Genomic DNA, 71311 nt, shown 5'->3' with positions numbered 1-71311 from the left:
CACTTAAAAATAGACAAAAACTAAAATAAGAAACTAAACTACAGAAACTCTTGAACATAAAAGAAGTTGAAAATGAAGGAAAGGAAAAAAGAAACAATGGGCACATGTAAACCAAAAGAAAGCAAGAGGAGTTGGGGGGATGGGGGGCTATGCCTACAATCCAGGAATTTAGGAGGCAGAAGCAAGAATCACTATAGGTTTAAGGCCAGAATGGTCTATACAGAGAGTTCCAGGGCAGTCAGGGATGCACAGGGAGTCTTGGCCTCAGAAACGAACAAAACCCAGAGGAGCAATTTTAATGTCAAATCAAAATTAAATTTGAAGTCACAATGTCATGCACAAATACAAATGTTATATATAGAATAAAAGTGCGTTAAGAAGGTATAATGGTTGTAACCTGCCTTAGTTAGGGTTTTTATTGCTGTGAAGAGACACCATGACCATGGCAACTCTTATAAAGAAAACATTTCATTGGGGTGGCTCACTTACATTTTCAGAGGTTTAGTCCATTATCATCATGACAGGGAGCATGGCAGCATGCAGGCAGACATGGTACTGGAGGAATAGCTGAGACACCTACATTTTTCAGGCAACAGGAAGTCAACTGAAAGTCACACTGAGGAAAGCTTGAACAAAAGAGACCTCAAAGCCCACCCCCACAGTGACACACTTCCTCCAACAAGGCCATACCTCCTCATAGTTCCCTGTGGGAACCATTTTCTTACAAAACTACCACAATGATCCATCTCAAACAGTAACCCTTAACATTTATTAAGTGCTTGCTGCACTCCAAGTACTCTCCTGTCTGTTAACTCAGTTACTCTTGATGGGATAAATACAGTCATTCTCAAAGTCTACTGGGGAAGAAACTGAGTGTCAGCATGGTCAGGCTCAGGCTGCCTGCCTTGGAGTTCATATTCTCAACCTCTTACTTCTGATGCTAGTCTACATTAAAGTAACTGACAACCTTTGTTAAACCAATCAAGAATAAGTTATGAATTTATTGGGAAAATTCATTACAGCTGATAGAAATTGATAGATCAGAAAGACAGTCAATAAAATGACAGAACATAAGGGTGTGGCAGGCTGGATGGCTACCTGGTCTTGTAGATAAACTGTATTGGTGGACATCTACCCTCATGCATCTACATGCTTTCAATGGCTGCCTCGTTGTGACAACAGCTGAGTCTTTATGATGGAGGTTAATGTTCCACAATGCCTAAAATATTTCGTCTGCTAAGACACCCTGCCAGCACCTGCTACAGATTGAAAGATTAACCAGCTCAAAGACTGGCATATGGAGCATTTCACGTGTGGAAAAAGAGTCTGTATGACCCTGCAAACTGCATCAACTCCATTACTAAAGCCACCTTCCTTGCCTAGTACCATAGATAGACAAAATATGACTCTAGCCATAGCACTAGGGCAGCCATTCTCCACTTTCCTAGTGCCATGATCCTCTGACCTTTTGATACAGTTCCTTATGCTGTGGTGACCCTCCAACCACAAAATTATTGTTACTGTAAACAGATGTTTCCTGTCCCAATCACCCAAGTCCCAAATAAATGACTCAGAGGCTGAATATAAATTATAAATGCTCAACCAATAACTCAGACTTGTTACTAACTAGCTCTTACATTTTAAATTAACCCATATTTCTATTTATGCTTTGCCGTGTGGTTCATGGCTTGTTACCTCATTTTCTACATGACTTGCTTGCTCATTGGCTGGCTGGCATCTCTCCTGACTCTGCCCTTCTCCTTCCCATCATCTTTAATGTGGTCACCCCACCTATACTTCCTGCCTGGCTACTGGCCAATCAATATTTTATTAAACCAATTTGAGTGACAAGTCTTTACAGTGTACAAGAGGATTATTCCACTTATTACTACTTCATAACTATAACTTTGCTACTGTTGTGAATTGTAATGTAGATATCTGATATGCAATCTCTATGAAAGGGCCATTTGACTCCCCCAAAGGGGTCATGACCCACAGGTTGAGAATCTATGCATTAGAGACTAATGTAAGGTAAGGTAAGACTAATGTAGTGTAAGGGCCATGCAAACAAGATGAAAATTAAGCCTGAAGAAAAAACATTTAGCAATCCTCCATGCTCATACACGCAACCCTAATTAAATGTAGGGGGCATAGAAAATGCATTCAAAAAATCACAGGAATAGGAGAATAAGAAAGGTTTGGTGGTAAGGGAGAGAGATGGGGAGGAAAACAGAGGAATATAAACAAAGTACATTATGTGTTGTGGGAATTTGCTCCACCAATGACCTTGGAGTATCTGGCCCAATAGAGGCATGGTTTTTCTGGGTATGTGACTGCTTAAAACTGAGGAGAGAGTGCACATGTTCTCTCTCTCTTGGGGAGAGACAGCTGATTCCATTCATCCCAGAGCAGAATGGAGGACGACAATGGCTGTTTTCTTTGTTCTGTATCCATGAGTATAATTCTCCCCATTTTATATGTTAATAAATCCTTGATACCCTTTAACAGACAGACTCTCATGGATTCACTTAGCAGTGTGTGGGAAAGAATAAATAAAATTTTAAAAAGAAAAACCATGTAAGTGTGGCAGATACATAACACATCTTTAATGCTGGGTCTAAATCAGTAAAATATCTCAACACAACTGTGAACATTTTTCATAAGCATTTACTGAAATAGCTATTGCATATCTCATGAGAGAGAGAGACAGAGAGAGATGTTGAGCAGATTAGAGCTTGGGCATTGGGTGAGAGCAGCGCTATAGCAGTGGATGTCTGAAGGAAGGGTCACCTAAATGTTCAGTGACTTGGCTTCCTTCTCTGTAAAAACAAGGCGGATGATGCTACACACATAGTTCTCAGGAGTACAAAGTGAGATAGGATGAAGAACTAAGCATGCTCCTAGGAAGTTTCCAAACGAGACTTTTGAAAGGTGATCTGTTGGGCATACTACAGCTGAGAAACCAGCGTGACTGTGGAGACATGTTCTCGGGACTGAATTCTCCTACTCTCTTGTCCCTAACAGAGCAACTGAAGCAACATTTAGGGAGTCCAGGTTTCCTCCACCCATTTTCTTCTTTCTTTAAGAAGATCTGAATATAGAAACTAGAGTAGGGGAGAAGACAGGGAGTCTGTGGTACAGGGGAATGGAGCTCAAAATGTTAAGGAAACCCACGTTTAGGAGGCTGTCTTTTCCTCAGTGCTGTGACCAGTGAGCAATGACAGTGCAGAAATAGTTCATGATTGACACTGTAGAACAGCAGTTCTCAACCTGTGGGTCATGATCCCTTTGGGGCTCAGGTATCAGATATCCTGCATATTGGATATTTATGTTACAATTCATAACAGTAGCAAAGTTACAGTTAAGAAGTAGCAATGAAATGATTTTATAGTTGGAGGTCATTACAACATGAGGAAGTAGATAAAGGGTTTCAGCGTTAGGAAGGTTGAGTGTGGGTGGCTGGTTTTGCTCTTACTTTTTTGGCTCTTTGCTCTTTCAGAGGCCCACCACCCTGCTCCCAAATAAATCACACAGGGAGGTTTATTCTTAATTATAAATGCCTGGCCTTACCTTAACTTGTTTCTTGCTAGCTTTTCTTGACTTTAAATTATCCCATCTACCATTTGTCTCTGGCATTTTTCCTTTTCTTACTTCTATATATCTTACTTTCACTCTTGCTCTGTGGCTGCCTGGGTGGCTGGGTGGTTGGCCCCTAGCATCCTCCTATCCTTATTCTCTTGCTCTTTCTCCCTTTTCCCTCAGATTTCTCCTTCTACTTATTCACTCTGCCTGCCAACCCCACCTAGCCTTTCTCCTGCCTCAATGTTGGCCATTCAGTTCTTTATTAGACCATCAGGTGTTGTAGATATGCACAGTAACACACATCGTTAAACAAATGTTCCACAGCATAAACAGATGTAACGCATCTTAAAATAATATTCTACAACAATTGAGAAACACCTCTTTAGAAAGTAAACAGTTCTACACTTCATCTATCAGCCCACCTTTTCCTAAGGTACATGAGGGAAAGATTTTCTTTGATTTCTAAATATGATTTATTGAATTGAGCATAACTGTACTGAAAATAGATAAGTATGTTCATTTTCAAAATCACAGAAGCAACTTGGAATTTAACACAGATTTCTTTCTGACATTTATTTACTGAAGCATTTATTGAATAATAAAAAAAATTGTCATACCATAAAAATCTCCATTCTGGAGGCACTCTAGTACTAATGCAACCTGTGGAACAACCAGGAGAATTATATAGTTGGAGAAGAAAAAGGCTCCAGCGCTGATGACTATTTTTCAAACTTGTCCCCAAGGATGTATTCCTGTTTACATCCTTTACCCAGGATGTGAGAGCAGATGACTTGCCTGTATCAGATGTGGAAACCTGGGTAAAATAAACAGTTTTCATTCTGTGCCATAAAACTTCAGACAAGAAGGTCATCACAGTAATTCAAGGATAAAAATCGGAACATGAAGCTATCCAAACAGAACACCCATTACTCTCCTCTTGCTTCTAAGAGCACAGACTGAAAACACTCCATGAGACACCTACCAGTTATAGACCATGTTCCTGGAAGGCCCTGACCTCCAAAAACTTCTGTTTGCATCATCTCACAGTTTTTCTCTCAAGCACACTCCTGTTTTGACTGAAAGTAAAACTCGGTCGCTCTCTGTTGCCAGTTTTTTAAAGCAGCAACTTTCTTCTTGATCTTCTGTACTTATTGTATTTCCCCTTCCCCAAGTAAATTTCTTTAAAGTAGGCAATTCTTAAGAAAAATGGATAGCTAATGATGAATTTGCTCACTGTCTCCTAAAGAACTTGTATGTCTAAAAGACAATAATCAAACACCCACATCACAAACACCCGTAAGGCTAGAGAGTCCCTGTTGGTGGTTGTTTTTGCTCTTTTGGGGTGGGGGTGTCACCCAGCTCCCAAATAAATCACACCTGGAGGCTTATTCTTAATTATAAAAGCCTGGCCTTGGTTTGGCTTGTTTCTTGCCAGCTTTTCTTAACTTTAAATTATCCCATCTGCCTTTTGCCTTTGGGCTTTTCCTTTTCTTACTTCTGTAATCTTACTTTCACTCTTACTCTGTGGCTGGCTGGGTGGCTGGGTGGTTGGCCCCTAGCATCCTCCTCTCCTTGTTCTCTTGCTCTTTCTTCTTTTCCTCCCAGATTTCTCCTCCTATTTATTCTCTCTGCCTGCCAGTCCCCCCTATCCTTTCTCCTGCCTTGCTATAGGCCATTCAGCTCTTTTTTAGACCACCAGGAGTTTTAGACAGGCACAGTAACACAGCTTCACAGAGTTAAACAAATGCGACACAAAAGAATGCAACACATCTTTGCATCATTAAATGTTCCACAGCATAAACAAATGTAACGCATCTTAAAATAATATTCTGCAACAAGCCCCTGTTGCTGTTTTTGAGGCAAGGTCTTACTGTGTAGCTCTGGATGGCCTGGAACTTGATAAGTAGACCAGGCTAGCCTTGAACTCATTTTCATCTGCCTGTGTCTCCAAGTGCTGAATTAGAGATGTGTGCCAAAATGTGGGGGTAAAAACAAACTAGTTTGTACCCTTGCTTCAAATGTTTTTTATTGGCTCTTTTAAATAATTTATATAAAGATAATTTAAAACAGGCTGGAGGTATAGCTCAGTAGTGGCATGCATGCTTAGTGTTCACAAGGTTGAGGGTTCAATCTTCAGAGACATTCCTCAGGTTTAAACTGTGTACATGATTTTATAAATATATTCAGAGGAAGACTGTAGGGCAGCAGACCTCAACCTGTGGGTCACAACCCTTTTGGGAGTTGAATGACCCATTCACAGGGGTTGGCTGTGAAAACACCGATATTTATGTTACAAATTTATAACAGCAGCAAAATAACAGTTATGAAGTAGCAATAAAATAATTTCATGGTTGTGGGTCACCACAACATGAGGCACTGTACTAAAGAGTCTCTCAGCATTAGGAAGGCTGAGAACCACTGCTCTAGGGAAAGGTTTATACCTACATCTGTCTCTTTCCCATTGTTGGTGTTCATGGTTGGGGAGGTTTCACTGGGAGCTCATACAAAGTCAACCAGAGCAAGCCAGAAAGCCAAGGACGGTAAGGGTGGCACCTACTCATAGGCCAAAGGAACGCCCACTACTCCTACTCTCTTCCCTGCCCCCAAATAGAGCAACACATTGCCATTGTGACATCCTGCTGTGCCGAATCAGACTAAAATGAACTAAATCCAAATCACTCCATTGTGTGCTTCAACCACAGATAAACCTGAAGGACATTGTGCTGAACGAAATAAGCCAGTCACCAAAGAGCAATTGCCATACAGTTCCACTCGTAAGACATACCTAAAATAGACTCGTGGAAACAGAGAGCAATGGTGGCTATTTGGGACCAAAGAAGGAGAAATGGGAAATGGGAAGTTGTTGGTGGACAGAAAGTCCTAATTATGCAAGATAAGCAGGTTCTTATTATATAATTATAACAAGATAATTATACAAGATTGCTGTTCAACACTATGCCTATATGTAACAACCTGTGCCGTGTATTTAAATATTTGTTCAGTTATATCTCCTATTTGTAGTTTTAGGTTTGTTTTGTTGTTGTTGTTGTTGTTGTTTTTACTTTTACTCTTTGGAGGCCCGCCACCCATCTCCTAAATAAATACACAGAGATTATTCTTACTTATGAATGCCTGGCCTTAACTTGGCTTTTTCTAGCCAGCTTTTCTTAACTTAAATTATCCCATCTACCTCTTGCCTCTGGGCTTTCACCTTTATTCTATATATCTCTCTTCCCTTCTTACTCTGTGGCTGTGTGGTTGGCCCCTAGAATCCTCCTTTTCTCACTCCCCCCTCTTCTCTCTTCTCCTATTAATTCTCTCTGCCTGCCAACCCAGCCTATGCTTCTCCTGCCTTGCTATTGGCCATTCAGCTTTTTATTAGACCATCAAGTGTTTTAGACAGGCAAAGTAACACAGCTTCACAGAGTTAAGCAAACGCAACATAGCAACACATCTTTGCATCATTAAATAAATATTCACAGCATATAAAGGAATGTAACACACCTTACACTAACATTCCCCAATACCTATTGCTTGTTCTTTTCACAATAAAAAGAAGGAGGAAAAGATGATGTATTCAATTAGAAAACCCAGGTGCATGGAACAACCTATTTTAAGATGTGCTAAGGTGGAGAAAATCCATTTAACTCTTAGGCTTCATTGGTAAGAACAAAAATCAGTTACGCTGATCTTGTCCAGCATGTTCAACTCCCTCAGGGATTCATTAAATAGTATCAGGCCCAGAAACAAACAAACCTACATGACACCTGTTTGCACAAGCTAGCTCCTTGAGCATGGCCTCATTAAGCTCATTCACAGACACACCAGTACCTAGAACACATGCGTGCATGTCTGTGTACCTTTTGTGTTCCTAGAACCTGCTTAGGCCAAAAGAGGGTGATGAATCTCATGGAACTGGAGTTACAGACAGCTGTGAGCTGCCGTGTGGGTGCTGGGAATAGAGCCCTGGTCCACGAGAAGAGCAGCCAATGCTCTTAACAGCTGAGTCATCTCTTCATCCCTAATTATTATTTTTTTAAATGATTGTTTGGGCTGCGCACAATGGCACAAGCTTGTAATGCCAGCACTCAAGAGGTGGAGACAGGAATACTACAGACTTGAGCCCACTTTGGGCTACACAGTGAGAACTTCCTCGCCACCCTCCAGAACAAACCAAAAGTTTTTAACTCTACAAATTCGGCCTGCAGAAATTTATGTCAACCTCTGGTTTCCAAGATAATAAGCCTTGAAATGTGTGATGAGAACATGAGATGGACAGAGGACCCACCATCTCAACACAATCTGGGGAAATCTTTTCTTTCTTCCCTTATCTGTGGAGAGCAGCTGTAACTATCCTTTGCCCTTGACAGAGCACAAAGCAGTTATACTACACATTCAGAAAGTGAATGTCGTGTTTAAGATTACATCTTTCATTTTCTATAATCACACCTTCCTCTAAGTAGTTAGAGATGTATCAAAGGTCAAAAGTAAAATCTTAGCCAGACACACACAGCAACGCATACCTGTAATCCCAGCACTAGGGAGGTAGAGGTAAAAGAGACAAATTTGAGGCCACCCTTCAGTTGCAGAGTAGGACTCTGTCTCAGAAAGACAAACAAAAACAGAACATGGGGAAGGCTTGACTTCCTTTCCTGATTTAAGTGTAAACTGTGTTCTTCCCTTCATGAAGTCTAACCTCTTTTTAATTTCTAACACACACACACACACACACACACACACACACAGAAGCAGGGTTTCAGTATATACCTCAGACAGGCCTCAAACTTGTGATCTGTAGATGAATTTCTAAACAGTCTTATTAAATAAGAAACACAAAGCCAAATACAGGGTAATAGCAGAAGAGATCAGAGAAATAGCAAATAGCCACCGCTGCCCTTAGCTTAACACCATGCCGTAGCTTCCCCAGAGAGAAAGCTTCTTCCTGTCTAAGCTGTGCTTTTATTGCCTTCCTGTTCTGCCTTCTCATTGGCTCTAAGCCCAGCCACAACACTTCCTCCTCACTGCCTGTCTATACAGACCTCCAGGTCTCTATGGTTGATTAAAGGCGTGTATCACCACACTTGGCTGTGTCCTTGACCACACAGAGACTCTGCCTGCCATGGGATCAGATGAAGGGTGTGGACTACCACTGCCTGACCTCTGTTTACGGCTTTGCTATGACCTCTGATCTCCAGGCAAACTTTATTAACATACAAATAAAATATCACATTTCAGCACAAATAAAATATCACCACAGTGATCCTCCTACCTCAGCCTCCAAAGTGCTAGGATTACAGGCTGTGCTGCCAGACCTGATAGACTGTTCTATGTTTTTAAAATTAAATGTTTTCAATTCTAACATGCACCGCCTAGAATATAATTTCTATACAGATATTGTTATGGTGTAATGTCCCCTAAAGCCCATATGCTGGGTATTGAGGTATTTATCAATACTGGACTATTACAGTCACATGAAGTCATGAGGTAGGACACCTATGACGAGGTTAGTGACTTTCCCAGTAACTATAGACCTAAGCTTGCATATTCTTTCAAATCATACAGCAAGAAAAGACCTCACAACAAGGCCCCTCCATCTTGGATTCACCTGCCTCCAGAACAGTAAGGGATATATTTCTTTTCTGCATAAGCAACCTAATCTGTGGTATTATGTTACTGCACACAAATTGATTAAGGCAGGAAGTCTATTCATGTACCCATGCTTGCTCAGGAAACTGAATCTTCACATGTGCCATGTACACCATCTATCCTGAAGCCTCACTTCAGCTGGTATGGTGGGTATTTTTAAGGGATGAATGTTTGTTTTGTTCACTGATATGTTTTACATGCTTACCCAAAACAATTTCCTAGTGCAGAATTAATGAATAATAAGTAATTGTTCAACAACTAGATAGCCGATTTTTCTTTATGTATGGAATATTATCATAATGGGTATATATAAATATGAAAACAAATGCAAAAACTGATGCACATTATATGTAAGATATATCATATATAAAAATATATAATTGGCATCAGAGTGTTTTGTGTGAAATAGCATGGGCTTGTATAAAAACCGGTATACATTTAGGCAAATTGTTTCAAAGCTTTCACCAGGATTTTGGAAAATATTTCATCTACGTTCAGCTTATGAGTGTTGTCTAGAGCAGTTTTTGCCTGTATTCAGAAAGTTTCTGTAAGCAATGAATAAAAGAAGGACAATAGTTCTCAAACTTCCTAATGCTGTGACCCTTTAATACACTTCCTCTAGTTGTGGTGACCCCAACCATAAAATTATTTCGTTGCTACTTTGTAACTGTAATTTTGCTATTGTTACGAATCATAATGTAAATATCTGATCTGCAACCCCTGTGATATGATCCTTTGACCCCCAGGGGGGTTGCAACCCACAGGTTAAAAACCAATGGTCTAGGTGGCTTACACTGCAGTAACATTTACTGTTTACTTACCAAGAAAGGGTGGACAGTCTTGGAGCCAAGTTTCTCTTTTTCCATTCTTAATTTGTCAGGGTTTGTTTTATTTTGTTTTGCTTGGAGCTTCGTGGTTGCGAGATGGCTGTCATAGCAAAATCACCATTTGCACATTCAAGACAGAAAAAAAGAGGTGGGCGCAACACCGTGGGCACCTGTGTATTTTTAGAGAGAAGCAAAAATGTTTTCCAGTAGACCCAGCGAAGTTTCATTCTCCAGATATGTGTCACACAGAGCCATCTCAGGGACCAAAAGCCTGGGCGTAAACATCTGCCAAGGGAAAACACAATCCCCAGACTCTCTGCCCCAGTGAGAGTTTCAAACTCCTAATATTTAGGCCCCCAAGTCAGAATCATGGGGTAGGTGAGGAGGGGACAGGAATTCTGGATCTTTAAAAGCTACCAGGTAGTCGGGCGGCAGTGGCGCACGCCTTTAATCCCGGCACTAGGGAGGCAGAGCCAGGTGGATCTCTTGTGAGTTCGAGGCCAGCCTGGTCTATAGAGCGAGATTCAGGAAAGGCTCCAAAACTATGCAGAGAAACCCTGTCTCAAAAAACAAAACAAAACAAAAAAGAGCTACCAGGTATGTTCACTGTCTAAAATGGGACCATAAACTGCCAGAGACTGGACCCCCCTGAGAATCCTGGGTGGGCTGCACACTGCAGTTCTGAGCCAATTTTTAACCCAAAGAAGGAACTGTAAAGAGAGGGTTTCGGGGAAGTAAAGAACGGTGCCAGCTGTGCCCTTCGGTTTCATAGATGAATGCCACCGCTCCACGCAATGCCCCCTCCTGTTCCACCTCGAATTCACCCAGTAGGCATTTATTCAGCACACGCTGAGTGGCAAGCACTAGGAACAATCTGTAACTTAGAGTAGTGAAGAAGACAAGCATAATTTTTTGAAAAAGCCACTCAAATCTGAGGCTGCGGGGGAAGGGAAATGGAGGTGTGTCGCGTGTGCAGAGTTCCAATGCCGCACCGAGAGAAGCTCAAAGGATCTACACGCAGCAGTGTAAACGTAGGGGACACTACTGAGTGGCACACTTGGAGATGGTTACAGTCACCTTGTGGCTTGAATAAGAAATGTCTCCCAGGCTTGAGTGCCGGAAACTTCTCCAACTGCTGGCGCTTGTAGCTGGAAGGCTTCTCCATTCCCACCTGGCCCCGGGGTCCCGTCACCACTTATGAAATAACCACTCAGAGGCTTAATGTTCTTTACAAACTGTATGGCCTATGGCAAGCTTCTTGCTAGCTAGCTCTTTCGTCTTAAATTAACCCATTTCTATTAATCTGTGTTTTGCCACATGGCCATGGTGATACCAGTCTGCTGGCATCTTGCTTCTCCTTGGGCAGCAGCAGCTGGTGTCTTTCTCTCTCTCCTCTCCTTTCTTCTCTCTGTGTATCTGCTTGGATTTCCCACCTGCCTCTAAGCTGCCTTGCCACAGGCCAATGCAGCTTTACTTATCAACCAATCAGAGCAACACATTTTCACAGCGTACAGAAAGACATCCCACAGCACTGCTTTTGAGAAGAGGTAAGGAATCATCATAGGCTACTCAACGTGCCCAAGGCCATCCTGGGCTGCATGAGACTCTGTCTCAAAAATGAACAGGTAGGGACTGGAGTGATGGATCAACAGTTACGGGGGTAAGAGATGATAAGCACTTAAATATTAGCCACCTACCTATAACAAAACCCTCCGTTCCAGGTGAGGGATAAATTCAGCTGCACCCACAAGGCACCTGGGTTATTGCTGGTGACAACGGCTTGCACCCCTTTCTACAGCAGTGAAGATCCAGCACCTCTCCTTGTACATTCCTTCCCTGGTGACCCACACATGCCTTCAGGCCTCATCACTGACTTCTAGCTTCTGTAGTATTGCTCAGTGTAGAGACCTCTGCAGCCTCCACATCAAAACACCATTGGTATCACCTAGAGCAGTGGTTCTCAACCTTCCCAAGGTTGCAACCCTTTAATACGGTTCCTCATGTTGTGGTGACCCCCCAACCATAACACTGTGTTGCTGCTACCTCATAACTGTAATCATGCTACTGTCATGAACTGTAATGCAAATATCTGGTAGGCAGGCTATCTGATGTGTGACCCCTGTGAAAGGGTCATTTGACCCACAAGGGGGGGTCTCGACCCACTGGTTGAGAATCAGTGACCTGGACGCTTCCCACCTCTATCCTTTGGGCCAAAGGCTGTGTTCCACTTGTTCGTTTTGCTGAAGCTTTGGGACGCTAGAAGGGGTTTGACACGGCTACACAGGAGACAGATTTGAGTATTAACCACCCTTCTTTTAAACTCTTCAGCTCCCTACCCCCAGGGAATCTCCCCCATTAGCTAATCTTCGGAAACGGCAGCTTTACTGAATTCTAACCCTGTATCTCTCCTACATTCATGTGTGTGTGTGTGTGTGTGTGTGTGTGTGTGTGTCTTCCCAGCACGTCAGTGTCGGAACTTACCACCAAACAACAAATTCATAAGCTAAGTCGGTTTTGGTGGTTGCTGTTTGACACAGTCACACTTGTTCAAAGAAGTTGAAACTACTGGGGTATCGTGTGTGAGTGTGTGAGCGAGTGTATGAGTGTGGGTGTGTGTCAGAGCAGGTCAGGTGTTGCAGCTGAGTGTGGTGTACACACCCGTCATCCCAGTACTCATGAGGCAAAGGAGGGAATAATGCCACAACCTTGTGGCTAACCTGGGCTACATAGTGAGTTTCATACTAGCCCAGGCTAAGAAGTGAGGCCTTGTCTCAAAAAAAAATCAAATGAACAAAAAGATTATTTTTCTCAGCCTGGCTATACTAAATTTTGGAGCTTTGGGGGCAAGAGGTTAAGAGCATCTAAATTAATCAGATTCGGAGGAACCTAAAGCTACAAATAGCAATCAAATGTATTAATATCTCTGTGATCTAGTAGTTTACTAGGTTCCAACAAAGCCTCCCATTATGTCCCATTGCAGAAGTATTTTATAAAAAAGAGTCCTATGACAGCCCAAGCTGCTGCTCGTCTGCTTTTATTTTGTGCAAAATTATTTTTCTGTTTGGCCAAATAACTCACACTCGTTCTTTTAAAATATACCATTATGTATAAATATGCATAGTATGTGTTTAATGATTAAATCTCAAGTTTTAGGAAATTGTGGAAGATATGTCAGTGTGTGAACATACATCAGAAATTTTCAATTTCAACGTGCTGACGTCGAATTTTCAGAGCAGCGTATACATATGTGGGCAGTGAGAAACGATCACACTTCAACAAAATGAAAATAAGAGGAAATGAGCGAGTAAATTCACTCGCTCCATCATCTGTGCTCTGCACTTTGTGTCAGGAGTGGGATAAAGCTGACTGAACGAAGCCGATGGCCCAGTACAGGGCTCAGAGCTTACTCTGTTAAACGCCACTCACATGAAAGAAGACGCTCTACCCATATTTTAAGAAAAATAAAGCACATTGCTTCCTTGTTTCTGTTTATTTGTAGATCATCTCCTTGAGCTTTGAGGTGAGCTGTTTTTTTTTTTTGTTGTTGTTGTTTTTTAAGCAACATGGAGAAAAACATGCAAAATAAATAACCACCTACTATAAAGAAGTAAGGCTTACAGGAAAACGAAAGGAAGGAGTATCAAAATACAGTATCTTTGCTGGTTTTGTACACTTCAGTGGTTTCCTTTGAAGCATGAAATAGAAAAAGAATCGGGCAATGTAGCGAATTCCAATATAACAAATATATCTCAGCACCCCAGGAGGCTGAGACAAGGGCATGGCTTGAGTGCAGGAGTCTGAGGCCAAATGGAGCAACACCACAGCTCAGAGGCTAAAGGCGATTGTACAATCATGAGGACTGGAATTTGGCTTCCTGAGCTGGGTAGCCTGCAAATTCCTGAAAATACAGGTCTGGGGATCCAAAGTCCTTTTCTGGCTTGTGCGCGCGCACACACACACACACACACACACGGGGAGGGGGGGGGCCGGGGAGAGGCACACATAAGTATATTAACATTGTAACAAAAAGAAGAGGAAGGGAAAGAGGAGATAATAGCAAAACTGGAAAGGAAAATGATGCACACAACTACAGTCCAAAGTGCAGCAAGAGAAAGGGAATATTAAAATAACAATCTGAGTTAAAGTGCACATCACTGCAAGGAGAAATGGCTTCATTTTATTTAGGCAATAGAGCCCATTCCGCCAAATTGAAGAAAATTGCAGATTCAGTCAGTCATTCATTCAACAGACACGTTGAAGAAACAATTTTGCTACTCTCTTCTAACTGGGGCATTCAAGGGGTCTATCAACTATACACACAGTTTTATAGGCTCAAAGTGCATTTAAACAAATGAAATCACATTAAATAGCTTACTGTTTTGAAATAGGCACTGAATATATACATGGCCCACTATTCCAAAAAGGTGCTAGGAATGCTTGACTGTGTTTGTACATTTAAAAAATGATTTCCTGCACTGTATAGCTAAAGGCCAGACAACATGTAAACAGGAACTGTCTCTGAATGGGAGCTTAAAGATTGCATCTTTAGATTCCAATGGTACATTAGAAGTACATTGTTGTAAACACCAATTAGCAAGCAACATTCCACAGACAGTATTTATGTTTCTTCGGCAACCATTTTCTGCTGAATTTTCTCTTTTTTAACTATACGTTCAGAGAAGCATCATTTGAAGTGATTACTGTATGCATATAAGAGGTTCAAATAATCAGTATGTGCTCATGGCTGGTGGTAACTTTTCCCCCAAATGGCTTGCAGTTGTAGCCAAAAAAATAAGTTGATTCTCTTTTTGACTGACTCAGCTGAAATGTGCCCCTCAGACAGATGTGCGTCTGCATCTAAGCCTTAGCCAAAATGCCACAGTGCAATTGAATGTTCAAACCCTTTGGTTATTATCATTAGTGTTACCGTATGTGTGTGTAGGCATAGCCAGTGTCTTTATCTACTAAACCTTCAGGATGGCCCTGTAGTCTTATTGTTTGTAAATTACTCGGGATATGGGTAGGAGTCTGTCATTCCTCCGTGGACCTTACAGAAGAGATAAAAAGAGAGACACAAGTCAAGGGGAACTGGAGAGCAAAGGGGGAGGGGGAGGGGGCACTAAGTGACGTTAGCAGCAGCAGCTCCTACTCAGAAAAAGCAGGTCCAAGAGGCAGTCAACGCTCTTTGTTACAAGACATGGATGCTGATTTTATCCGAATGCGGACAAGGAAAGTATTGGGGAAATTATAAAGGCCACTCCACGTAGTTAAAAGAAAGATTTATTTAGTGGGTGACTTACAAATGAAGGAATAGATAGGTTGTGGGGGGGGGGTCTGGGGAAGGTGTATCACAGTCCAGCGGTGTTCTCTGGAGCTCTGCTCAGTCAACCTCCACCGTCCAGAGTCCCGGAACAGAGAGAGCACTTGCCCATCCAGGTCTCCAGTCTCCAGACGCCTCCCTTGTCCCCGCCTCGTAGGCGTGACAGTTGCCAGAGTCTCAATGGGGGTTGGAACTTCCAGAACCAAGCTAAAATAGCTACCCACTACAGGAAAGTTTTGTGTTTTTTTTTTTTTTTTGAAAGCAAACAAAACAAGATATTATGAGACTCAGATCACCAGGCAAACTGGAAAACAGTGGAACAAGAAAACCAAAGCTTCCGATATCTTCCTACCAGTCTTGCCCCCATTAATCAAATGGTCTGTGATGATCAGGCATCTCTTCTGGTGTCCCAAGGAAGTGATCTTTTTTCTTCCAAATTACTTGCTAGTCCTGTGAGCCTCTTCCTCACCTAAGTCTCCTTGGTAAAGCCTAAATCACATGACTACAGCCTGGCTACAAAAAGCCCCTACTTTGAAGAGGCCAACTTCATAGGGTAGGGAGTCACCCGGTCTTGGCAAAGATGCTCCAAGGTGGGAGAGACAAAGGCTCACTGAACTTCAGAACTACTTCATTCATTCAACTTCACTTCTTCTTATGAAGTGGCTACCATAGGTCAGGCCCAGTTTCTTGTCTTAGTTCTCAGACATGAGTTACATAGAATCAAAACTCTTTTTGTCTCTCTTGGTAATCCAGCCCCTTCCACATTACCTACGACTAAATTAAAGGTTGCTCCAAGGCTAGGATCTTGTCATACTGTGACATATTGCCTTGTATTCAATAAATATTTATGAACAAATAAATCATAAAGGAGCAAAATGTTATATAACAAAATGGGCAAGAGAGAGCATCATTGATGTGGAATTCTAGATTAACCTTAAAGAACACAAAAAAGTAATGAGTGTTCTAGGCAAACAGAACAGTGTATACCATGAAGGGACTCTGTCCAGCCTGGCTATGGCAAACATGGCTCTGGCAGGCCTTGCCCTTCTCCCTCATTCCCTCTGTCTTGCTAAAAAAAAAATTAGGTTACATTCCTGAAGCTAGCCACCAAGGTCAATTCCCTTATTTTGGTCAATCCCTCCTCCTGATGCTGACTACCAAGGTCCAGCCATCAAAGTATTGAAGTCCAGCAATCAAAAGCCCCCTTTGGCTCACCCAATTAAGATTAAACACCTTATCCTAACATGTGGTTTCCCCTTTTACCTATTTATAAACCGCTATTTGCCTATGGGCCACATCTGTCTCCCCTTTATCCTAAGGCAGTCCTTTGTCCCTCCGGAAAAAATATCCCTTCCTCTCTCCCCCGTTCCCTTTCCCTTCTCCCTCATCCTCTATCTCCTGTCTCTGTCCCTTATCCCTGCTCGCTCTTCTCTCTCTCTCTCTCTCTCTCTCTCTCTCTCTCTCTCTCTCTCTCTCTCAATCTCTCTCTCTCTCTCTCTCTCTCTCAATCTCTCTCTCTCTCTCTCTCTCTCTCTCTCTCTCTCTCTCTCTCTCTCTCAAATAAATCTCATTTGTGCTAAGAACTTGGTCTTGGGGTGTCTTGATCTGACTTCAAGGGTCTCTATGTACCACATCCTAGAAGTGTGAAAGTTGATGGATAGAAAATGAAGAGATGGTCTTGGTGTGATGGTTTACATGTGAAATGTCCCCTTGCAGTAGCTGAACACTTGATCATAGACTGGTGGTACTTTCAGGGAAATTGTAAAATCTTTGAGTCTAACTGGAGGAAGTAGACCATGGAAGGCAGGCCTTGAGGTTTATGCCTGGCCCCATATTGGGGCCCCATTTTGTTTCCTGGTCCATCAAGATATAAGGTGCCCAGCCACACCAGACATGCATTCCCCATCACCATGATGTCATGTCTTCCCTGATGCTCTAGTCTGCAGGGTTTTCTGTCAGCTTATACCCTCCGGTCACAGTCCATCAGTGAGAGAAGTCAGGGCAGGAACTGAAATATAAACCGTAGAGGAGTGCTGCTCACTAGCGTGCACTTGGGCTCATGATCAGTGAGCTTTCTTATATAACCCAGACCCAACTGGGCAGGGATGGGACTGACACAGTGAGTTGAAGGCTCCCTACATCAATCATGGATCAAGACAATGCCCCCAAGACATGCCCTCAGGCCAATCTGACAAGTCTTCAGTTGAGGTCCCCTCCTCCCAGGTGACTTCAGGTTGTATCAAGTTGACAATAAAAACTAGCCAGGATATGGTCCACCATAGACCGTATCCTCTAGAACCATGCATTAGGTCATTCTGTCCACCAGGAAGAAGTTTCTACCATCATGTATCTTGTCCTATCAAGGAGAAAAGTATCTACTGCCATTGGCTATAGCGATGGTTCTTAATCTCTTGAGCAAGAGGGAGACCGAGGCCCGGCATCAACCCCACTCAACTGTATCAGTATAGAGGGAAGGGAGCAGCAGGCATGGCGCTGACAGACCATCCAGGTGATTCTGAGGGACGTTTGTGGTTACAGACTGCACTGGAGTGGGGAGCATGCAGATAAGATGGCTAGGGAGAAGGAAATCAGCAAGCAACGTTGTGAAGGTGTGTGGTGATCCCCTACCTCTTAGCGCCCCAACTTCCCTCCCTTGTTGACCACGCTTCCTTTCCTCTATGCCATGCCTGCACACAACAGCCACTGCTGATCAGATGGTGCTCTAATTTCATTTCTGTTGTCATGATAAAACAGCCTGACCGAAGGCAGCTTAGGGAGGAAGGAGTTTATTTGGCTTACAGCTCCAGGTTATGATCCGTGACAGGGAAGCGGAGAAAGAGACGAAATGCACCAACCCCATCCGCACCCAAGAGCAGTAAGAGAATAAACAAACGGATACTTTGCTGGCTTATTGTCTGCTTATACTCCGCTAGCTTTCTTCACTCTTACACAGTTAGGGTCCAGCCTAGGGAACGGTGCCACCCACAGTGGGCCAGGTTCATTAGCAAGACAATCCCCCACAGACATGATCACAAGCCAACCTGATTCAGATGATTCCCCGGTCGAGGCTTTCAGGTGATTTGAGTTATCAAAACTAACCAACAGAGGTGGCTATAGAGATCTTCCTAGCTGACAGAGGCGTCTTGGGTTGGACTTTCTTTTCGTTTCATGCCACTGAATTGCACCCAGTTCAGCACCCACACTGACTGAATGCCTACCAAGAGTAAGCCAGTGTGTGAGTGTGGTATCCAGATGATTGAAACATCCTTACCCCGGGGATCTCATACCCTAAAACATCTGCATTCTGATAGCTAAGTACATCCATTAAACACCTTTGAAATTAAAAAAAATTGATAATTACATCAAAATAGGGAGAAATTATGAAGCAAATGTCCCACTCTATATGCTCACAACAACTCCACTTTAAAAGTGTATCTTGGGGTGGGATAAAAATGACTAAAATTCATTATAGAAATGTATGAAACTGCCAAACATTAAAAAGAATTAAAGCCTGCCTGTTCTAAAATTGTTCCTGTTGACTTCCAACTTCCTGATTGTTGAATATGTAATATCCAAATGGCAAACTGCAGCTGGATAAGTAAAATCCATCTGTAGGCATCTGAGGCTGGGGTTTTTTTTAGTACAAACTCTGTGTGTGTGTGTGTGTGTGTGTGTGTGTGTGTGTGTGTGTGTGTGCAGGAGAATATATATATGTATATGGGTACATGTACATTTATATACATGTGTGTGCAGGAGAATATATATGTGTATATGGGTGCATGTACATTTATACACATGTGTGTGCAGGAGAATATATATGTGTGTATGGGTGCATGTACATTTGTACACGTGTGTACAGGAGAATATATATGTGTATATGGGTACATGTACATTTGTATACGTGTGTGCAGGAGAATATATGTGTATATGGGTACATGTACATTTGTACACATGTGTGTGCAGGAGAATATATATGTGTATATGGGTGCATGTACATTTATACACATGCATGCAGATGCCAGAAGACAACACCAGGCGTCATTCTACAGGTGTTGTCTATTTTTAATTTTAATTTTTATTTCCGAGACAGATCTCTGTCTCTGGGACCTGGAGTTTGTCATGTGACTAGGCTGGCTGGCCAGCAAGCCCGAGTGATCCATCTGTCCCCACCTCCCAAGTGCTTGGGTCACAGGTAAGCACCACCAGACCCAGCTTTTTTATATAGGTTCTGGGATCAAACTCAGATCCTCTCACTCTTGTACAGAAATTCTTTCACCAACTGGGCCGTCTTCTCATCCTCAGAAGAAGAAATGATGGAGCAAAGAGGAGTAACGAGGAGAGACGTCCAGGCCAGCAACCCCCAGAAAAACAGTAGAGACCGAACTCCAATTCATGATAAGTATTTTGTCAGGGCATTGGTGGGTGTGCTTGGCCACAGCACAGGCCACGGGTGAACAAATGAACAGCAGGCCTTTGCTGACCCACAGCCCCTCAGGGGAAAAAGACTCAGAAGAAGGAGAAGTGTGTAATGGGAAGCTGGCTCTGTAAGACTGCAGCTTCAGCTCAGCCATGGCTCCTCACAGGAATGCACATCGCTGGTGAGCGCCAGCCTGGAGCTGGGAATCTGCCCTTCCTTGCTTCTCTATCTTTATCTCTATTTATTGAATCACCTAGTGGATGCTCTAATACCTAACTGCTCTCCTGCCTTCCCGATTCCATGCTACACACACAATCTCAGGTATGTATTTCTACCTCTGCCCCCAGCCCCAAATCCTCCAAGTGGGGCTGTGGGTCAGCAAAGGCCTGTGGTTGTTCGTTTGTTTACCTGTGATTTTTTTTCTTTCTCCAGAAAGCATTTCCTGTCTCCTTCCTCCTGCACCAAGTCAGTCAACACGACCATCTCCTAAGCCCTTGTCTTCGACTCCTCAGTACAGCCTGTGGACTGGCGGAGCGCCGTTGTACCTTCACTGAGCTGAACTGGATGCGCTGTACCCGTGAGCTAACCCACTCAGTAACGCATGCTGGGAGTCTTAACGGGGCTTCATGGTCCTCCCCACACAGACTTGCGATGGGAACCCAAAGTATAGGGAGGGATGTTGGAACCAGCCATTGCAACAACCACGGAAAAGAACCGTTTGGAAAGAGGGCTGTGGTGGCTCCCCAAATGAACCAGTCTGAGAGTTTAGGACTGACTCTCTGAAAAGCTCAGGAGACAGGACTCCGTGAGGAACTGTGTCCTACTGCCCCAACCCTTCACGAGCTAGCCAGTGGACACGGGCGGAAGACAGCATCCATTTCTGGACCATGAGGGAGAGATGTTCCAAAACATTCCTTTAACAATTTCTGTATAACTGATTCAATACGGAACTACACGGCTGATTTAACGCTGTCGAATTAGAGATAGATTTTATTCTACCTATATCGTATTTTCTTTGTCATTTTAAAACTCAAGATTTAAAAAAAAAAATCATCTAGATACTGTTACTAGTTACTCAAATCGGGTAGACTAAACTGGGTGGCACATTCGCTATTTACCTAGACGATTGGCCAAGGGCAAGAAATGCAGCAAGTTTCGGGAACATGAAGACATTCTGTTGGAGAACAAGCATTTCTGCTCTTGGTCCCGGTTCACCGGGTGGGTTGGCCCAGTCTTTGGTGAAGACAGTTATAAGGATGGCATCCCTAGGATCCCTGCCTGGTGGCAGAAGGAGCTGTCGTTTCCAGGACGACCCATAGGGGGCGCTCCCGCGAAGCCGCTGCCGGGCGGTGCGCGTCCCCGTCCCCCCACCCCCGAGAGCGCCAGGGCGCGCGCCCGAGCTCACGTGACCGCGTCTCGGGGCCGCGCCGCAGCGCCATGGCGGCGGCCGGGGCCGAACCGGGTGCTGACCCCGCGGCAGGCGGTGTCCGGTTCTTCTGCACCGCGGGCCGCGGCCTGGAACCATTCCTGATGCGGGAGGTGCACGCACGGCTGGAGGCCACGCAGGTGAGTCGGGCTCCGGGTCCCAACCGGGTCCCCGAGCCCGGGATCCCTCTTTCCCGCCAAGGGGGGCTCAGGCCTGTGTGAGCCCGGGACACCCCTTCCCTGCGGGCGGTGGGGCTCCCACCCAGGTCCTGCGGTGACTGCTGTGAGCATCCAGCGGGTCGAGGGGCGCCTTTCTCTTCTTTATCCAGTCCGATCAAAGTCACGGCCAAAGTTGTCAACAGAGGGGTACGGAAGCCGGTTTTGTCCCGGATTCCTGGAAAAGAAACTGCAATGGCAATCATTGGAGTTATACCATAAGTGCAGATGGGCTTTCCAGGCTCAGTTGTTGAGTCTTGTTAACTCTCTTGAGGAGGTTGGGTTTTCGCAGTGTGGCCTGCCCCTGAAGCCTAGAAAGTACACCTAAAAACACACGCGGTAACGGTAGCTAGGAAACCAATACGTTCCTGCCGGCCTCCTAGTTGCTACCCGTCCGTTGCAGTGACAAGTGGACAGATTTGGAACGCCCTCCTAAGTTCTAGAATGTGCTCATCAGGTTATGGACAGGTGAGGGGAAAGATGTCATAGGGCAGGCCGGTCCTTTCGTGTGGGATGTGTTCTTGGGAAGGGAAAGCTTGCTAAAGCCAAGCTACTTGCTGCTCACCTCCGGGGGGTGCAAGTGTTCGAAGCCCCCAAAGGGAGTGTCTGCGATGGCCCGCAGGTGCAGCGGGGAGAGTTACCAAGAATGGCCTTAGCCGCATTAGACTACTGCCATTTGTGAATTGCACTACAGAATTGAACAGAGTGCGGAATGTAATTTATCCAGAATAGCCTCTGTGTAATAATCCCTGCATTCACCAAGGATTTAGAGGTTTTCTTATTTCTTTTGTTCTTTTAATTGTGTGTGTGTGTGTGTGTGTGTGTGTGTGTGTGTGCGCGCGCGCGCGTGCGTGCGCGCGCACATAAATGCATAGTACTGGTGGAAGCCTGAGACATCGGCTCATCTCCCTGGAGCTGGAGTTACAGGTGGTTGTGAGCTAGCTGCCCAGCATAGGTGCTAGGACTCCATCTCGGGTCCTCTACAAGAGTAATACCTGGTCTTAACCAGGCGAATCCAGTGATGTAGTCAGGTCCTACCACCACAAAATGACAACAGTAATATTCAGATTCTGAAATCAAGCATTACTGTATCATAACTCAGCCAGCCTCCCATAGTGCCGCCCCGGGATTTGCTTTGCTAACCTGGCGAGCTTGGTGTGTGGAAATGACAAGGTGTGGTCCGATCTGGACAGCTAAGATGGTTAGAAGAAGTGGATCCTGTTTGTCTCCTCCAAAGACAAAATCGTTTGAGGGAAGCTTGCAGCAGCCGAGAATTCAGTCAGACATGAGAGAAACTTCCTTGACAGCCAGAGCAGGTAAATGGCAAGAGAGTTTTCATATTCTACTCTGGTATGGTTTTAGGAAGAGAGAGATGTGGGAAAGAGATCTGAGCAAGTAGCCCTCAAATTGCATCCCAGCTGCTCTGACCAGAAAACAAACTCCCCAAGTTCATTTTCCTCCAGTTACAAAGACGTAAGGAAGCCAATCCAATAGTAGGAGGACCCGTGTCTGGATCCAGCTTCCAAGCCCATGTATTTCACCCCTAGGCTGAATTTCTCTGTTCCCATCAGCTGGGTCCTTCGCTGTCTACCTGAGTTTAACTATGGCTAGGTAAGTGAGAGAGCTCTTCTCCTTGTGGACACCCTAGGGCCTTGAGTGCCCAAAGCCTTGGGGCTGGACTAGCAAGTCCAGAGGCTTACAGCTTCACACTCCCACAGGGACATACCTCTTGCTCCAGACTTGAGATGTGAAAGCTCTGTGGCTTGACGAACTCAGGAAGGAGGCTCGCTTGTTCCTCTGGGCTCCAGCCGCCCTCATACAGTTGGAATGCCTGACATTGAGCACGCAATCATAAGGAATGGCCGCTGCTGATTGCTGGCTCTGGGGCCTAGAGTGGCAGGACCCTGAGCCCTGGGCAGTGACTAGTGTTCCATCGACAGGGCTGAGACCTTTGGCCTTTAAGGCTTAGCAGCGCCCGCAATTCTTCTAGCAACTGTGGGAGCCCACAAAAGCTTCCTAGTGAGATCTGAACTTGCTTTACACAGCAGGGCCGCATTAGGGGATGGCTTGACCATGTGCATGGTCACCAGGTGTCTGAGACGGTCTGCACTTGGCTGTGCTGGGGGGAGGTCTTTCGCTCCACCCCTGGGCATTCCTTTAAAAGCCCGTTAGAAGAGGCAGAAGGGGCTGGTGGGTTTTGTCCCAGGCCCTCCGGAGGCTGTCCTGTGTTTCTGTCTGTCTCTCTCTCCCCCTCTGTACTTCTGTCCACATATTCCTCATTTCCCCCTGCTCACGAGTACCCTGGGGGGAAAGAGGGAGCAGGTCTCCCTGAGGCAACCAGGGCCCACCATTGCTCATCTTAGCTCTTAGTCGTCGTCCCGTTCCCCCCCCCCCCCCCGCCCCGTCCCCCACCACCCACCCCACCCCTACCCCCCCACCCCCCACCCCGTTCTCTGCTCGCTGCTCTCTGGGCGCCGTCCTCTGATACACTGCCGCCAGCCCCGTCACTGCCTCCGCCACCACCTTCTCTGTGTCCCCAGCTCAGCCCACCCTGAGGAGATGAAAGGCTGAAAATAGGCAAGAGAAGATCGTTGGAAAGAAGCCTTTTATTGACCCTGAGTGTGCAGCAGCATGGGAGACCAGCACAAAGGGTGTGCCCGGCTGGATCAGAAAGGAAGCTACAGAGCCTGCTTTTTACAGCCGTAGAGGGATGTGGTGAGGATGCGGACTGACACCAATCAATCACAATTAATCCCGCCTGCAGACGGAATTCATCGTGGCCCGAGTCGTGGCAAGGCCCCCTCATGCAAATGAAGATCTGTTTGTACCAATCACTGGCCTTTTGCTGGGCTGTGTGCCCCCCTTGTGGCCTAAATAAGGATAACTGCTGGTCCTGGCAATGGTGGCGCACGCCTTTGATCCCAGCTCTGCCAAGCAGAGGCAGGCGGATCTCTGTGAGTTCGAGGCCGGCCTGGGCTACCAAGTGAGTTCCAGGAAAGGCGCAAAGCTACAAAGAGAAACCCTGTCTCGAAAAAACCAAAAAAGAAAAAACAAAAAGAAAAAGGCCCTGGCTGAAAAAGCGCCCTCTTAAATCACGCTTGTGCTTTGCAGCCTGCAGCCGTGGTTGCCGTGTGCCTTCCTCAGGACCCTCATGAGTGTCCAAAGTGTCCACATTAACGTTAGGGTGGCCCAGCTACACAAGTGACTGACAGTCCTTGCTAAAAGCAGCCAGAGCACCAGAGAAGGGTCTACAGCAAATTTCCCCAGCCCCCAACAGCTTAGTTTATTTAAAGGAAGAATAAACATTAAGAAGGTTGGTTGGAGGGTTATTTGCAATCATTAATATCAATGTTTGACAGGATGGTGACAATAAGCTTACCTTCTACCTCAGCATGGTTCTCTCTAATCTGTCTGGCCTTGCTATCTGAGGAGAAGGCTTCTAAGACCCCTCCCTGTTCAAAAATGTGTGGTTTCTCAAATCTGTACATACAATAATGTAGTGTTTGCTTACAACTCCCACATACAGCACTAATGCTGTGTCCGTTGTTAAACTGATTGGTTAGGGAAGAATACCAAAGAAGGAGGCTGCATGTTCAGTACAGATACAAGGTTTGCTTCCTAAGTACTTTTCTGTCTGAGCCTCATTGAAGCCCCCCAGAGAGCTCCTGCAGTCACCCAGGACCAGCTGAAGTGTGGGGAGCTGCCCTGTAGCACTGAGCGAAGGCAGGGTCCACAAAGCCACGGTGAAGAACGTGCGCCCAACTCGCACCCTAGTCTTTCCTGGATGTGTGATTTCGAATAAATGGTTCACATCTCTGAGCCTCCCTTTCCCTTGGCTAATACCGACTTTCATGGCGTCATTAACCTAAAGATAGATAGCGTGGGGTGCGTGGCCAATCATCGGTGCCCCATAAATCCTTTCCCACAAAGTGAGTCGCACAGGGATACTTAAAGAAATCCTTCTTGTGGTGAGAAGAGTCTCTTAGAAATTTAGGTTTGCTGGAAGAAAATTAATATTCAGAAATCTGAATTTATAAAACAAATTAATCCAGAAGTGACTGTTTACTTTTAGGAGGTAATCACTCAATTTTAATCAGTGTTTTTTGGGTTTTAGTGAAGGTAGGACTCACCAGGGAAGCCTGTTGAAGGTGCATATTATCCCTGGGTACCAGGCCCAGAAGGTTTTTCTTTGAGTCGAGCTGCTGATAAGCTCAGGTGTTTGCATTTGAACATGAAAACACTCTCCCTTCCCAGGTGACTGCCGCTCACGTAGCGCCTCCAAAACAGCTTGCAGCCGAAAGCCTCCTGTGTATATTCCTTTTAGCTGTTTTTCATGGACACAGAAACAAACAGAATAATACGGTGGATTCTCCCCGCTCATCAGCCAGCTGCCGTAGAGATCAACCCCCAGTGAATTCTGTTTTATTTATACCCCCGCCATATTTCCAAACCAGGATATTTTGAAGCAGATCCTAGGAATCATCTCATCTTCGTGTTTGCTTATATAATTCTAAATTATGACTCTTTCATAGCAGTGTGTATAGTGTAAAGGAGATGAACTTTTTAAAATATGTCACCTTATCATTTACACAGCTAAAAGAAATCATTCCTTTTCAACCCATACCTAATTAGTATTCAAAGTCAAATTTATTTTGTAATGTGACTTTTGTTTTTAAGTTTGTGTATTTCAGTAGGCATTTAAATGCCATCTACATACTGTGATTGGTGGATATTCTTCATCTCATCTATAAATTTACCTCTGTTTCTTTTTCTCTCAGAATTTTCCTGTTAAAGTGACTGGGTTGTTCACCCTGAAACTGAAGCCATCTGTAAAATAAAAGGACTGATAGTGAATATTTCAGACTGTGTGTGTCGCGATTGGTTTCCGTCAGATTCCTGTAGGCTTTATTAGTCACGTGATTTCTGTTATATTTTTCACCATTGTATTTACATCCCTTAAAAAACAGTAAGCTTGCCGGGCGGTGGTGGCGCACGCCTTTATTCCCAGCCCTTGGGAGGCAGAGGCAGGCGGATCTCTGTGAGTTCGAGGCCAGCCTGGGCTACCAAGTGAGTTCCAGGAAAGGCGCAAAGCTACATAGAGAAACCCTGTCTCGAAAAACCAAAAAAAAAAAAAAAACCAGTAAGCTAATCTCAGCTCAACAGGGCCCGTTTCCTGACCCGCCATGGCTGTGCTGTCCAGTAGGGTCACTACCCCCACGGTGGCTATTTCGAGTTAAATAAGAATCTATTTTTTCAGACACCATAGTGCCACTTCAGATGCCCAGAAGCTATACACCTTGGTGGCTCCTGGATTGGATGCAAAGTTACCCTCATCTAGATTTGCCAACGGTGGTGGATGAGAATGACCCCTCCTAGGCTCATAGATTTGAATGTTTGGTTCCCAGCTGGCAGACTGTTAAGGAAGAATTAGGAACTGTGGCCTTGTTGGAAGAGGTGTATCACTGGGGGTGGGCTTTGGGGTTTCAGAAGCCCATACTAGGCCCAGTCTGTCACTCTGTCCTCTCTCTCTTCTCTTCTCTGTCTCTGCCCCGCCCCCATCCCCTTCTCTCTCTGCCTCCCTCTTGAGAATAAGATTTAAGCTTTCAGCTACTGCCCCAGCACCATGCCTGCCTGCCTGCCTGTTTTTCCACCATGATGATTATGGATTCACCCTCTGAAACTGTAAGCAAGTCCTTAATTAAATGTCTTCTTTTAAAAGTTGCCTTGGTCATGATGTCTCTTTACAGTAGTAGAGCAGTAGCTAAGGAGTTACTCTCAGCACTGGGGAGGTAGAGGGAGGTGGATCTCCGTGAGTTCGAGGCCAGCTTGGTCTACAGAGCGAGTTCTGGGACAGCCAGGGCTGCACAGAGAAACCCTGTCTCGAAAAGCAAAACAAAGAAAACAAATAAAGAGAAAAGTAACTAAGCCAGGTGGTAGTGGTGCACACCTTTAATCCCAGCACTCAGGATGCAGAGCCAGGTGAGTTTGAGGCCAGCCTGGTCTACAGAGCGAGATCCAGGACAGGCACCAAAACTACACAGAGAAACCCTGTCTCAAAAAAAAATAAAAAAATTTAAAAAAAGGAAAATAACTAAGACAAGACACCAACCTTCATTTCCATGGCATGGTTTAATGTGTTCCTCTCTGTCTTGGTCCTTTTGTATTGCTATAAATGAATACTGCAGGTTGAGTACTGTGTGGAGAAAAGAAAAGTACCTTTTACAGTCTTGGAGGTTCAGGAGCCCAAGGTTGAGGGACTGTATCTGTGAGGGACTTCTTGCTGCCTTCTAACATGGCAGATAGCACCCAGGAAGAGAAAGCAAAAGGCACACAGAGGCACACCAGGGCCCAAGTTCATGTATATAAATAACAAGCCCATTTCCTTAGTAGCATTAACCCACTGCTGGGCCCTGCCTTAGAAAGGTCCTACCTCCCATAGTACATCGAGCTTCTTTTCAGCACAGGAATGTTGGGGCACTTGGAAACCTAGGACTCCGTCCTCTGCATTTTCTGTAAACTGGGTTCCTATAATTTGTGACTAGAGCTTGGTCAGACTGATGCTTGATTCCCCATCCCCATGTTCCACTTGTGGGTTAAATGTCTTTATAAAGGTGCCTGGGTATTTTTAAACATTTAATACACACATTTAGACCACTTTAAATGCAGAAAAATCCCTTTCGAACAACACGTAATGTACTAAATACTAATTTTTGGTAAGAATTATAGTAGCAATGGTTATCTTTAAGATAAAATCGCATGCAGCGGAGGTGATGTTGTTTTAGCTGAGCAGAAGCTCCTGTCGGTTCACTGATCTCTGCAAATCCACACAGCGGAGACTATTAACCCAAGCCTTTAGGAGGCCAACCGGTTTTTCATTCTTTAATAGTGTTGTGGCAGTAGGGTATAGGTAGAGCTAAGAGGGTTGTTTCATAGTTATTTTTGTGGAATGGAATCTTTTCAAGATTCTTTGTATTCCTTTTCTTTCAATTTGATGCCATTTTGAAAATTAAATTTTAAAATTCTGTCTTAAAAAATGAACCAAAACAAACTTAGACACCACCCTAACAGATCACTTAGTACTTTAAAAATCCATTCTACATCTAGATAGTGTCTGTAGAATTACAAGTTTGGTACTTACCAGTGCCTACATTTAAGCATCTGCTAATCTTTGGGCTAAACTTGAGCCCCTGAATTTAAAAGGAAAGACAAGAATGCTAAGCAGTTGGCATGCCGGCAGGGAAGAGCTCTTAGCTCATCTCATGGGTGCTAGACAGCTGACCAGTTGGTTCAGACACGACGCTTTCATGATTCAAATGGGAGCAACAACTTGTAAATAGCTTTTCAAATAACAACCGTTAGGATGGAAATTCTAGAATGCTATATTGCTCCATAATATTATAATTGAATATAATCAACTAGAAGCAATGAACCAAGGCCTGGGGGATCCTCCTGGGTAAAGGTACTTGCTGCCAAACCTGACAGTCCACGTTCACTGTCTGGGACCCCCATGGTGAAAGGAGAGCGCCCACTCCACAGATTGTCCTCTGCCCCCCACATTCGCACTGTGGTACACATGCCCCCACACATGGACGTTGACACGGAGAGATACATGTTAGGAAGTAATAGGGGTGGTGGTGGAGAGATGGTTCAGAGATTAAGAGCGCTTGCTACTCTTCCAGAGGACCCGAGTTTAGTTCCCAGCACCCACGTCAGACCGCTGACACCTTGCTTCCAGCTCCAAAGGACCCATCAAGCCTCATAGGCATCCAAACACACATGGCATACACCATACACATTTAAAAAAATTTAAATGAATAGATAAGTTGAGGGGCTGGAGAGATGCTAAGAGCACAGTATTGCTCCTGCAGCAGACCTAAGTAGGACCCCAGCACCCACATTGCATAGTTCACAACTGCCTGTAACTTCAACTCCAGGAGGCTCCAGCACCTGTGGCCTCTTCTAGCACCCAATCACCTCTGTGCTTTTCTACACACATACACATGATTAAAAATAATAGAAATAAATCTTACCCCCAAAGCAATGAAAAAAAAAAAAAAAAGCTGGAGGAAAAAGGTAACACTAGCTTTAACAGTTGATGAATTCTTAAATACTGAACTTCATTCTCCCTCCCGCTCTGAGGAATGGTAATATTCACAAAGAGGAGATTGCTCGTATTCACACATGTGACTGTGTGGTTCTCACAGTGAGTAAATTAGTAAACTGTGTCTGGGTTTGTCATATGGAAAAAGACTAGTAAGCCATGTGTAAACTCTTGAGACAATAATGCTGCTTTGGGTTTTGGTATTTTAATTAATCAGCATACTGTTCTCATGACTTGATGTCCTGAATATCTAACCTTTTCAGTTCTGTCAGTTGATTCCCTGCAATGTTTGTAATAAACCTTTCTTTTAAAACGAGGATACTTTAAGACAATCTGATTGTGTAGACTTTTCCTTAATAGCCAAACAAGGGAAAGAAGCAGAAATCATTGAACAGTTAAGGAGGTATAAATGTCTAGATCAATGGCTACTTAAATAAAATCCCTGGTCTAGGTTTTGATGTCCATTTTCTTGCTTTTATTACCTTAGTCTCCCTCTTTTTAAAAATGTGTATCAATGTTTTTGCTGCATGTATCATATTCATGCAGTTCCCTTAGAGGCCAGAAGAGGGCATCAGATTCCCCAGGAACTGGAGTTACAGATTGTTGTGAGCCGTTGTTTGGTTGCTAGGAATCCCTTCCTTTGCAAGAATAGCAAGTGCTCTTAACCACTGAGCCATCTCTTCTGTCCCTGTTACTTTAGTCCTGAAACAATTCATTCTCAGTAAAATAGTTTCGTTTCTTCAGAATCTTGGCAAGGAAAAATCCTTTAGATTAAGTTGCATAATGACCGTGTGTGCGTGTGTGTGATTTATTTTTATGTGCATTGGTTTGGCCGCCTGTGTGGGCTGTGTGCTTGAAAAGGTCAGAAGGAAGCTTCAGATCCCTGAAACTGGAGTTATGGGTGGTTATGAGCCTCTGTGTGTGTGCCAGGATCGAACCCTGCTCCTCTAAAGGAACACAGCCAGTGCTCTTAAGTGCTGAACCCTCCCTCCAAACCCTGAATGATAACTTCTTAAGAATGTGGGTTCTTCGGTCATTCTGCTGGGGCGGAATAAGCGGCACCAGGACACGAGGTTAATTTGACTCGACATTCTGGTACAGGGAAAGACGAAGTAGCGAGGCTAGTGTCTGAAATGGCCATGCCCATCTGTGTCACAAGAGGTGGAGAAGCTCAGAGAGCCTGTCTGAAGGAGGGGCGTGTATGCCATGAGAGGGGCGGGAGCCGCGCTTGTCTTTCATAGCAACCTGCCTTCCTGGGAAGTAGCTGCTGTCGTGAGACCCAGCTCACCCCCGATGACCAGCATCAGTTTCAGAGCTGGTGTGACCCAAGCAACCACTGCCAGCTAGGCCAGACCTGGTGCAAGTCCTGCCACCCCTCAGTGTCACCACACTGACCAGCCTTCCTGTAGTGACCCTTGGGTACCCATTCAACCCATAGCACAAGCCACCCCAGACTCCCTGGCGCCTTAGTTCCAGGTAACTCACGATTGTGTCAGTCAGCCATGAACATTGTGAAAAGGAGAACTCGGAGACAGTCCACATCCTTCCAGGACCTGTGGCAGCTAGAAAGTTTAGGACTCCTTTGGCACCAAGCGCTGTGTCCACACCACGTCCAACTCCCTGTCAGTCAGTGAGTGCCCCTTTCCCTTCTTCCCCCACATGCCACACGCTCGTCCTGAGGCCTGTTTCCATGTGGTGTGTATATCTCGCTCTTATCTAGCTTCTTCTTCCATGGCCACGTGCCCCCCCCCCCCCCCCCGTTTCCACCTCGGTAATCTGTTCCCCCTCAAGCATCTCATGCTACACCCCGTCTTTGATGCCCCTTCCAAGGTCATTTCTCTGTCAGCTAAATCATGGCTGTCACGGTTTTCATCAGAATTCTTTAATGGCTGCCCGTTACCATCTGTGGTCCTCAGAATTTCATGGCCGTCAATCGGGCTGGCCTAAGCTCTGCCATCCATCCCCCTGACATTATCAATCAGCATAATTCAGCCAGGGCTGCCAGAGGGCTGCCAGTTGACTGCAGCCAGGGTTTCTGTTGCGTCTGCACCTGCTCCTGTGTGTTAAAATCCTGCTTCCTAGGTCTTACAGGATTCCTCCCCTCCATTTTAGAAACGGTCACTTCCTATTCGGTGCTAACATATAGTACAGCTTATCAGTACAGCTGATAAGCAGTTAAACGTTTTCATTTCTTCTGGGTTTAATTTATGGTATTGTCTGACAAGTTTTACATCTTAGTTTATATGTCTGTAGTATTGTTGTTCAGACATGGGAATATTTAATAAACATCCATCTTGGTCTAGACACCTAATTTGTGTTATGCATGTTACCTGTCTTGTGCCTACTTTTAAACAGTGGGTGGGGTTTGGCAGTGTAATTATTGAATCTTTTATGGTTTTTCCAGTCACCTGGATGTGTACTTTACAAGAGGTAGCATGATCGTCTGACCGCGTGACCTTATGCAGATTGTGTAGCCTGCCCTAGATGTCAGTTTGTGATGTGGGGAATGGGCGTGATAAAATCGACCTTGGGCTTGTTAAGTGTTTAAAGGAAAAACACACGTTGGCAGAGCCTGCCAATGACAGATGCTCCCCAAAACGATCACAGGGACAAAGGAAGCGGCCCTTAGCCATACTGATGCCTGTTTGTTTTTCTGTGTCTAGGTGGAATATATTTCAGGAAAAGTGTTCTTCACCACCTGTTCCGATCTGAGCTCGATGAAGAAGTTGAAGTCAGCGGAAAGGCTGTTTCTGTTGATTAAGAAGCAGCTTCCAATTGCGGCTTCTTCTCTCCGCAAAGGTACAGCGTGTGCCCACCGCTTTACCCAACTGCCGTGGGACCGAGGCTGTCCGCCCGGCAATTGTGTGTCTCCGTTTCACAGACTCCAGTTCATTCATTGATAGTTACAGAGATTATAGCAGTTCGGTTCCCTGGTATTATCGTATCTATAGCCAGCTCCTCCGCTTCTCTTCAGAACCTGCTGCCTGCCTTCTGGGTTTTATTGTTCACAAGTTTTCTTTCTAGAGATAAATATGCGCCACTGTATTTATTTGATTTTTTTTTAAAACACATAATAACCAGAATACAATTTTGCATCACAAGTTGGTAAAAAAAATAAAAAATAAAAAAAAACCTGTCATCTTATAAAGTTTAACTAAATGATATAGTTGGAAATTATTACATAGTAAAATTTTCTTCTCCTAGAATCTTAAGTGTTTTTAACAAACTTATGCCCATTTATAAAGGCAGCTTGGGAGATTTCGTAGTTACTCCCTAACTTTAAAATTATGTTATATAAATAATTTCAAGATCATGATTAAAGCCATTTTTAAAAGGCTTTAAACAGGATTTAAAGACACCGCAGGATTTAACATTGCCTCAACCTTCACTCTGATTACTGTGTGCATGAGACATCAAACAATTACATAAATCTGAAAGAAGCTATCTCAAGAAAAGTTGCAAATGACCAAAATCAAGACTGGGAAGGGGAAAAAAATTAAAGCAAATCCCAAGGTTTTGTGAGGTTATCATAATTTCCTCCCAGCATCCATACACTGTCCTCTTGAAGGAACTGTAGTGGTAATTTTCAGATCAACTTAGTGACTTTGGTTTATAAGGAAAGGTTAAAGGTCACTGGGCAGGCTGACAGCCCCAAACTTATAAGTGGTTTGTGTATCTGAAGTTTGACTTCATGGAAACTTAAGATTCATGTTAATATCTTTGTGATCTAAAATGAAATGGGTCCAAAGTTCAGCTGCTCTGTTCCTGATCTCGGTATTTTCCGGTTTATGGACAAGGTTACTGTTCTCTCGAAGATCAGTATATCGCCTAGGTCTGTGCATGAGCTCACCATCCGCTGAGTGTGGTATCACAGGATAAATAGCTTTGCTAAAGTAGTGCATGGGATTTCTATAAGTTAGGTCTCTGTATGTAAAATAATGGAGCGTATTCTGCTGTACATTCTTAGGATAAATTACATAAACTCCAAATAAAAGTGAAATTTTGTTCATGTAGCCATTCAGTAAAATATTTTAAAGAAATAAAGGTCATGAAATCCAGATTGATGAATGTAGTAGACAGTTGTCTATAAGCTTGAAGATGGATAAACTGAGGTTTTGTTTATTTAGGAAAAATACTAAATGAAATGCAGAGACTTATAAATGATGATCCAGGAAGTTGGCTGAAGGCCATTTCACTTTGGAAAAAACTCCTTGAACAAGATACAAAAGGAGGAAAAGTCTCTCAGAGGGATACTAACCCACTAAAGCGAAAAGTGGAAGAAAATGAAATTGTCAGTGCTAAGAAGTTAAAACTGGAGGAGATACACAGGGAGAGTCACAGGGAAGACCAGCGGATCAGACTTCCTGAAGACTCCCGGGAGCAGGGGGGTGCTCTCACCAGAGCCGACGGGCTTCAGGAGCAAGGACTCCAGAATGACTTGGTGAAGACAGCTGACACTCAGAGCCAGGAGGACTTGACCTTCAGGGTGTCCTGTCGCTGCAGCGGGAATATCGGAAAGGCCTTCACCGCACAGGTATGCACGCACGTCACCCAGGTGGGATCGTGCTCTCCAAGGGCACACCTCCTACAGCACAGATAAGACGGCCCAGATGGATGATGAGGTCTGACTTCGTTTGATTGTCTGTCTCTAAAAGTACATTTCCCGGTTCAACTTTGCCTCAGCGGCTCCAGAGGAACACTGCCATTCCACATGGCAGCCATTTACTCTCCTCCTAAAGTCCTTCTAAAGTCCATAGAAGTCCACTGCATTTGTAAACGCTGATGTTGTGAGATTATATATATATATATATGGGGGTCTTCTTCATTACAAGCACATGTCTGTTGAGGATCACCCTGCACTGTGTGATGTTTGTAGGTTTGTCCTTGGGACCTAGTCCACAAATACCAGTGCCCATGAAGCCTAGTAGTCTAGGGAGGGTGGACGGACACCGGTTTCCATCCCAAGACCTATTGGTTGGCCCTTACAAAGGTCAGTAGCACAAAACTGGTCTGGATCTTTAGCCAAACTTAGAGTCACACAGACCCTAAAGGTTGAATCTGATGAAACTGATCTGGTCATGGGCAGACATAGAGAATGGTAATAGTTAACCTGTGATCGTGCAGTGTGGTTCATTTCCTTTATTAGAAGGTCATGGTCTTACATCACACACCTAAAATTGCCAGAGTAGAGATTACACACAAGTAGAGCATAATCCTAAGGGGTTTGAAAATGGAGAGAGTGAAATAAAGCACTGTTGCCTTGCACAGGCAGTCTTGGAAGTTACATTTTAATATCACTTAATAGCTAGCTCTTATTTGTTTTAAAGTTTTCTTCTTTCTTATAACCTTACCTTTTCTATAACTTGCCTCCTTGCAGGAGGCAGGAAAAGTGGTTGGAATTGCTCTCATGAGGAAGTTTGGATGGAAAGCCAACTTGAGAAATCCACATTTAGAGGTAATGAATTTCCATCTCGGTTTCTATTCAGCAGGATCACCTCCTTTTCGTACTTTTTGGGTCAACTCCACTTAGAGAAAGTATGTCTGCATGCGTCCAGCAGCCTGCTTCTGCTTCTCTTCGGCAGCCAAATAATACAGAAATGTCTTATCCAGACTGGAGTCACTTGGCCACAGCTGAAGGAAGCATTTATAGTGAGATTGCAGCAGCTCTCTCCATGGTCTTCACATGCGTAACAAATATCTTTATAAGAAATTATTTCGTATAGCTGCTGTGTAAAGAAAATGAATAATAACCTAAAGATTCACAAAACATGATAGTATTGTTACTAGTGGCTTTGTTGGGCTTATGGGATTATGTTTATCTTTTATTTGAGACAAATAAATTCAGGGAGTAACAAAAATTAATCTTCCCTGTATTTTGAAAACCATCTTATGAATTTGGCAGGCAGTTAGTTATTTTAATAATTTATGTATAAATTTATCCCATGTGATCCAACTTTATATGGGGACAGACCTGGCCAAATAAGGCAGAACCATTTGTGAGTTGTTGGAATTTCTTGCCTTTTATTTATACTTTTCACCTCTAAACACAGTATCTGATGTAAATCCAATGGCGTACCCAAAATATTTTGGCCCCCAGATTTTTTGGCATGGTGTTTTCTCCCCCACTTCATCTCCTCTCTGTTTTCTCCTTCATCTCTCTCCTAGCTCCATTACACTGTCAAAATCATCCCACAAAAATGCCATCGTTTTAGCTCTTACCCATCATCTCATGGAGTTTATAATAGCTCTAATGGGTTAAAGTAACCGTACAAAACCGTAATTGGTGTTAAAGCAATGTTTAGTAAAATGTATGACTCAAATCAATGAAGAATCAATCCTTAAATTTTATCCTGTAAAACTGATAGGAAATCAGTTTTATAGTGGGAGAAGCTGTTTTTGACATTTGGTATTTGAAAATGAAATTAATATATATTAAAATTTGAAATAGAACAGAATTCTATTGAATAATATTGCTAAAATGCAGAATCAGTACAATTGGCGAATTCAGCTGTGGTGTTTCAGTTGATGGAGAAATTGTCCCCAAGTGGGGAGGACCACCTCATGCAATTCTTGATGACAGTTTCCCGTATTAGAACGGCCCTGTGAAAGTGCTAGTGTCGAGCCTGACCTCAGGGCTGGGGCGTGGCTCAGTCATAGAGCACGTACCCAGTGTGTGTGAGGCCCTGAAGTCAATGTTCCATCTCTAACAGCAAGTTAGGGGAAAGAGACTTTGGGTGAAAGTACCAAGGGTCACGTGCTTCATCGTGTTAGAATGGTCTACAAAACTCCTCAGACTGTGAGTAAGAGAAACTCCCATTTTTTAATTCTATGTGAGCTGCTAATGATGACACATTAAATTCTATCCAGAACCTAATAGAAGGAAGGAAAGGGGCTATGGGTTGGTTGGTTGGTTGGTTGGTTGGTTGGTTGGTTGGTTGGTTGGTTGGTTTTATCAGCTTGACACAGATGGAGTTATTTGGGAAGAGAGACCTCAGTGAAAATGCCTTCATCTGGTGGCCTGTGGTTGGGTCTCTGGGGCATTTTCTTAATTAATCTTTGATGTGGGGAGGCCCAGCTCACTGGGGGTGACAGTGTCACTCTGGGTGGTCCTGAACTGTACAAGGCAGCAAGCTGGGCAAACCATGGGAGCAAGCCAGTAAGCAGCACTCCTCCATGGTGTCTGCTCCTGCCTCCAGGTCCCCTCCCTGAGTTTTTGCCCTGACTGCCCTCAGTGATGGAGTGTGACCTGAGAGTTGTCAGATGGAGGAAACCCCTTCCTCCCCGGGTTGCTTTTGGTCCTGGTGTTTATCACAGCAATAGAAACCTAAGACACTTGCCTGCAGGTGGCAGAGAGGACATCCTGGCTGAGGGAAGCTCCCTCTGTCTTGTGCTGTCTGTGTGCTGGGGTAGACAGCCCTCCATGGCTTGGGGTTAGAGCAGGCTTGAGGAAGTCTTAGCCACCCCAGTCTGAAAAGCTCAATCCAGTTGCTGTGGTCCAGAAATGCAGCGAAGAAAGATCCCAGCTCTTTGACACATGACTCTGTGGTTTTTACCCACCACCCGGTCCTCAGACCTTTTTTATGAAATTAACCTAAATTTGGTTTACCTCTAGTTAGGGTCAAAGGACTATAGGTTTTGTTTTTGTTTTTTTGTTTTTTTGTTTTTTTTCAGACATGACAAGTAGGTCTTGGCATTTCTTATTAAAATCCAGGTTGTATAAACTCAAACGCTTCAGATTGTCTTAACTTGATGTGGTGCTTTCCTGGACCTTTCTGATTCTGTTTGTCCTTTCAGATCTTCGTGCACCTGAGTGACGCTTACTCTGTGGTGGGGATCCCCCTGTTCAGGTAACGTTGTCCTTGTAGAACTAAGAACTTATTTACATAGTATGGCGTGTTGACACAGCAAAGGGGCAAAGCTTTCTGGGATCTGTGCTTGGGGATGGACCTTGATCTGACCAGTTAGGGCTGATTGACCACAGTCATCCACAGATTACAGGATGAATCTTGAAACACTGCATCATTATTTCTATTATTAAGTAGTTGGTGCAGATCCATGTATAAGCGATGATTGTTAATCTACTGGCATCTTGGAGATGTAATTTCTTTTAAAAAACAAAGTTACTTAAATGCACATCAGAAATTCTCTAGATTTACTTGCCATTATTGTTATGTTGCTCATAGTCTGAGGAGTTTTATTAGGAGTGGCTATTGCTCACTTTAAAAATCATTTTCAGGTGTCTTTATACTCATGCAGAGTACTAAATAAATTCAAATTCTTTAAAAAAATATATCTACTGACTTCTATACAACAGGTGCCTTTTCTAGACGTTTTGGGAAGAAAACTGTTTGGAGGCAAATAGTCATTCTTAGGTTCTTAAAAGCATGTATGTGTCCATGGCATTTTTAAAGTGTCTTGTGTGTCTAACCTGTTCACACAGTATAGTGACTAGATATCCTTTTCTGTTAATTATGCCTTTGCCTTAAGTTCATGTTTTCTCAATCTTAAATGAGAATGCATTTTTATAATGCGTAAAGTGGTTATAATGGCTCTTATCCAGAGGTGAGCTCTCCACCTGGCTAGACCAGGCAGTGAGCTGAGCTGTGCCTCCCAATTCCCCTCCCCGTCTCCCAGTCCCTCCCCCTTCCTCGATGCTGGGGGTCAGACCCAGAGCTTCATACACACACACCTGCTATACAGGTGTTGTATTTCTGAGCTACATTCCCAGCCCCCATAAAGAATTTGTTACCATTATTTTGACCCCTTCTCCCTCCTCCAAAAAAGGTGAGTCTAGAAATTGACTAGAAGAGGAATACCTAGTACTAAATGCAACAGTGATATATTTAGATTCCAACCACCAATTAAGTTAATATTTTAAATTTTCAATTATATATAAAACTTAATTTTTATTCAGCCAAGTATGTGTAACTTTATATAAGTGTTTTTAAGTCATTAAATTTTATTATTCCAATTTTTCTTGCTGTAGAAACACAAGAAGTCACACATGTTGCATTTCAAATAATAATTAGTAATAAGCTAAAAGTTTGGAAGCACATACGTACTGAGAATTAAGATTCAGAACTGGAACGCACAGTGTAAATAAGGTTACAGTTGATATGCTGTGGTAAGTTGAACTGCCACAGTGAACGAAGTGGTCTCAAAGGTGTCTCTTGACTGAAAATAATGATTGGGAGAGTGTGAACAAAAGGAACAACTTGGTAACCCACAGTCACATGGAAGAAAGTGGAAAATTCTGAAACAGCGTAAGATAGCCAAGATGTCTGAGGGCCACATCCAAATGCATATCTTAGTAGTTCCTAAAGGGCTTGCTTTCATTAAAGACAAGAACTGTTTGGATCTTTTGAAGCACAGTTTGAAGTCCTAAGGGTATTGACTATATCTACACCACATGGTCATGTTATCACTTCTCTACTGTAAAATCAAGAAAATAATATTTCCTACTTTATAACTGTCTTGGTTATATATTGGTGTAATAAGACACCATGACCAAGGCAACCTAGAGAAGAAAAGGTTTATTGGGTGCTTACACTTCTAGAGGGTTAGAGTTCATTACCATCACGGTGGGGAACATGGCAGCAGGCAGGCAGGCATGGTGCTGGAGCAGTAGCTGAGAGCTTCCATCTTATCCACCAGTTGGAGGCAGAGAGAGATTGGGTCTGGCATGGGCCTTTGAAACCTCAACGCCTACCCCCAGTGGCACACCTCCTCCAACAAGGCCACACCCTCAATCCTTCCCAAGCAGTTCCACTGTCTGTGGACCACGCATTTCTATATAGGAGCCTATGGGAGCCGTTCTCATTCAAACCAGCAAAAGAGCTTTGTGGCTGGGATTCAATGAGCCAGGCTCTATGACAATTCTTGGTGCTGTTTCTAGGATTCAGAGTGTGCTGAATACATTTCAGCTTTTATTTTTGAAATGTTCAGCAACTAGTGAGGAAGGGGAGGAACACTGACTAGGATAACAGGAATCGATTCAGTTAGTTTGAAGTGAAACAACTGTGTGCCTGAGTAAGCTGGTCAAGTTCAAGGAATCCAGTCTGGGAGGAGAGGGGCACATGATGATGAATGACCAGTTAGGAAAGAGTTAACTAATGGATGGCAAATGGGCAAAGCTGGGCATGGTAGCACACACTTACCCTCTAAAACACTCTGGGTACATGGTGAGTTCTAGAACAGCCTAGACGACATGGCAAGACCATTTCAAAAGGAAGGAAGAAAAGCAGAGGAAGAAAGGGAGGCAGAGAAGGAGAGGGAGAGGGGAAAAGGGATAGAAAATCTGAAAGAAAAAAAAGAAAGGAGGTGTGACGGATTAAGTAAGGCCTCCTCAGTGGACAAGAGAAGGGGGAGGTCTTCCTGACAGGTGTAACAAAGTTTCTGTCGCTGTAATTGAATCCTCTGACAAGAGCAACTTAGGGAGAGAGAGATTCTTTGGCTCCCGATTGCAGATTGCAGTCTACTGGGGCAGGGGAATCACATTTCACCCACAACCAAGAGCAGAGAGCGATGCATCAATGCATCACTTGTCCTCTGCGTTTTCTACAGCCCAGGATCCCTACTCAGGGAAGAGTTGTGTCCACAGTTACAATGGGTCTTTCCACCTCAATTCATGTAATGAAAGTAAGTCCTCCCAGACATTCCGGAGGCTAACTAATCTAAATCTCAACAGCCCATCCCAGGTGTGCCTGGAGGGCTGCCTCCTAGGCGTTAAGATGATGCTAACCACCACCGCATCCTTGTCTTGATGGAGGATGCTGTGTAAGAGAAAGAAGACATTTATCTACATGGGGGAAACCAAAACCTGTATTTCCTTTTGAACAACTGAAATCTGATTTGAAACAAACCCTAAACAAGCAGATCATTGTTTTTCTCACGAATTTGAGCTCTGCTTCCCCCTGAGCTGCTCCATGCTGCTTTGAATGGTCCATTTTTGGGAGTCAGGGCAGGTCACGATGCTTGGGTTTGGCACAGTAAGAACACATTTGCAGTGGGCAGGTATTGTCAGATTTTTGTCAGTGGTCCTGTGTAAATCCCTGCTCCTTGGAAGAAGATTTTGTAAACTTCTCAACTGAGGACCATTTTCCACACAGGGTCTCCTCATTGCTATCTATAGTATAAATTGATTTGTTTCATACCAAGATAATTGCCAAGCTTACTCTGTAGGAGCAAAATTCATTGATCAAAATATTTCATGGTCTAGCTACCACCAGTTTACAGCATGGAATTCAAAGCTATAAATATGATACTATTTATAATGTGGACTGTTAGTTCCTGAAAAGGTTTCAATTAAAAGGCCAATTCACATGGTTTTACCACATAGAACCACCTTACCATAGTGAGAAGTACACAGTTACAATGTCTCCCTGGAAAGCAATATGCCTTCTGATTCTAAGACTTAAGAAACTTATGGTGGATACAAACAGAATAATTGAAAGCCAGATAAAGATGAGAAATAAAATGATAAAAGAATTCAAAGTCTGGAATTGCACTGAAAGTTTTTTGGAAGCATACAGAAAACACTGTGGCTTTGTGTGACATTCTTCTCACTGTTTTTAAAGTAAACCTACCTCAAAACACCAGCACAAAACCTGAAATCCTAACTTCTTTATCTTGCCCACAAGCTGTAGCTCTAAATCTGCATTGAACTTTCCAAGATGCCTCTTGCAAGTTGCATTGGAAAGGTGGAAATGGAAGTTGGGGAGGCAGCTGAGTCTGTAAAATGCTTGCTATACCCTCACGAGGACTTGACTTCATCCGCAGAACCCCATAAAAAAGCCAGATATGGTGACATACATTTGTAACCCGAGCCCCCCTGCACTCCTTGTTCAGCATTGTTCAGCAATGCAAGCCTAATCAGCAAGCCTCAGGTCCCAGTGAGAGGCCCTGTTTAAGAAACAAGGCGGACAGTGTAATGAGTCTTTTTCTGTCCCACCAGTCAGTTCCCAAATAATGACATGAAGATTTCTTATTAATTATGAAAGCTCAGTATATAGCTTAGGCTTGTTCCTGACTAGTTGTTATAACTTAAATTAACTCATTTATATTAATCTACATTCTATCACGTGGTGTTACCTCTCTTCCATCTTGTACCTCCTGTTTCCTCTCCATGTGGCTGGCTTCTCCGCCCTTCTTCCCAGAGTCTTCACTGTCCCCTGAAGTCCCACCTAACCTCCTTCTAACTATTGGCCATTTAGCTTTTCACTAAACCAATCACAGTGACACATCTTTACACAGTGCAATCTAATGTCTCTAAATAGGACAGCCACTGAGGAGCAATACCCCACATTGGCTTCTGACCTACATACACAGAGAGAGAGGTGGGAGAGAGGGAGAGAATGGATGGTAGAAATGATACATAATAGTCTGTCAGGATTAGAACTACTTTGAAGTCTGTCGGATGTAGGAACATGGTAGCTAGGATGAGGGATGTATGTAGGGTGGCCTGTGCTGCAGTTAAGAATGAGAGCCATGGTAGCTAGGATGAGGGATGGGTGTAGGGTGGCCTGTGCTGCAGTTAAGAATGAGAGCTGAGACTCATTTGTATGCTCCTGCCTCATTGTGCCTTCCGAGAAGGATGCAGATCAGCAGAAACCAAGCTTACAGAAGAGACTGAATTTCCCACATTGCATCTAGATCCCAAAGCCCTGTCTTGTTGATGACGCCAGCTGTTCTGTGTAAAGACAGGGAAGTGCTAAGTAAGAGGTTCCTTCGTGTGTGATTACATTTATAACTTGAATATAGGAGAGTTTAAATTTCAGTTGTCCAGAAAATGTGTTATTCTTTAATACTACACTGGCTGGTTAAACAAAGACCCAATGGAGAGGGTATTTGATAATGAGGTTAAAATATCCTCTAGGTCAAGAATATATCAGATTGATTTGTTCAAGTTCTTCTCAGATACAGACAAAACGTCTGTGTTCTGTATCCCGTTCTTTAGCATATAGTAATATTTGATACCTACCTGGTCTCTTTCTCACAGAGTTCCTTTGGCCAGCAGAACTTACATCCAGACAGCTGGGCTGCGGTCGACCATAGCGTGGGCCATGGCATCTGTTGCGGAAATTAAGGTCAGGAAGATGCCTGTGTCCCTCTCAACCACAGCAAAGTCCTTCCTGCGGGTGGGCACCCTGCTTACTTCCGGTCTGGGTTTTCCTTGCTGTTTTTCCTTTCTCCCCTCTTTTTTTTTTTTTTTTTTTTTTTTTTGGGCTTTTTGCAGCTGCAATTTGACCTAAAAGCTGTTACAGTTTCTACTTTTTGTTTTGTTTTGTTTCTTTTTAATCATCTGCATTGAACTTCTTTAAGCATTTTAACTGTAAGGGCTGAGGCCAAAGTGAGTTGCATTTTATTGTTTCTAATATTGTGAGTCATAATCCCCAAATGTGGCCTAAAGAACATACATCATAAAAAAAAAAAAAAGATCCTCATCAGTCTATAAACGTTCCACTGACAATAGGAAAATTGTGTTTTCAAATTGAAAATGTTTTTTATGATCTCTGCTTTTGCTTAGAGTCTAAAAGCTATCCCGAAACTTCCCTGTGTTCCTGTATTTGCATTGACATTTCTTCTTTGTGATTCCTGCAAATGCTGTCTTTTCCATGTGAACGCCCTCTTCATCTGGGTTAGCCAGATTAGCTAGGGTCTCCCCACGTCTCACATCTTACTGATCATTCCACACCTTTCTTTTTATCTTCAAGTTCAAATTTTTGTTTTGCTGTTTTGCCTCTGTTTCTCCCCGGCAGTCCTGAGTACCCTTTGGAGCCGAGGCTGATCTTGAACTTGTGACAGTGCTCCTGTGTCAGCCTCTCTGTTTTGAGTTGACTACCAGCACACCCAGCGTTACACCTGGTTTTGGTCTTTTCTGTCCCTGTCTCTTTCATTGAAAACTTCCAGGAAGAGGCATGGCAGATCCACTTCCTGTCCTCCTCTTCCACTTCCTGTCTTCTGTTGTGGCGTCTCCCTGTTCACCTGTGAACTGCCCCCTACTGTGACCAGGGGGGATTTTAGGGATTTTACTTACTGATTATTCCAGCAGGTTGCTTCCCCCACTCAGAACTGATCACACCACCGCTGCTTCTTCCCAGCTGTGCCTCCTGGGTCACGAGGGCTTTCTCTTCCCTTCCCTGCCGCGAGACCTCTGCCGCTGTCCCGACTTCCGCTCCGAGCCCCAGCCGCAAGGCTGAACTGCATGACTTTCTGTGTGTCACAGCTTCGCTCAACGTTGCTTCTGCAGTTTCAGAGTCTGAGTTGGCTCTTCCGTGGCGCTCCTGCCCATCCTTAACGTCGGAGCACACTTGTCCCGACACATTTGGACGCAGCTGCAAAGACCCCTCTGAGATGTGTTGTTCCTACCTTGTTTGTTCTCTTTCCCTTCCCCTCCTGAGGCAATGACGTGGTTCGGGTCTTTCCATAACCTTCGCCTCTCCTGATGTGTTTGACTGGGACACTGTCTGAATCCTCCCTCCTCAGACAGCTCATTCTTCCTGGCATACCGTCTCAGCCGTGAGAAGGATTTATTTTAGTCTGGAGTTCTTCTCCCCTTTCAGCCCCGTGATGCTCTTTTAGGGTCTGGTGCCGCAGATGAGCTGCCGTGTGCTGTGGGTTTTCTTGGTTCTCTCTGCTAGGAGACTCCTAAGGGTTTTCTTTTCACCCCTAAAGCTCGGGAGTATTGGCAGATTCTCCTTAAGCGTGTCCTCTTGTTGTGTGTGCCTGGGTGTGTGTCCATTCAAGCCCAGAGTTTCCCAATCTGCCTGCTGGTTCAGTTCTGTGTCCAGTGTTTACTGGCCAAGGACTTTCAGGGACAGTATTTACCAACCGTGCCTCAGTTTCTTGTTTGCAAGATGAAAATAACTTCTCGTACTGTTAAAGTAGTCATTCGGGTCGGAGCCTGGGCCTTAGCAGCCCTGAGGGCTAGGCTTAGCTGCCTGTCCTCAGTAGGCCAAATGGATGTTTGCAAATGGTTCAGTGGCTAAAAGCAGTGGCTGCTCTTGCAGAGGACTGGGATTCAGTGCCCAGCACCCACATGATGGATCACAGCCATCTGTAACTCCAGTTCCCAGCATCCAAATCTCTTCTGGCTTCCTTAGGCACACACACAGTGCACAGGCAAAACACTCACACACATGAAATAAAATAATTTTTAATTTAAAAAAAAGCAAGTAATCATGAATAGCAAAAAAGGAGTATTCAATGAGGCCACATTAGGACAGAAGCTAACAAAACATGTCCGGTGACCTACTACCTACAAGTGCATCTCTGAGGTCCTGACAAAGTATTTAGGTTTACATCAAGGGCTGAATGCATAACTAACCAGTCCTGGTCTCGCTGTTGTCCTGCCCACCATCCGTCACCATTGTCTCAGCCCCCTTCTCTCTTGCACAGTGATGTAACAACTGCTAGAACTTCGTGAAATCTTTCAGAGACAAATTCCTCTGGCGTTTCTTTCTCCCAGCGTAAGGTTCCAAGGGAAATTTCCTGGGGTCCATTTTCTCAGGAGTGAGAGGAGAGACTCTCCTTAGAATGTCTCTGCCATGATGGTTAGAGTAGGTTCTTATCGGGACTAAGTGAATTAGCATTAATAAAGCAATTAAACTAGTGTGGCTGTCCTAGAAAATGCACAGGTTGCATTAGTTGTTATTTAAAGTTATTCTGGCATATGAAATTGGTACTATTTCATAATAATTACTATTGTTCCCCCCCCAGCTACACACTCCTTCCATTATTTATTATCATCGCCGTGGCTGTCTTGTGAACTTAACTTTAAACTCTTTGTTTGTGACCTCTGAAATTCCCAAGAGATCATTAACTTGCTGGCTCCATTCTCCAAGTCATTCATCCTTCCCATGTGTTTTCATCCCTTCATATTTGACCTCTCCATTTGACTAGTTCTTCTAAGTTCCAAGAATAACAGATATGATCTCCCTTAATTCATGTGTTGATTTTTCTAACTTAGAAGTTATGGTTTTTGTTGTCATGAGTGAGCATCTGTGAGGTCTCAAATCCTCGCCCCTCCAGTAGTTAACATCTGTGCTTTCTGGGGCAGATAGGATAGATGAGCCAGTGTTTTGCTTGCCTACTAAGGCCAAAGGGTGGGATCGATGGATATTTGAATGCCTCAAATAAATGGTAAGAGGCAAACAGGCCTCTGTATCAACAGTGTGGAGAGACTCTGTCAGCCCGGAGATGCCTGACAGAAGGGCCTCTGGCCTCTGGTCTCCTTCCAGCCCTGTAGCTCTCTGAAGGCTGGTTCCACTGCTTTCTTATTACTCAGCCCAGGCAAGGTGGCCCCTACCAGTTCCTTCTTGAGGATCTCAATGGGAGCCCAGGCTTCTCTGAGCATCTGAGCCTTGAGGTTTGAGCATCAGCTTAGCCAAGAGTCCAGCTCCCATGCTATTCTTTAAACCTTTATCCCAATTTATTTTGGTATAAGGCTAGAGACAAGATTACCATCTGTTCTTTTCTGTACTTTCAGTAGTTCCAACGTTTGTATTTAAATATAAATTCATGTGACCACATACAAACCTGAAATCTTACCTTTGTCTTGATGTAGACTTATGTTTGGTGCCAGGACACAGTTTTCCTTTCCTGAAGGATATTTCACTTCTTTCCTTCAGGTACCATCTGGTTCTGACACCTGGCTGTGCCCTGGGGACCCCGCTTCCTCTGTAGACATGTCCAGTGAAGGATGTTTACCTCCCACATCCAAGTGCCTCTCAACCTGAGGTGGGGTAGGTGTTCTGCTTGCTCCTCGCTGGTTTTTCCTTCCTTTCTTCTGTCCTCGAAGTGCGTGGTATTAGATGACGCCAGTCCGGTACAGACCTCTCTCCCTGCCGTTCCCGTTAGAGTATGAGCCTTTAGTCCTGTCTGCTTCTTAATGACCCCATAGCCAGGCGACGGCCTGCCTCTTGGTTGATTGGCTCCCTCCCTCTAATCATCTACCCTACCACATCCTAGGCCATGTCCAATCCAGAAGGGTGTGCCTTCTGGATGTCTCTGTTTCAAGAATCCTGCTCTTCTCCAGGTGTGGAAATGTGTACCTATAGTCTCAGCTACTTGGGAAACTGAGGCAGGAGCATAAGAGCCCAAGAATTTGAGAACAGCCTTGGTCACTTTGCAAGGCCCTGTTTCTTAAAAAGGAAGGACTCTGCTCTCTTACAGTAGTTGTTCTGGGTTCTACATTTTCATTTCTCTTCCTTCTTATTTGACTTGAATACTAGTCCAGAACAAGTGTGTTCTCTTCGTGTGAGTCTGCGCCCTCGTAACATTGCCTTTTGTCCTTCAGTAGTGAATTGTCTGTTCCACCCTAGAACCAGGTTCTGGATTCAGCTTCCTCTTTCATACCTATGTACTCTAAGGAGCCATTGGTATCACCCTGACCTTTTCTCTAATAGCTTGCAACCTGGAAAAAAAAATCCTGTAACAAGTCCAACTTCCTTTCTCTACTTCCTTTTACCAAAAAATCACTGCTGGAAATAGCTGATATACGCGGCCTCCGGTTCCTGCCTTCCCATTCTCTGTCACCCACCGCTTTCCTGAAGACCTCACTGAACCTGCCCATCATCTTTTTAACATTTGATGACGTGGCCACTCTCCCTGAAACACATCTTCTCTGCTGATTAGGCACCACACTAGCTCGCCTCCTGAAGCCCGGGCACCACCTCTCAGTCAGCATGACCGAGCCTCGTCTTCTGAGCGTCTACGTGTAGAGCGCCCAGGCCTGACGCATAGACGTCCCTTTGTAACTCCGCTTACTTCCCAAGTGATCTCACCCAGTCTTAGGCTTTGAATACCGCTTAGCAGCTGACTCCTGTTGACTGTACCCAAATTTATATCTGTAACCTGAACCTGAGCTCTCGAGTCGTCTCTCCAGTGACTCACTCATCGTCCATACCCAGAGATCTAAGGTGTCTCAGAGTTAGCGTGTCAGAACAGTTTCCCACTCCTTCAGCTCTCCCTCTGTCCCCACAGTAAGACAGCTCTTCCCTTGCTGGTCAGGCAAAGGGTTTAGTCATTCCGGCCTGTTGGGTTTCTTCAATAGTCCACATCCAAACCTTCCTTCTGGCTCCACCTTTTAAATTACACCCAGAATCCAACAACTCCTACCAGTAGGACTCTTAATCTCTCCTGCCTGGACTCCATGACCAGCCTCCTGTGGTTCATGCTCCAGAGCATCCGGTGCAATCCCCTCCAACTGCAATACCATGTAACTTCTTTATTCACACCCTAGAATAGTTGCCTGTCCTTCATCAATAGAACCACAATCCTTTGGGTACTGACAAGCTCTGACAGGATGTTATCTCCACAGTGGGAATAATTAGTTTTTTTCTCCAAATTTCTATTTCCCTCCCAATAGTATTACATTGTCCTGACTCCTTGAAGCTTTGTGAACCATGTGACTTGCATGGTATCGCTAGCCTGATGCTGTAGGAAGTCGTGTGTGAATGACATCCAGATTATGCCATTCCGAGCAGTGCACAACATGTCCTGCATGCCCTCCCTCTGCCATGGTGATGGTATTCCGCCATTCAAATGGTGACCATTTCATCAGCCTGACTTCCGGAAAGAGTAAAATCCCTGGTGCCCTGTGTTGGGTGGGCATGTAGTATGGGCTGCGTGTTGTTGTAGACCTCTCAGGTCTGGGGATCATAGTGTTGTCATTTCCTGGCTGCATCTCCAGTGTTTCCATCGCCTTTGGCCCGCCCCCACCTGTAGCTAGAGTTTTCCTGCCTGGCCCACAGTTAGGACAAATCTCTCTCACCCGCCAGTCCCACAGCCGCTCAGACCCAACCAAGTAAACACAGAGACTTATATTGCTTACAAACTGTATGGCCGTGGCAGGCTTCTTGCCAACTGTTCTTATAGCTTAAATTAACCCATTTCCATAAATCTATACCTTGCCACGTGGCTCGTGGCTTACTGGAATCTTCACATGCGGCTTGTCATGGTGGCGGCTGGCAGTGTCTCTGACTCAGCCTTGCACTTCCCAGAATTATTCTCCTCCTTGTCCCGCCTATACTTCCTCCTGCCTGACTACTGGCCAATCAGTGTTTTATTTACTAACCAATCAGAGCAACACATTTGCCATACAGCACATCCCACAGCACCCCACCCCCACCCCCCACTCGCTGTCCCTTGACCACACCGGGCTCCCTCCTGCCTCGAACTGTGACAGATGCCTTGGGACTTGAGCTGCCCAGCCTCTCCTACAATGTGAGAAGGAATCTTGACTCTGGAGCTAATGACTCCCCAGCTTTAGGCCTCTTTTACAGAGGGCCTATTGCAGCAGACGTCGTAACAGCAATTTCTATTTCTCTGATTAGGCCGGGGCGCTGGTTCTGGACCCCATGTGTGGCCTTGGGACCACACTTGTGGAAGCTGCTGAAGAGTGGCCAGTAAGTTCAAGGTTTGCTCTAAATCAAGTGATGTGTCTGTTTTAACCATTAAGACACTTACCAATATTTTACGAGCAGATAGTCTGCTTTAGGATTGTTGTAATTATATGAGTTCCTGTTTACTATACTTATAATAGATTTTGAAGAGTTAATTAAATTTCTATATTATTTCTTTAAATGCTTTGAAGAAGTTAAGAAAATATGACAGGATTATAATAATTATTCATACCTATATTCTACTAATTTCCAAACTCCTTAGGCATCTATAATGGTAAAATATTTAACAGACTTAAAAATTTACTATTTATTGTGTATTTTTAAAAAGCACTTTAAACTGTTTTAACTTGAAATTAAGACTCCGTTAACTTTCCTTTTGCACTGTAATAAAATGCAAGTAGATTTTCTTAATTGCTGAAATACTTAATGGAATTATTTCTACTTAAAATATGGACTTCTTTCTCACAGGATGTATATTACATGGGTGCTGATGTCAGTGACGCGCAGTTACGTGGTGCGTGTGACAACCTGAAGGCCGCGGGCCTCGCGGACAAGATTGACTTACTTAAAGTGTCTGTCACAGGTAAGAGCGTAAGAAACAAAACAAGAGCCACTGCGTTGGTGCACGGGTGTGGTTGCTGGTGCCCTGTGGGAGCTCTGGGGCTAACATGCACGTTACTTCCACTACTCCAGTTGTTTGATTTTTTTTTTCCCAAAACATTCCTAACTGGGAAGTGGTATTTATGTAGTTTCCATAGCACTTAAGCTGGAGCACACTTTTTGAAGATGTGTTTATTACAACTGATTCATTGCCTTCTCATGGTCTGGAATGAAAGGATGCAACCAGAGCATAGAGTATTAGAGGAAGAAGAAAGTATTTGAATTTCTTTCACCTGAGCTGTATGAAGTGAATAAGCCGATCCTTTGCTTAGACACAGAGAAGTGGGTTAGTCACCCACCATGGGTGCTAAACCCATACTTTCAAGAACTCAGGGAGCTCTGGGCAAACCAGGATGGATGTAACCATCACCCCCTCTTCGCTGATGGGGAATCAGCAGTGGCAGATGGGAGCAGGTACCAAGCATGCAGAGTCCCTGTCCTATGTCCCTAACCTCTGTGGCCTGGTGCTGTTTAAGCAGCATCTCTGAGCTCCTTGCCTGCTTGGTTACTTGGTGTCACACTGTCCTTTTCAAAAAGCAGCTCATTTCATTCTGCTGAGAAAGAAGTATCCTGCTCTTGGCTATGAGTAAATATTGAACCTATAATCCAAAAGAACAGAGTGTGTTTCTATAGTTTCTCTTCTGGAGAGAGAGAGCAGCAGAAATGAGCACCACAGGGAAAATGTTAGCATCAGTTTGGCATTAGAAACTCCAGAGAGCAGCCTCCAGGAAGATTCAGGCTGATCGCACGCTCGTGGTTGTTTTCAGCAGTGGCCACTGCTCAATCTTAAGGCCCAGATTTCTAGAGTAATGAGAGATGACCAGATCAAGTTCTTGTGAGTCCAGTTCTTTAAGGAGGCTCTTCTGAGACCTTTAAGAGAACAGCGTCCTAAGCTGTCTCAGAGCCAGGGTTTTTGAACCTGTTTGCTTTCTCCACGGCACCTTGCAGGCTTGAGGGAGGGCACGATGATTGCCCACCGGACCTCTGCCACATTCCCAGCTTCACTGCTGATTCACTTTGGAGATGTTTTCCATAAAGTTTCACTTTAACGACAAGGAAAGGTACCTCTGCTGTTCTTAAATAGAGTGAGTTTTATTTATATAAAACCATCATCTTATTCTCTTTATTGCATTATGTTTATTTATTTTTGTGTGTGTGTGTGTGTGTGTGTGTGTGTGTGTGTGTGTGTGTGTGTGTGTACGCGCACGTGAGCTTCATTTGACGCATGTAAAGTCAGAGGACAACTTACAGGAGTCACTTCTCTCCTTCCATGTGGTCATCAGGCCTGGCAGCAAGCTCCTTTACCCACTGAGCCGTCTCATTGACCCCACTTTATCATTTACTTTTTATTGGTTTTAATGGCTACTATTTCTGCTTCTTGTTAGCATTCACTTTGTGTTGGAACCCTCTGCTAGTGTGAACCAAGATGATCACTTTATATGAAGAAATTCTGTGAATTTGTTCCTGAGTTTTAATCATCGTGAAAATGTGGAATAGAATAATGTGCCACCACTTATCTTGGGAAGTGAGAACTCATCACTGACTAGGCATTTTCATCTGTTGACATATACACATTCTTAACATATGGTAGAAGCTGTAACACACAGATCTGAGCAAAAGAAACACATTTGTGATGTAATTACAAGGTGACTAAGTAAAGGGAATGTTTACATTGCATCCCGACAGACATTCCACAGCTCGTCACTCATCACTTCATCAACAGGCTTCATTATAACAAGATTCTTTGGCCACCCTTGTGCAGGAGTTTAATGAGCTGTTTTTAAGGTCATGTCGTTTCATTTCCCTTCATGCTGGTGTATTTTCCTCTAACACTTATTTCCCATCCTGCTGGCCTGGCTGGTGTTACCTCTGCGGAGTTAACCAGCAAACACAGGACATGGTAGGGCTAGGTGAACGTGAAGTATAACAGAAAATGGGTGAGAACTCACCTCGAAAGTGTTTGCATGCTGTCATTGAACTGTTTGGTAACGTTTCTATTTTGTAATGAACTCTTAGCGCCAGTAAGTTCATGAGAGTGTGGATTTAACAGGACGGTAAGTACCAAGTCTGTACTTCCCTAGAAAGGTAATGATGAGCACGTAACGTGAATGAAGTCTGCTGACATTTCCTGTCCACTGTGACCGAGTGAGACAAGTCTAATAATAGAACCACCTAGCATTTACTTCAAGGCTTAGGGGTGATTTTAATGACATTTGTGGATCAAAGCCAGATGTTTGTCTCATGCAGCTGAAGAAAATGCATTTACCATCACTGTGTGTGTAAAGCATGGCTTTTCGTTGACGTGGAATGGGAGGTTTTCTAAATTCATGTTGTTCACTATTCAATTGCAAGTGTTCTTACAATTATGATTTTTTTTGATGATTTGTTATTAAAAATAAAGTTAGCAAGCAGGCAAGCATGAACAGATAATTGAGTTCAATACTGCACAAGGTAAAATTCATCCTGTAAATATACCTCGGATGTCTTGTGGCAAGAATCTTCTGATGACTTTCTTGGTTTTAGTTGGACATGAGTATATTCTAGAATAGAATGGAATGGAACTGCGGTTCTCATTCTGTTGAGTCTACACTTGGTGAAATAAGAACAATAGAGACGACTTATCTGAATTGTATGTTTGCTGGAGTCACTGAGTGGAAGGACTCTGAGGGCCAGAATGTTCCCGTTTGCCACCTGAGGTAGAATTGACAGTAGCCTGCACTTAGTGGACTTTGCTCGGAGACCCATTTTGACTTGAACACCTCTAGACAAAATATGTTCTCAAATGTAAATGTAGCCCAAGAAGTTTTTAAATATGAGAGAACGTTGAAGCTCACAGGCAGTTTTATGAAAAACAGCTTTAAGCCATTGATAACACAGGATCAGAAACAAATGTGTCTATGAAGCTGATTGATAGATGAGTGAATACTACAATTATTTTAGTGTTCAGATTTTTTTTCCAAGTTGGTTTATTTATGTACCAACCTTAGCTGTCCTGGATCTCACTTTGTAGACCAGGCTGGCTATTCACAGAGATCCACCTCCCTCTGCCTCCCAAGTGCTGGGATTAAATGCATGTGTCACCACACCCCCGGCAGTGTTCAGATTTTTAAGGTTTGATTAAAGCCTTAATATGCACAAATATGTGTTGTTTTTATGCCCACCATCAGGTAGGATAATGGGTATTTCCAAAGTGTATTAATTTTAGCATTCTCCTTTTCAACAATATTCCTTACTGAACTATAAATTAAATGGTATCCCAACCCAGTTGCCAAAGTACATTTTACATGTTTAAGACTACTTTTAGGGGCTGGAGAGATGGCTCAGTTATTAAAAGCACTGGCTACTCTTCCCAGGTTTGAGTCCCAGCACCCACATGGCAGCTCACAACTGTTTGTGACTCCAGTCTCAGAATGCAGCAGCCACTTCTGTCCTCCAAAGGCACTATGTGCGTGTGGCACACATAAAAACAGGCGAGCTGCTGGCTGGTGGTGGCGGCGGCGGTGCATGCCTTTAATCCCAGCGCTTGGGAGCAGAGGCAGGCGGATCTCTGAGTTTGAGGCCAGCCTAGTCTACAAGTGAGTTCCAGGACAGCCAGGGCTACACATAAACAAAGCAAAAAATTGGATGACATTATTTGTGCCTCCCTATACTTAGCTGATATAAACAAAAGAGTTATGAGCATAGAAGAAGACCCAGCAGCAGCTGACTGACCGGGGAAGGTGATGAGCCAGCTAAATAAGCATCTTCATTGTTTTTGGCCACAATGGAAAGAGACAAGTTACAACAGTTTCTAGGGTAGTAGTGTCTGTTTCACAGTGTCTGAAGCAGACTGACCCAAAAATATACCATCCACAATAGTGTTTTACAACGGACACTTTCCAATGTAAAATGTTCAGGGAACATTTCACTAATTAGCTCTTTGCGGCCTGGGAGGTGTTTCATAAAATGCAGACATAGAAAAGATGAATCAGCTGAGGAACAGAGGACGTCAGGGCAAGATGATTGAGTTCATTATAGTATAGAACTAACTTTAAACAACTAAGAGAATGGTTGTTTCTGACAGAACATGAGTGTCCCAGGCCTGGACAAGGGAGGGGATGAGAAGCCACAGAAAATACGAGGGAAAAATAGAAGAGAGAGAGTGCCCACTTCTAGAAAAGCCCTCCACCAACTAATCCTGTGTTTATAGTGAAAGCATACCTGAGGGCCCGTAAAGCCTACAAGAGAGAATCTTAGCTCCACAGCCCTGTGTTTTAAGTCTTTTTAACCCTTCTTTCTGCCAGAAAACAAAGGAGAACCCAAGTAGTTCTTTTGTTTTTGTTGACCCAGTTTTCAAACTAAACTTCTTTCCCATTCTTGAATCATCCTCCAGAGATGTAAAACAGAATTGTTCGCTCGTTTGCTTGTTTGCTTTTGCTGTTCCTGTTTTAGGGCCTTGTCCTTAGTTACAGGTGATCCGTCCACAGGCAGTTCGGAGCACTTAATTTACAGGGTTTCACTGTGTGCTGTCTTGGGAGTTGGGTGCTAGCCCACGGTCTGTGTTGCAGAGCCCTTAGGTGAACGCGCAGTCAGTGGTACTTCCTGTAGATGCTGATGCTGTGGGCTAGAGGAGGGGAAGAGGAGAGAGGACTGTTTACAAGGATTTAAAGACCTTTGTGAAAATAAAAAGGCAATCTTTAAAAGACTCTGCTATTGTTGGTTTTTCTTTTACTCTTTTGAGGGGGCCTACCACCCAATAATAAACACAGGGAGTCTTATTCTTACTTATGAATGCCCGGCCTTAGCTTGACTTGTTTCTAGCCAGCTTTTTTTAAATTATCCCGTCTGTATGTTGCTTCTGGGCTTTTCCTTTTCTCTATTTCTGGAAATCTTGCTCTTACTCCATTGCTAGTTGTATAGCCTGGTGGCTGACTCCTGGTGTCCTCCTCCTTCTCTGGCTACTTCTTTTTCTCCTAGATTTCTTCTTCTATATGTCCTCTCTGCCTGGCAGCCCCACCTATTTCTCTCTCCTGCCTTGCTATTGGCCATTCAGCTCTGTATTAGACCATCAGGTGTTTTAGTAACGCAGTAGCTTCACAGAGTTAAACAAATTCAACATAAACAAAAGTAACACACCTTAAAATAATATTCTACAACACTGCCCTCTGCAGTTTCCTCCTGCCAGTGACCCTGCCAGACCAGGGAGGATTACACAATAGTGTTGCTGCCCTTTGTCTTCAATCTCCAAAGCATCCTGAGTCTTGTCACCTCGTAGAAACAATATAGAAACTCTGCATTTTATTGAGTAGGTCAGTGTCTTGTTGAGGTGGTCAGTGCCTGACCTTGCCATAACCAGGGTCTCTGGTTTCTCCACTGCAGAGATACCGCTGCCGTCACAAAGTGTCGATGTTATTATTTCTGACATTCCATTTGGGAAAAAATTCAAGTTAGGAAAAGACATCAAAAGCATCCTAGAGGAAATGGAAAGGTAAGTTGTTGAATTTTTTTCCATAATTTCTTTTTTAGCTACAGGCCATTTAGCCAAAATATATCATTGCCCTTAAGTCTGTTCACAGTGGAGTAATTTCCCAAAATTTTGATGTTTAATTTTCTAAAAGTTAGAAGTATAAAACTGTTTTCTGTGTCTTCTTATACCATTCATTTTATTGAGAAACAAAATGGCTTTTGTTCCAGTCCTATGTATTTCTAAGCCTCACATACCTGCATCCTCTCGGTCAGACCCCACACTTTCCAGGTGAGGAACTGGGGTCCAGGAAGATTGGCCCTGTGCCTGATGACAGAGCAGTGGAACCACAGGCCAGAACAGTGGGGGTGGGGCCGAGCTTTCCAGTGTTGACCTCAGGCTATAATTTAATGGAAGTAATTTTTGGAGAGGTTCAAACACTGGGGCCTAGATAAACATTTTCCAATGTAAGTTTTCCGTTATTTACATTGATTCCGTTATTTACATTTACATTGATACAGGAATAAATAGAGAAAAATAAGGGATCAATCCACGATAAATTATGCCAGCTGGACATTTGATGGACCAGAGCAGCATGAGTGTTATGAGCCTGCCGTGGGAGTAATATGTCACCAGCTGAGCCTATATTTTGGAAAGAGCAAATTCAGTGTCTTCCATGAGGAAGTCACAGCCTGGCTCGAGGTCTAAGCCTGCGGTTAGCCCTCTCACTGCCTCTTGTTAGCTGGGTGTGTCATGTTTCTCACTTGTGTGTGTGCATTGTGTGTGCATGTGTGTTCACGCATGTGCACGTGTGTGGAGGCCAGGAGTCTCTGGTGACAGCTTTCTGTATCACTCTCCCCTCCATTTTTTGAGACAAATTCTCTGAACACAGAGCTCTCAGATTTGGCTAGACTGTGACCAGCAAGCCCCAGGGATCTCTGTCTCCCCAACTCCCATGCTAGGATCTCAGGCACACACTACCACGTCTGTTTTTCTACGTGAGTGCTGAGGATTTGACCTCAGGACCTCGTGTTTGCATGGCAAGTACCTTACCTACTGGACCATCTCCCCAATGCCCAGCCCGATGGACCTGATGTAGTAACGCACACCACATCTGCAGTCCCAGTATTCCCGTGTGAGGTGGGGGCAGAGAGCCAGAGCTGACCCTGGAATGACAACTCTGACCCGTGTGTGTGTGTGTGTGTGTGTGTGTGTGTGTGTGTGTGTGTGTGTGTGTGTGCATGCCGTGGCATGCAGGTCCACAAACAAAAATAAGAGAAATAAAATTCAAAGGAGAGCCAGACCACTCCCTGTGTCTGCATCCCTGGCTCTGCCCCCTCAAAGCAGCACTTGAGATAGTCCCCTCTAGTCACACCCTGACTTCATTTTACAGTCATTGCAGGGGCATTTTTAAAATACTGTTGCCCATCTCCCACCACTCTCCGCATTTCTAATTTAATTTAGGGTTGGGCCTGGCTGTGTTTCTTAAAAGCTGCCAGTGTGATTCTGTCGTACTGCCCGAGCTCATAAGTACCACCTGTGAACCTAACTGGATTGCTCACTATTAACCAGTTTATGGTGAGATAATGTGTGAGCCGTGGCACGCATTTAAACTGGAACTTTCCGGAGAGACGTTAGACTTGCCCACAGTCGGTGGGAGGTAGATAGAGTGGGAGAAAGCACATGCAGCAGTTGGAAGTTTCTGTGGAGACAACAATGGATGTGCCTGTCTGCCAATCAATTTAAATATTTACCACAGAGTCAGGAAAATGAATATTCAAGATTTCCTGCATGGTTAAGAATGCCTCATTAGGTCCAGTTCAAAGCGTGTGCATGAATATAAGGGTTTTCTTCTCCTTTGTCCCAGTGTCCTTGCTGCCTGTCCCCAGCCTTTGTGACCTGACTCTTGACTTAGGAGGTGTTAGGTTCACACAGACAACCCGACAGTGACGGAGAGCACAGCCTGGGAAGCAAAGGACTGATCCCGTCTCGGCTGTTACTCCGTAATTCCTCAGGCATTAGCAGCCTGCCTGACACTTCATATCTAATTTTGCTAGCACAATACATACCTTCAAGTGTTGTTCAGGGGATTCCGTGGATCTAAAAGTCTCAGAACAGTTCTCAGCACTGGACAGCGCTCAGCCTCTTAGCTCCTTACCCAGACTTCCTAGCATAAGCCGCTTCTTGGAAAGTATGTGGGGGACATATATTCAGAGTTAAATACATGCAACTTTTCTCCCAATAATTCACGGGTGTTTGTGGTCTAGACATCTAAAAAATCAGAAGAGGAGACTTGTGTTTCTAAAATTAAGGGGAGAGGTGCTTCGTAAACCTAGTCATAATGACAGTGGAGATAGATGGTTCTGGTTGTCATACAGATCGGGAGTCCCCAGGAAGGAATGTGGACGGCTGCCATGGCGTGGGCTGTGCATGCAGCTCCGTTAACCAGTTCATCAGGACGGCACATTAGGAATTGGGCGGAGCGTTTGCGCTTTCTTCTGATTACTTCCATGTCAAGTACATGAACACATTTGAAATGCACCTTGCTCACCTTGAAGAACGCGGAAAACTGCATGTGCTGAAGAGGCCTGGAATGGGCTCAGGGAAGAAGACGGTTTCCAGTAAAATCTGGAAGCTGTGAAAGAATTTTGTAAAGGGGCCATATTTTTATGCATGCCGACGTCCAGTGAGGGACGAAGCAGCAAGGTTACTCGATGACCAGCGAGTCCACCAAGCTGCTAAGACCTAGTGTGCTCCGTGGTCAAGTGGCAGCTTCATTGTATCATCTGCCCCTGGCCTTGCAGGGTCCCATGAGAAGAGAAATCTTTTCTGTGGTTTAGTACACAGGGTTTTCTCACCCTCTTAATAACAGGACATTTAAAAGATATTATCAATATCAAAAACCAATATATTGCTGTTCAGGGCAAGCATTTTGAGCAATATTATAATTTCTGAATAGCCCTTTTATAAGCAATTCTGTACATGTACATGGAAAGAGGCCAGGAGCATTCATCAGAGAACTTTGGGTCACCTTTTCTCCTTTATCTTCTCTGCCATTTGAAAAAAGTTACAATAAATAAGTTGGTAAATATCGCATGAAGTGTCTTGCCTTGCACATGCTAGAACAGAGACGTTTTCTGTCTTTGTCTATAAAATAACAGTGCTGGGGATGCATACCTGAAAGGAGAGTTGAAAGGGTTAAATGACATGTGCTACACCGGGCATTTAAAGCAGGGCCTGGCATATAGCAAGCACTGGGTAGATGTTAGCTCTCACCATTGGTGAGCACTGCCACTCTGCTGCCACTGCTTACGTCCTCTCGGGATAACCCAGGTAACGTTCCAGGGTGGAAGATCCTCTGATGGTTGATACGATATAACTAACCTGCTATCCTGACAATGTCACACCAATTTCCATCTCCAAGAAGGTCATTGTCTCAGTCTTACCACGCAAAGCATTAGTCTTTCATCTTTGAGAATGAAATGAGTTCAAAGATTATCATTGCCACTGTACTTACATTTTTATATATTCGGAGATACTTGTAGTTTTCTTGTTTCTGGCTCTGGCAGACAGCCACAGCTGACCTCCTCCCACCTGCTCTGTGGAGAAGTAGCTTCTCCCCTCTGCCAGGCTGCATCTCCCCTCCACCAGGCTGCTTCTCCCAGTCCCTTCCCCAAAAACCATACTCTGCCCACGTTCCTCTCTCATCTTGTCCTTTCCCAAGATGCTTTCAGAGGTGTGCAGATGTCCTGTGTCCTGCACTAGGTCATGAGAACACAGCCGTGGGCAGGACAGGCCAGGTCCCCTGTCAGCGTGGCATGACGGGACACACAGCAGTGTCCGGTCACGGCTGCTGCGGTGGGGAAATAGGGCAGGACACCCTGCTGCTGGAGTGAGACCAGCGTGCTGTACTTTAGGCCTGGCCAAGAGCTGCCTCTCCATGGAGGGGGTATTTGAGTTCTAGGGCCTGGGGGATGAGAAAGCCCACAAGGGAATGTGGTAAGTGGAGAGCAAGGAGTGAGACCAGGTGTCCCGAGACAGAGGCAGGCTACTGAGTTTGAGCAACTGAAGAAGATCCCTAGCCAGAGGGAAGTGGATAGGCAGTCGGTCTTGAAAGGCAGGAGCGGGCAGACGGCAGAGGAGCTGGGAGCACCATAGGACAGAAAGGCAGGAGCAGGCAGATGGCAGAGGAGCTGGGAGCACCATAGGACAGAAGGGCAGGAGCGGGCAGACGGTAGAGCAGCTGGGAGCACTATAGGACAGAAAGGCAGGAGCAGGCAGACGGCAGAGGAGCTGGGAGCACCATAGGACAGAAGGGCAAGAGCGGGCAGGGGAGCTGGGAGCACCATAGGACAGAAGGGCAAGAGCGGGCAGGGGAGCTGGGAGCACCATAGGACAGAAGGGCAAGAGCGGGCAGGGGAGCTGGGAGCACCATAGGACAGAAGGGCAAGAGCCGTTAGGGGAGCTGGGAGCACCATAGGACAGAAGGGCAGGAGAGGGCAGGGGAGCTGGGAGCACCATAGGACAGAGTCTAGAACTTGCTGACTCCTAGAGTGAGCAGGCATTTGCATCTGCCTTCTGAGTGGACGCCGGGAAGGAACGGTAGGAAGATCATCAAGAGTGGAAACAAGTCCCTGCTGTCCCAATTCATTATCTCCTTTCTGCCCTGGGCCTTCTGTCCCAGGCTCACTGGTGGCATCTAACCCTGGCCACTTGCTGGTCCTGTGGCCTCCGTGTCACCACTGTTGTCCCAGTTTCCTCTAGGGTGTGTCTCCTGACTCTTCCGTGGTCCTTCCTTGCCGAAGTCCCTGCTCCCTGCCTTTACGTCCCTCTGGTTCTCCTGCCGTCCCGATGACCCAGTCATTTTGGCTTTATCATTAAACCTCCTGTCTCGGCCTCAGGCCCACTCTCGGAACCCTCAGGCTGTGCAGAACCACCATCCCACCCACCACCCACCACCCCACCCCACCCCACCACCCACCCCCGCTGTCCTTTGAGACCCGCCCTCCGTGGCATTACGTTCCAGACTGAGCTCTGCTCCCCACTTCCCGGTTCCCCTTTCAGTGCCTCCGTCTGTTGCTCCTGCTCCCCCACCCCCGCTGGCTCCCAGCCGTGGCCCTTCCTGTCACTCCTGAGCCTCGTGTGTGCACCTTGCCGCTTCTGCCTCTCTCGCTGCCCCTCGCCTCCCTCGCTGCTGTGGTCCTTAGTCACTCACGCCGGTGGGCTCTTCAGCCACTGTTTCCACAGATGTGTCACTGGCAGGACTTGGGTGACAGAGTAAATCAACTCTCAAGAGGGTCTTCCCTTTATGAGATCTCCTAACCGTCCCTTTGTTCGCGTCCCAGCTCCTCTCTGGTGACTTGTGTCATCGGCCTTTTCTTTCTTAAATGTGCTGATTCCATAGGCTTCTGCCATTTGCCTCCCCCATTACACCATCATTTGTTAGAATGTGACTACAAATTACTTTGAAGCTTGCCTTTTAAGTAGAGCAAAAATAGATAATTAAAGCAGATTTGTACTAGAGATTCCATAATTGCTATAATGAATATGCATTATAGAAGATGCTACCTAATTATCAAAACCCTTGTTTTTAAATAGATGAAATTAAATTTCAGATTAACAACTATTTCAAATAAATCGGGGTTGTTTGTTGTTTCAGAAGAAAGAAATACTCATCCCAATTACCATTTTTTTATCACAGGGTGCTGCGTGTTGGTGGAGCCATGGTCTTGCTGCTCAGTGAGGATCACCACAGGCACCTTAGAGACTGTGGAGGCAGCAGCATCCCCCCGACTTCCCAGGGCAACATCACGGATCCCGAGATGAGGATGTTTCTGAATCCTGACAAAAGATCTGGTACATCAGACACAGCATCGCCTTCACAGAAAGCCAGTAGTTCCCAGTGCCCAAGCAGAGTGGTGCCCTGTGGCTCCCTGGTGCCAGTGGAGTGCTTCAAAGTTAGCCTTGGAAAAACAGATGCCTTCATATGTAAATATAAAAAGGCACCCACTTCTGGACCGCCTCCTGCTGGATGCCATGAGCCAGGTGCACCTCCTGAAATGGCAACCCTGCCGGAATCCCCCAGGCTCCAGGATTCCTTATAGCCCCAGAGCGCCAAGTGCCAAGCCTCTGCAGATGGATGTGGCCAAGGAACACACTGGTTGAATAAAGCTTCCTGCTCTCCAGTACTCAGTGTTCTTGACAAGACCAGCTACTGAAGATTTGAAAAGATTGAGTGTTAAAAACTACTTCATCCCAGAAATCAAACTTTTAGAAATGAGGAAACCTTTATGTGTAACTTTTTATATATATATATATATTAAACTTGACTTTTTAACTTATAATTTGCTTCTCCATTGAAATGAAAATTATTTTTATTTGCTGTAATTGATGACTCATATTTTGTAAAACATCAGATAATAACAGGAAGCTGGAATCCCTCAGCATGATGAAAATGAATTTTGCTTTTTTAAAAGATTTATTTATTTTTATTTTATGTCTGTGTATGAGTGCTTACATGGATGTGTGTGCACCATATGTGTGCCGTGTTAATGGAGACCTGAAGACAGCATCAGATTCCCTGGACCTGGAGTTACAGGCTGTTGTGAGCTGCCATGTGGGTGCTGGGAACTGAATCCAGGTCCTCTACAAGAGCAGCCAGTGCTCTTATCCAGTGGGCCATCTCTCCAGCCCCTGGAATTTGCCTTTTTGAAAAAGCATTAATAAATTGTTCCCTTACTCTCCTTTGTAGAGATTCGATGTGATTCTCATGTTTGCTGGTTGAGAAAGAGAAATTGGAAGGTAGTTAACATACATGTTCTTACCTGACCTTTTATATAATAACTCACTCTTTGTCAGGCTTGATACGGTTTGAACGAACTTCCTATGTTCAGGAACTCCCCACCTTTTGACTCTCATCTCCCCCATAACTTGCCTTCCAAGCAGGGTATAGTGTTTAATCTAGCCACGGCCCCACAAAGGTACACTGACTAGTGCAAGCCATGCATCTGTGTGCTGCAGCAGCAGCAGCAGCAGCAAGGTGGTCTCTGCCAGAACATTCCTGCCCTGGAGCTTCAGCTTCTAGCTTGGCTTTCCGGCTTTGCTAGGTGAATTTGGAATGCTGTATGCTAACTTTGAATATGTTCTGCTTTTGCTCAAAGTCTAGATTTGCTTGCTAACAAGTAATTGCTAGCTAATGTGGAACTAGATACTCCAGGATTTCAAGCAAAAAGTCCCCAGAAATTCAAGTGTGTTGTTGGTTGTGAAGCCTGGTGAGGTGAAAGACAGGGCATAGATAGCAATGTAGACAGCTTGTGGCAGGTCTTGGTAGTGAAACAATCCGTTCCTCCTGTGCTTACACACTGCCACAGAATGCATAAAGACCCTGAGGAACACCAGCTCTGAGGAGTGGCCTCTGTTTATAACAGAACTTGGCAACCCAGGAGAAGACATTCAGGTTCCCATCTTGAGTCAATGCAGTGGTCTCAGCCAGGGGCAACTTTGTCTGGAGACGACCTATGGCAATATCTTCAGACTTTTTGGCTGCCGCCTTAAGCAGAGAGTGAAAATTGGAGTCTAGTGAATAAAGACTAGGAATTGTTAAGCATCCTGCAATGCACAAAATGCCACCAAAGCCAAGCTGAGAAACATGGGCTTATGACAGAGCAGGGAACGCCAGGAATGACTCATGATTGTGTGACGACATTGCCTTCTGGTCACCATTGGACTGAGGGAGCAAAAGAGCAAACTCAGAATCTGAGCCTGTGAGGTGCCAAGTTCTGTCAGCTGAATTCACAGCCTAGTTTTTTTTTTGTTTGTTTGTTTGTTTGTTTGTTTGTTTTTTGGTTTTTCAAGACAGGGTTTCTCTGTGTAGCTTTGCGCCTTTCCTGGGACTCACTTGGTAGCCCAGGCTGGCCTCGAACTCACAGAGATCCGCCTGCCTCTGCCTCCCGAGTGCTGGGATTAAAGGCATGCGCCACCACCGCCCGGCACAGCCTAGTTTTTATGTGGAGGAAGTTAGTCCATGATGAGGGAAGGAGAAACCATAGACTTGAATGGAGATGTGAATGACTGAACTATCTCAAACCCACTCAGGCTTCTGGGTGCTCCTGTTGAGCAAGCCCACATGCATTAGCAGATTTTCTTCATGCCTTCTGGACTGAAGACAGAACCCAGCAGCCTTGGGACCTGGGGAGAAAAGGGCTTTTACAGCAGAATTCCAAAGATTGCTAATTGATAGACAAAAGTCCAGTAATTGGGGGGGAGGGGGTTATATCTTAACCAAAATTGGGACCAAATTAAATTGTTGCTATCAATGCAGTTAACATAGGACTCTATATTTATAATAGAATGAGTACCTGGGAAGGTGTGGTTTGAGTAAGAATGGATCATCTATTTGAACACTTAGTCATCAGAGAATGGCACTTCTAGAGAAGGATTAGGAGGTGTGGCCTTATTGGAGGAAGTGTGTCACTGATTCTGTATCTCTACAAAATCCTCAATTTAAAGAGAGTGAGTTTCTGTTCCCTCACGCCTTGTATACCATTCTCTGCCCAGCCATCACTTCCTGGGATTAAAGGCATGTGTGCTTCCCAGTATTGGGATTAGAGGTGTTTGCCACCACTGCCTGGCTCTGTTTCCAGTAGAGGTAAAAACTAGTGGGTGGCTGTTCTGCTTCTCTGATCCCCAGGCAAGTTAGGGTACACAATAGCTCACCACAGGTTTCCTCTTCCTGATGCCTGTGGATTCAATGTAGAACTCTCAGCTACCTCCCCAGCACATGTCTGCCTGTGTGCCGCCACTGATGATAGTGGACTAAACCTCTGAGGCTGTAAGCAAGCCCCAATTAAATGTTTTGTTTTGTTTTCTAAGAGCTTCCTTGGTCATGGCATCTCTGCACAGCAATAGAACACTGGCTAAGACAGAAGAGCTCGAACCATTCGAATACTTGATCAACTGAAACCTAAACTTAGTGGCTTCCTCACTCCCTGAATCCGAATGGCAGAATTCAAGATATATAGAAGAATTCAAAAGCCTTATGCAGAGAAGCATTGGAAAGGACTTACTATATTTGCCCACCCTTCAACTCTGCTCTCTCTCCCGAAGCCCGAAAAATGTGGCCTCCGTTACAGCATTGATGGTGGAGGAATCTCTCTAGGGGCTGGACCGGGGAGGTGGGGGATGTAGGATACCACTATCGCAGTAGGCCTAATCTCAGTAGGGAAGATGAGCACCGCATGAGCCATCTCAGTAAAGAAACCGCTATCAATGGGCACAGACACAAGTGGAGTCCAAGGCCTGAGTGGTACCTCACATGTCTCCTCCCCAGGACCCTGGGTAAGGGAGACTAGGTTGAGCTTCCCTAGAGTCCACTCAACACCAACTAGAAGGAGGTCTACAAAGTCTCACTTCTTATGTACCTCTGGAAACCAAGAACTCAGCTCTGCCTGGAACCAGCGTCAAGTTATAGTACATTAACCAATTCCCAGGCTAAATCTTAGCATCATGCCCTTCAAATGGAAGGAGGGACCTCCCACCTTGGGAGAGCTCCCAGCCTTCCAAGGAAAGAATTACGACCAGTTAACTGCTCACCAAGCAAGGGGAATATCTAAGCTTCTCTTTCCATTGCCGGCTGACAATGGCCCCCTGTTAGCCCTCATTCCTGGAATTCCATATATCACTGCCTTCCACTGGTCAGAGTGAGGGCTCATGTGACTTCAATGATAAGTAAACCTTTGGCCCGGAACTGCCTCACAGTCCTATCCTACACAGTAAATACTACACACCTCCTGTTACCAACACACTTGTATCAATTCGTTCTTTCTGCTGCCCAAAAATACCTGCTAAAGGCAACATTAAAAAAAAAAAAAGTGTATTTTGACTCAGGGTTTGACATTACCGCCCATCATAACTTAGGAAGGCGTGGCGGCAAGATCATGAAGCAGCTGGTCACACTCTATCCACGGTCAGGAAACAGAACGCAATGGATGCTGCTGTTCACCTTGATTTTTCCTTTCATGCAGTCCGGGCCCCCAGCCCATGAAAGTGCTGCCAGCCCGCATTAAGGGTGGGTCTTCCCACCTAATCTAGAAACTCCCTCACAGACATTCCCAGAGGTTTGTTTCCATGGTGACTCTAAACCCCAACAAACTATGAGGATTAATCATCACAGAGCTGTTCTAAGCCTGAAGCGTGTTCATGACCCAAAGCCCTAGTTGAATTTAAACATTTAGTGGGGGGCTAGGGGGGAAGGGGGACATCAAAAACAACAGACTTCATTTATTTGCTGGGTTAGAACAGTTGTGGTAACTGTGAAGAGGAGGAAGTTCCAGCCTGGGAGAAATGAGACACTCTAAAGAGCCACCTGTGACAGTCAACCTGACTGTCACACTGTTGAAACAATGGACCTCAAAGAAATGGCAATTTCCCCCAGGAACCTACTGGGAGAAGGAGAAGGCCCCAGCCAGAGGGAGAACTTGTCACATAGATTTCACAGTTGGAACAAACATATCAGACCACTTTACAGGAGAAATCTGAAGCCCAGATAAGGGGTCAGAGTGGGCAGGAGCACACATTGACCTTGACGACTTGGATGTGCGTATCTTCAGCTTTTATCTTTAATCTCACTGCAGGACACTGGGATGTATTTAGGGGAGTTGCTGTATCTTTGTCCTTCTCGCCAGTGTGGCTGTATTGAATAAGTGTCTTTCTGATTTCCAACACTGATGTGACTGTTAATGGACTTATTGAGAAGAGGCGGCTTGGGGCACAGGTTGGAACCCCCCAAGTTCAACAACAAAGTCATTGGGGAGTAGGAAACTAGACTTTGCTTCTTTTTTTTCTTTTTCTTCTTTTCATGAATAATGTGTATGATGTGTGTGTGTGTGTGTGTGTGTGTGTGTATGTGTGTGTGTGTGTGTGCATGCTAGCACATGTGCAGGCTCATGTATGTCCATGCATGTAGAGGCCCAAGGCTGATGTCCTAAATCACTCTCCATCTTTATTCATTTTGAGGCAAGGTCTTTCAATAAAACCCAGATCTGAAGTTATGGCTAGTCTAGCCAGCCAGCTTGCTCCAGGGATCCTTGCTCTCTGCCTTCCGAGGCTGGATTGCTAGCTGCCATACCCACACAGAATTTACGTGGGTGGTTGGAATCCAAACAGCAGCCTTCTTACTGTTGGGTCCAAAGTGGGCCCCAAAAATGGCAGTGCTGGTGACATTGTCCTAAACAGGACTTTGGTTGGGTGAAGAAGGATTGTAATCAGGTAAACCATAAAGGTTTCTGTTTACTGGAAAAGCAGATCTCTTTAAGGGGTGTCTTTTGTCAAAGACCAGCCTTAACCTTCCCACAAAGGTCAACCACTTCCAGCAAGGGCACCCACAATGTTCCCTGTCAATCCCAACACCCAGTATCATCTCAAGGCCCTGTCGACTCATAAACTCTGTTTGCTTTTTGGTCCCAAATAAACCTTCCTTTCTACCCGTGGGGTGGTCTAGTTCTGTGACTTCACTGCCCCCTCGCCTGCACATGCTGGCCCTGTAAGCCCTGAGCAACCTCCCTGTTTTTTTTTGTTTTGTTTTGTTTTGGGGGGGCGGGGTTGGGACAGGGTTTCTCTGTGTAGCTTTGCGCCTTTCCTGGATCTCGCTCTGTAGACCAGGCTGGCCTTGAACTCACAGAGCTCTGCCTGCCTCTGCCTCCCGAGTGCTGTGATTAAAGGCGTGCGCCGCCACCGCCCGGCTTGTTTTCTGTTTTTAATTAGGACAGGTCTCACTGAGATTGTGAGACTGAAGCAAGTCTTGAAAGGTGATGGAGGAGTGGTCCAGAAAGAAGGAACAGGTCGGCGGTGGAGCCTCTGTAGGAGATAGGAGAAGCACATCAGAGAAGAGCAAAGGTACCCGGAGCAGAGTGGAGAGTGAAAGGCCAGGATGATGCAGGTCAGACAGGGAGCTGAGGCAAATTATAAAGGCTGGCTTGAACACACGAGGGGGTATCCAACAGCTGACAGAATCATGTGTGGCGAACTGTTGGTAGGAAGGGAATGGTAGAAGCAGAAAATGGGTTGTGTAGTTGTTTGCCCTCTCGTCTCTACCTCCAGAATGGGGAGCTTCCTCATAGACTGCACACCTGGCTAGCTCCGAGGGGTGGTGGTGGTGGTGGTGGTGGTGGTGGTGGTGGTGGTGGTGGTGATGGTGATGGTGGTGATGGTGGAGGTGGTGGTGGTGATGGTGATGATGGTGGTGGTGGTGATGGTGGAGGTGGTGGTGGTGGTGGTGATGGTGATGGTGGTGGTGGTGGTGGTGGTGATAATGGTGGTGATGGTGGTGATGGTGGTGGTGGTAATGGTGGTGGTGGTGGTGGTGATGGTGGTGATGATGGTGGTGGTGGTGGTGATGGTGGTGGTGGTGGTGGTGGTGGTAGAGGTGGTGGTAGAGGTGGTGGTGGTAGGGGTGGTGGTGGTGATGGTGGTGGTGTGGTGGTGGTGGTGGTGGTGATGGTGGAGGTGATGGTGGTGGTGATGGTGGTGGTGGTGGTGATGGTGGTGGTGATGGTGGTGGTGGTGGTGGTGATGGTGGTGGTGGTGATGGTGGTGATGATGGTGGAGGTGGTGGTGGTGGTGGTGGTGGTGGTAATGGTGGTGATGGTGGTGGTGGTGGTGATGGTGGTGATGGTGGTGATGGTGGTGGTGGTGGTGATGGTGATGGTGGTGTTTTCAGTAATACAGGCAAGAGAGATGGGAACAGTGGGGGCAGGAAGGGATAGCCTGCCTATACTCTAAAAGTCAGATAAAGGGGATCTAGGGCATGTTTGAGAGCCATGTGATGGATGACAAGGTGACAGATGACTGTAAGACCTTTGGGCATGCGCCTGAAGCAAGAGAGTTCCTGTCAACAGAGGGTGGGGGTTGCAGAGGCAGTGGGGGAGGGGTGGGCTTGGGGGTATCAGAAGTTCAGTTTTTAGACTTGCCAGTCTAGACAGCCTAATTCCAACTTGTCTAGCCGAGACAGCCTAAACTAACAAATCTAGTTTAGACTCGCTCGATAGACAGTTTTAGACTTTCTAATTTTGAAACATGCATTAAGCAAAGTGGAGATGTCAAATAGGCAACCAAACATTGGAATCTGCAGTTTAAGAAGAAAGGTCTCCTCTGGAGGTACGCATTAGGACGATGTGGGCACGTGTTCAGAGTGGCGTGAAGTCGGGGAGTGTCACCAAAGGAGTAAACATAAGTTAAAAGGAAGTGAGCGTGAACTCCTGAATGGATGCTGTGCCCACGGTGGCGGCTGATTGACAGATTAGAACCTGGTGCTGTGGACAGACTGGGATGTTACAGGTCCGGACACTAACTACTTTATCCTGAACTGGCTTTAGACCACAAACCAGGGAGCAAATGCAAGAGCATGGTTGGCTGGAAGCATATGGACACGGGTTAAGGAAGAGCAGGGAGTCACTCTGCCTATTCAGCTACCCGACCACATGGGGAAAGAAAGGCAGTCAATCACTGAGTTTGCCAACAAGGTCATTGATGGCTTTGGCACTAGAAGTTTTTATAAGAGGAGAGAAACAGGGGCTGGAGAGATGGCATATTGACTGCTACTGTAGAGAACCTGAGTTCAGTTCCCAGGACCCACAGAGCGGCTCCTAACATCTGTAACTCCAGTCTCAGGGGATCTGACGCCCTCTCCTGACCTTCAAAGTCATTGCATGTACACAATGCACATGCAAACAGAGAAACTCACCCATGGTTATTGGGGGAAAGGAGTACTATACAGGCATGCTTGATATAACACAATAAATATGCTCCTAACATTTTTCTCACCCTCAAATTCATGCTCTAAAACAACAGAATTTCTTTTTTAAACAAATTAACAAATTAGGTTGGGCAGACCATCATCTTGACATTCTTACAACCTAGGCACTAACAGAACCACCAATCTTAATAAACACGCTAGTGTAAAACTAGATGCAGGAGCAGGTGCCCGTGGATTGCTTGAGCCCAACAGTTGAAACCCAGCCTGGATAACATAACAAGACATTCCTCCCCTAAACGTCCTTTTCAAAAAACAGTACAATCAAAAAGACATGCCGGGCTGGAGAGAGGACTCCGTGGACAACGTGTTTGCTGTGCTCCCATGAGGACCACGCTTCAGATCTCCAGAACCCACATAAAAACTGGGTGGGCGTGGCAGCCACCAGTAATCCCGGTGTGTGAGAGGCAGAGATAGAAACCCCTGAGCGGGCTGCCTAGCCAGACTAGGAAGCTCCAAACGAGACCCTGCCTCAGTATACAGAGAGATCAAGGAAGACACACAACATCAACCCCAGGCCTCCACACAGGCACACGGGTGCACCCACACACATATGAATATACGCAGATGCATGCCTGCCCCCACCACACATATTCAAATAAATATATATCACATTCCCAATAAATAATATATTAGCAAGAAAAGGACTCCAGTTTCCCAGGGAAAAGGACAAAGTCACTGTGACAAGTTGAGCATGAGGTAGTGTGGGAGCCACTGAGCAGCACGTCATGGCCGAGGAGGTGATAACTTAGTGTCTCGTAGCTTGCTCAGTCACCTCGTTGAGTTCTTGCCTTTTTATATTCTGGTTGCTCGTATTTAATGGCATGAAATATTAGTATGCCACGGGAGGGGAGAATAACTTACTAGTCAGCGTTATAATGAATGACACCGTCAGGTCTTTGGAAGGAATAGTTGACCCTGTGCCCATCACAGAGACATGAAACAGAGTGAGCTGCACTGTGCAGGAGGAGGTGCTGACTGCAAATTCCCTTCTGACTGCTTCGCTTTTCTCAGTAAAAGAAAACAAAACAAGAAAACTAAATGGCACCTTACCCAGTTCCGCAGCAATCACGAGACCTTCACAACGCCTCCCTCTCTGGCTGGAGAAAGAAGGCTGTTGATTAATGAAAGGGCCAAGGTCACGTGCCTCGTGCTCCCATTCCTGCCGAAATAGCTAGCCAGAGGCACCGCCACGTGGTCCTTACAAAACTGCAGGCATCATCAGTACCACCAGAAAGCGAGGCGGAGATGCTTGATGGAGCTCTTTGGCATCGGAAGGCAGCCCGGGTCACCTCTGGGGTTGCCGATCTCATTTCCTGGAAGCCTCGTAAGAGAGACTCCAGCTGGTCCGGGCCCCACTGTCAGCAGCTCCACATTAATGTCCTTATGACCTGAGAGATCTAACGGTGCCCGGAGCATCTGGGGCAACGGGAGGGAACACAGCTGCCGCCTCTTAACTTCTGGAGCAGCGCCAAGCTCTAGCCTGCGAGTAATTAGTCTGCTTTTGGAAACAACTACTGGTTTGCTACCGGGTCTTGACTTTTGGACGGTAGGTAACCATGTGACCAGCAATGCATATCTGGGAGTGATTTGACCTCCCACACCCAGAGTCCCGGGGAACCAGCAAAAGCAGCGGCATAGCTCAGCGCAGAGCTCCACGCGTGACTGCTTAGGGGCCGCAGGGGAAGAAAGTCCGCAGTCTGTCCTGCCAGAAGCCTCCCACCACCTCGCCACCCCTTCCCTCACAGTCCCTGGAGGAATTAGCAGCAGGAGGCCTAAAGACATCAGCACGGGAAATCTGGCTCACAGGTGACTGACTCTGCAGGTTTTTCTGCTACCTGTGGGGGAGGTTTCAGTGCCACTCCGGTGAGGAGGTGTGGGAAGAGAAGTCCTCTTCTGGAGCCGAACTGAGAGGGTTCTGTGTCAAGCAGAGACTCACCTCCCCTGGGCCCTCTAGATGTCAGCCTGTCCCTTCCCCAGCCACCTCGGTACTTGCTCAAGACCTCGGGGACAAACGGCGAGGAGGGAGAGAATTCATTAAGAACAACGATGCCTTCTCGCCAGACCGAAGTGGCCACTGCTACTGCTAATTAAATTGTCGTCGTAGTGACCAGCTGTGAGGCGTGTTAGACCACAGTCAAGAGAAAGGGGGTTACAGGAGAGACCATGGAACAACTATTTCTTCCGATTATAGAGTTGGCGCAATCAACACGTTCTGTGTACACAGTGAACGGCCGTACTCACAGTTGTGTCAGCTTTCCGTGCGCTATGATGCTTCTCACCAAACAGCTCGTTTTGTAGGGATGTGAAAAACTGACAGACACTCCTAGGATTCCTTGTCTTAACCTTGTACCCTGTCATCTGAAGCAGAAGGTGTTATTTATCCAGTCCCTTCAAAAGCTCTACCAGACAGAGACTATTCCAGAGAGCTGAGGATCAGAATGGGAACAGTGTTGGTTTTGTT

The 71311-nt window shown here is 45.1% G+C and overlaps 1 protein-coding gene and 2 long non-coding RNA genes across 7 annotated transcripts; 1 reads left to right on the top strand and 2 right to left on the bottom strand.

The window, feature by feature from the left end:
* Nucleotides 1-21215: 21215 nt before the first annotated feature.
* Nucleotides 21216-61384, top strand: Thumpd2 (THUMP domain 2 tRNA and snRNA guanosine methyltransferase). Its single transcript, XM_006988365.4, has 10 exons — nt 21216-21358; nt 32198-32333; nt 33662-34068; nt 34912-34989; nt 37329-37381; nt 42532-42619; nt 48869-48940; nt 49406-49520; nt 54956-55064; nt 60742-61384. The coding sequence occupies exons 1-10, from the start codon at nt 21230-21232 to the stop codon at nt 61142-61144; spliced, it is 1590 nt and encodes a 529-aa protein (XP_006988427.1). The 5' UTR covers nt 21216-21229; the 3' UTR covers nt 61145-61384.
* On the bottom strand, nt 25481-35245 carry LOC121824961 (uncharacterized). Of its 2 annotated transcripts, none has more exons than XR_013047262.1 (3): nt 34886-35245; nt 27543-27626; nt 25481-26260 (listed from the first exon to the last, which is right to left on the bottom strand). It is a non-coding gene; the product is annotated as an uncharacterized LOC121824961 (long non-coding RNA). The 2 variants fall into 2 exon arrangements; XR_013047263.1 differs by lacking the exon at nt 34886-35245 and adding an exon at nt 31020-31275.
* LOC107402628 (uncharacterized) lies at nt 50732-71063 on the bottom strand. 4 transcript variants are annotated; one of them, XR_013047260.1, is made up of 5 exons: nt 69901-70266; nt 57592-57675; nt 57110-57311; nt 54713-55047; nt 50732-54200 (listed from the first exon to the last, which is right to left on the bottom strand). It is a non-coding gene; the product is annotated as an uncharacterized LOC107402628 (long non-coding RNA). The 4 variants fall into 4 exon arrangements; XR_013047258.1 differs by lacking the exon at nt 69901-70266 and adding an exon at nt 69712-69892; XR_013047259.1 differs by having other exon boundaries at nt 57110-57675; nt 69901-71063.
* Between the last annotated feature and the right edge of the window lie 248 nt (nt 71064-71311).

This window comes from Peromyscus maniculatus, chromosome 22 (assembly GCF_049852395.1).
Source record: "Peromyscus maniculatus bairdii isolate BWxNUB_F1_BW_parent chromosome 22, HU_Pman_BW_mat_3.1, whole genome shotgun sequence".
Taxonomy (NCBI): domain Eukaryota; kingdom Metazoa; phylum Chordata; class Mammalia; order Rodentia; family Cricetidae; genus Peromyscus; species Peromyscus maniculatus.
This window is presented reverse-complemented; position numbering and strand designations above follow the sequence as displayed.

Coding starts and splice junctions, on each gene's coding strand:
- Thumpd2 (XM_006988365.4), top strand. CDS start 21,230: ATGGCGGCGGCCGGGGCCGAACCGGGTGCTGACCCCGCGGCAGGCGGT. Junction 21,359..32,197: donor CACGGCTGGAGGCCACGCAG/GTGAGTCGGGCT, acceptor TTCTGTGTCTAG/GTGGAATATATTTCAGGAAA. Junction 34,069..34,911: donor GAAAGGCCTTCACCGCACAG/GTATGCACGCAC, acceptor GCCTCCTTGCAG/GAGGCAGGAAAAGTGGTTGG.